The following is a 72,089-nucleotide window of genomic DNA, read 5'->3' as shown; positions in this document are numbered from 1 at the left end:
TGTTGACATGTGTCGCGCTATGATTGGCTTTTGATGTCGACATGTGTCGTATTTTGATTGGCCTCCTGGTTGAAGGGAAGCTCTTCTGGGTCCTTGACGGTATAACATTGACCGGTGCTCAGTAGTTTCGGGATTGGTCAAGTATGGTACAAACACATATAAATTTCATTGCATACAAATGATGCATCACAAAGCTCCACGTGGCATATGACGCATCGCAAATGGACAAGTCATTAATGACATGCGGCATAAATCAAGCAAATGAACTGTAAAACATTCCCAAAATTTAGCAAAAAGGAGAAAATCCCCCTTAAAATCGGCAAGGTGCCTAAAATCTCTCAAAACTAGAAAGAAAGCCAAATCATCTTCACAAAATAAGCAAGAATTGAATATTGCTCACAAATAGGCAACAAGGCCTATAAATTTAGGCCAATATGAGGAAGGTGGTTGAAATTAAGACACCAAACATGCCTAAATTCTCCCATGGACGAATCAAGACACAAATCAAGGCCAAATCTATCCAAAGGCATGGCTTTGGAAGTCTATAAATATAAGGATCCAAGACACACAAAGGGGTCAAAAATTACATATGGAGAAGAACCTCTGCACAAATCTTTGAAGACGAATATGCTGCCAAAGCTCTCTTTGAAGAACGTACAACCAAAGCCGAAGCTTTCTTTCAACCAAAGCCAAAGCACTCCCCTTGAAGAATCAACAAGCACTCGTGCCGATTCCTTCAAGACTTTGTTGCAAGCTCAAAACTTATAACAACGTTCATTTCAAGATCAAGTCGCCAAGACCCTTGAACCAACGAAATCATGCATCAACATCACCCTTTGCTGCAACTTTGAGGTGAAGACTATCCAAGCATCGTTTCAAGCTCAAAACTTGAAGCAATCGTTCAATTGTTCATCCGAGATCAAGTCATCACAACCTTTGGATCAACAACCTACTCATCTACATCAAATCTGAAGACTAAATCAAGGAAAATTGTAAACAGAGATTGTAAGAGATTGTAACCCTACAAATTTATCAATATAAATTTACTTTGTACACATGTTCTCGTTTCATTAGTTACAGAATTTTCATGTTTACAAATTTGGCACGCCCGGTGGGATCATTTATTTCTCTCATCTCCATCTTCAAATCCATAAGAAACACACATGGCATCAAGAAAAGATCAAGCTAATCCCGCAATCAACGTGAAGAACAAGAACATCCTTGCCGCAAGTGGTGGTACTTTGGGTGTCACAACCCAAAGTAAGGCAAGAGCTCTCTTTGCGGTGCCTTTCACCCCTACATCAACTCTGCCGAAGAAGCAAGTGCACCCAAGGTAAGAGCCCGTGATCACCCTAACTTCGCTAAGAGCGCAATAGGAGAAAGCTCGAGGAAGTACTCCGAGTCTTTGACTTCTGATGCCGACTCAAGCAGCAACTCGTATCATGTAGCCATGTAAGTTATGACTACTGGTGCGACATCCATCGAAGAATAGCTGGCCCAAATGAACGAAGCAATTGCAAGGCTGACAAGGACCGTGGAGGAAAAGAACTTGCAGATTGCTAAACTCATCAACCGTTTGGAGATGCAACGCGATGAGACAGCTAACCCGAAGGTTGATCCACCAAAAGAGAAAAGTGACAAAAAGGATGAGCCTTTAATGGACAAAGATGAGGAGAAGCTAGAGGTGGACCGAGCTTCGACGCTGATGAGATCTCTCTCTATCCAACAACTGTAAGAAATGATCACAATCACCATCAAGGCGCAGTACGAAGGAAGCTCACATGACTCCATGCTGTATTCAAAGCCTTACTCTAAAAAAGTTGACGCCTTGAGGATGCCAAGGGGTTATCAACCGCCAAAATTCATGCAATTCGATGGAAAAGGCAATCATAAACAACATATTACCTATTTCATTAAAACCTACAACAATGCTAGGACGGAGGGAGACTACCTCGTCAAGTAGTTCATGCGCTTGCTAAAAGGTAATGCCTTTGACTAGTACACCGACCTCAAGCCCAAGTCCATCAACAACTGGGATCAACTTGAAAAGGAATTCATCAACCGCTTCTACAGGACCCGCCGCACCGTAAGCATGTTGGATCTGACAAGTACGAATTAATGGAATGATGAACTTGTCGTCGACTACATCAATAGATTTCCTTCATTAAGTTTGGATTACAAAGCTCAACTTTCTGAAACCTCCACCATTGAGATATGCGTTCAAAGCATGCACTCGGGGTTACATTACATCCTCCAAGGCATAAAACTGAGAACATTTTAGGAGCTGGCAACTCGTTCCCACAACATGGAGCTGAGTATCTCCAATAATAGGAAAAAGGAGCCGATCACTGACTTCAAGAAGAATAATGTGTTCGCCCCAAAAGTAGACAAAACTGGGAAGAAGCTTGCCAATGAAGCTTTTACCGCCAATACTACCCCCATCAAGACCTCCTCTACACCCATCAAGATCTTCCCCAAGAACAAAATGAAAGAGATAAAGAGAGTTGAGCCTTCTCGCACCCAAGACAGGGACAAAAACACCTTGAGGAACTAGAGCAGAAGACATACCTTTTTCTAGACTCTAATATGGCTACAATGCTGAACGACTTACTGGAAAAGAAGGTGATCGAGCTACCTAAATGAAAACGCCCCAAAGAGATGAATCACGTTAACGATCCTAGGTACTGCAAGTACCATCATATCGTGAGTCATCATGTTGGCAAGTGCTTCGTTCTTAAGGAGCTCATCATGAAGCTAGCACAACAAGGGAAAATTGAACTTGACCTTGAAGACATAGCCGCAACGCATACTACTACGATTGCATTTGGATCCTTCGATCATGTGCCTTTCCAAGTGACGCCTGACCACTCCCGTCCATACTCAAGCTACACAACACCTTCTGCACAACCATCGCTGGGGGCAAAAGACCAAGATGCACTTACCGATGATGAAGAATGGTAGACATTGGTGACCTAAAAAAAATGAAGAAGCCAAGACTGCAAGCCACAAGGCCAAAGGTGGAGCAAGGGAGAAAGCATCACCGCCATAACAATATGAAGCCCAAAAGAAGCATAAGAGTTGCTAAGCCAACATATGTTGGGGAACCTATGGAGCAAAAGCCACACATTCCTATCTTCTTGCACGAGTACTTCCTAATGGACTTATTCCAACAGTGCACTGCAATTGCCTATCACATGGTTGAAGTGGAGATAGAAAAACCGTCAAAAGGCAAAGCTATCGCCATCGAGGAAGAGAAAACTTCCACGCCCAAAGAAAGCCTGTCGACATACTTTAGCATCAAGGAGGCGCTGTGATTGCTCAAGTAGATGCGAAGAGCATTAGTAATGGTCTTGGCGAGTCCTGACGATCACGAGGTGCAAGAAAGCAAGGACGAAGGCTTGAAGCTTCAGCCACATGAATATGCCTCATGCTGTGCCACCCATGACGCAATCAACTTCACTGACGAAGACTTGCTGCTAGGGTCAAAGCCTCACAACCTTCATCTCTTTGTTTTTGGGTACGTAAGGGAGCACAAAGTTAACCGCATGCTTGTGGATGATGGATTGGCCATAAACATCGTGCCGAAGTCAACAATGATAGCAATCAGCATCAAGGTGGATGAACTATCTCGAAGCCACCTCCTAATCCAAGGTTTTAACCAAGGAGGACAAAGAGCAATGGGTATGATCCGAGCTGAGATGACCATTAGCGAACTCAAGTCAAGCACGCTATTGCACGTGATTGATGCAAAAACTTCCTACAGCTTGCTCTTAGGAAGGCCTTAGATCCACGAAAATGGAGTAATATCGTCCACTCTTCACCAATGCCTAAAGTTCTACCGAGAAAAGGTGAAGGTGATAAAAAACGACACCAAGCCATTCACCGAAGTCGAATCACACTTCGTGGACGCCAAGTTTTACATAGAAGAAGACATGGTACCCAAAATTTTTCCAAATGAGATCAAATCCACTGGCAAAGCCAAACCCAAAAAGAAAGAGTGGCAAGCCATGCCCAAGAAGCAAGAAGGGGAAGCCATGCCATCTTCAAGCAAAGATGATAACAAGCCTGCCAAGTTCGCAATAATCAAAAGGAGTGTGACGCCCTCAAAAGGATCAAACACACTTGTCTTCCGATACATTCTAATATCAAGAAGAAAAAATGGGCAATCCTCGTTTGAAACTGGAAAAAGCAAGGCCGACACACATCTGCATAAGGATGATGTAAAACTGCTCAAGACAAAAGCAGTTTTACCTCTGATACAGCTAGACGACACTAAAGTTTCAAAACCATCGCAAGGTTTCATAAAACCCCTGCCAAAGGGGGCAGAACCAAGCTCTCTTCCAACCAAGAGGACCGAAGAAGGTTTCGACCTAAATGCCTACAAACTCATGTCAAAGGCTGGGTATGATTTTGCCTCCCCTTCAAATCTTGGAAAGAAGGTTTCAAACACCGTCAATAACAAAGAACGTGACCTCACCAAGGCTCAAAAGAAGTTGAGGGAACATGGTTATGAAGTTGACAACAACAAAGATAGACTTGGCTTCACACCAAATATGCCCGTGAAGATTTCAAGAAAGGTGAAAAACGCTAGCACTCAACACATCAGCATGAGCGTTGACCAAAATCAAGATGAGCTTAAACCCACCCCTCGAACCTCAATTTTTTATAGACTGAATCATTCAAAACCCAGAATTTCAGCACTTGATCAAATTGGTGGTCAAGACCGAACTTCCGTCTCCAAGCAACTTAACACGCCAACATCCTAAAGCTCTATTTTCTAAAGGTTGTCAAAACCTAATAAACAAAGCAACACGACTAGCTCTCCTCCACGACGGTCAGCCTTGGAAAGACTTGAAGAAACCAAGAAGCCTTCTAGAAAGAGGAAGACAACACCAAATGAAGAAAAGCTCAACGGTCTAGCAGAAAAAAAACGACATTTGAAGCTCGATTCCTTCAAGGATGAAGCACCAATCAACCTTGGAGGTTGACACAAAAGGAGAACTAAAGGTAAAGAGGCACACCATCATCCACACTGGCCAATCTTCATGCCAACAAGCCCAAGAAGATGACACTAGAGATGAGGTCCAAGACATCTTCCACATCAAGATCCAAGAAGACAAAGAAGACGAAATCCCCAAGGAGAACGTCACTGTTGCGCCACCACAGCTCGAGGATGAGGGGTAAGCCACGGTTGATGATCTCAATGAGCTCAACTTAGGCACAAGTGAGGAACTGAAGCCTATCTTCGTAAGTGCACTACTAAGTGTGGACGAGATCGAGAAATACTACAAACTGCTCTTGAAGTACAAAGACTCTTTGCATAAGCCTACAAAGAAATGCTCAGCCTTGACCCTACCATCGCTGTGCATCGTCTTGCAGTCAAGCCTAGAACGCGGCCGGTAAAACAAACTCAACGATGCTATCAAGCTCATCCCACAAATTGAGGCCGAGATTGACAAGCTAATCGAAGCAGGCTTTATTTGAGAGGTGCAATACCCTAAATAGATCTCCAACATTGTCATTTTCCTTTATAAATCTGGAAAAATACGTGTTTACATAGACTTCCGAGACCTCAACGATACTTGCCCGAAGAATGACTTTCCTTTGCCAATCATCGAAATCATGGTGGATGCGACCACTAGCCATGAGGTGTTATCATTCATGGATGGCTTATATGGGTACAATCAAATCTGCATGGCTCCCGAAGACGAGGAACTAACAGCCTTCCACACTTCAAAAGGTATCTACTGCTACAAGGTAATGCCCTTTGGCTTGAAAAACACTGAAGCTACATATCAACGTGCCATGCAGAAGATTTTCAACGACATGTTACACAAAAACATAGAATGTTACGTAGGCAATGTAGTTGTCAAGACCAAGAAAAAATTTGATCACTTAAAGGATTTACGAATGGTGTTCGACAAACTACGACATTACAACCTCAAGATGAACCGGTTGAAGTGTGCATTTGGCGTCACCTCTGGGAAGTTCCTCGGCTTCATTGTCAAGCACCGTGGTATTGAAGTAGACCAATCAAAGATCAAGGTCATTCAAAGCATGCCCGAGCCAAGAAACTTACACGAACTAAAAAGTCTACAAGGGCGGCTTGCCTTCATCAGACACTTCATCTCCAACCTCGCTGGACGCTGTTAACCTTTCAGTCGACTCATGAAGAAGAACGCTCCATTCATATGGGATAATGTTTACCGTAATGCCTTCGAGAGCATAAAACGGTACTTGATAAGCCCACATGTCTTAGGAGCACCCGTGCTTGGAAAATCGTTAATCTTATACATTGCTACACAAAAAGGTTCCATTTGGGCACTCTTGGCACAAGCAAATGAAGACCAAAAGGAAAGAGCACTCTATTACCTAAATAGTGAAGGATGATTTTGTGAATACATGTTCATTTGAATAACATCTATAGCATGCATTTAACAATTAAAAGGCGGAATCATGCTTGCATGCATTCAAAAACAAAACATTACCCATGAAATTCAAAGCCTAGTAGATTGGTGAACCAAGACTCAACTCAAATCAAAGTGAGTTGAGAAATTTATACCTTTGTAGATTCCTCTTTGCATAAGCAAAGGCTAATCACCCAAAGAGAGGGCCTTCATTCCTTGCTTCTTAGATCCATGGATTTGGATGGAAGAATATGGTTCTCCAAGTTCCCAAAATTGAGAACCTCTAAGTGTCTACACCAAGGTTAGATTGGAGAAGAAATGAGTGACCTTGGAGGAGTAGGATTGCTAGCTAATCCCTCCAAGGGGGCCGGCCTCCTAGAGAGAAAAGGGAGAGACATGTTCTCTCCAATTTTCTCCAAAAGAACCCTTAATGAATTTTAGGCTATAAAGTTCTTTATATAGTCACTTCTTTAAATGACCTAAAAAACCAAAAACCCTAATTCAACACACATGGCCGGCCACATAAGGGATTTGGGCTTTTGGGCCTTTGTGAATCTTTATTCATTAAATTGTCATACAACTTAAGTCAATGGGCTTGACGTTCGAAGCCCATTGGGCCTTAAGGTCCAAAACTATCCCGAGGTCTTTAACGAACTTATTCGTTTGATTAATTAACATATTAATTAATCCTTGCCATAAATAATTAAACCATTTAATTATCTTACTCATCTCCATTGTTTCTTCAATCTCCACCTTACACGTGAAATGTCCGTAAAGTATCATCATATGATTGGTTTTAGGGCACATTTCCAACAATCTCCCATTTACACTAGAGCCAATCAGCTTGGTCATCAGTGATGATACCTCTTCTGTAGTCATTTCATAAATGGCTGAATAGTAGGCCTAGACAATGGATATCTATATGTTATCCATAGAAGCAACCTTGAGAATAACGACGTCACCATTATACATGATTCTCAATCATGTGGTTCAGTCTCTCATTTGAGTTCGGACCTTGATGAGACCTTGATTCCCTGGCTTGAGCTATCGCCCCATTAGTGTCATAGTGTCAGTACACTAGATACAGTTTCTAGTTGGAACCGAATAGAGAGTTCATAAATGAACTTTCTCATCCAAACAACATTGTTGTAAGCTTCTATATGGCAATATATTTTTTATTCATAATGGAACACACTAAAGTCATTACTTTTAATGTTTCCATCCAAATATCTCTTTAGTCATAATAAAGAGATATCTGATTATCTCTTCCTTCATAATGAAGAAACATCCAATGATGGATTAGATTCATAATCTAATACATTTACGCTTCCTTTACGTTACTCTAATTCTTTCTCATTCTTTGAGGAATCTATCCTTTAGTATTTCTTAAATACTTAAGGACTCACTTGACAGTTGCCATGGTTCTGATCCTGGGCTTGCACTGATATCGTCTTGTACCGTTCTAGGTACAACTCATATCAATGTTTTTCATACAATATGAAATACATAAATCCCCTTTATGCGTATGCATAAAGGATTCTATTTACGCATTATTTCTTTGGGAGTCAAAGAGTACGTTCTCTTTGAGAAGAGCAACTTCTTAGTCTCACTAGAGTTGTCCTTCTAATTGAAGTTTATCATCATATGAGAAACTTCCTAGCATCTATTGTCTATTATTAGGGATTGATATAATCCAATTATATCATGAAATATATCATTATAGATTTCCATCCCATGTATATAGACTATATCTCCCATATACATTCTATCTTCATATAATGTTTCAAAGTCATAACTTTAAAGAAGAAGTATTCTTTTCATTTCCAAAATTAATATATCATATATATTTAAATTTTAGGAACATGATTAACTCCCATATACATTCTATCTTTTTATAATGTTTCAAAGTCATAACTTTAATGAAGAAGTATTCTTTTCATTTCCAAAATTAATATATCATATATATTTAAATTTTAGGAACATGATTAACTCCCACTAAACTTTTGTAAACCTAGTAAACAAAAGATTCATTTACATCTTTATGAGAAATCAAACGATTTGATCCTTTTCTCATAAGATGCTTATAGCTCCCACTAGCTTGCTAAGATTCATGATGGTTGGATCTCTACAACTTATATGTCTTGTGATTCATAGTTTTTAGACATATATTATTAAGACTATCTTAATAATGGTTTCGGAAACCCATATAATGTCCAAACATTGAATCACCATTTAGTTGTAGCTAGCTATCTTCGAATTAATTGAAACCAAGACTATCTCAAAGATGGTTTCTTCAAAGTCAACCATTCTCTTTGATTGTAGTCACCTTAAGCTACCAATTAGCTTATGAAGGTTTCATTATTTCAGGTCAAATGGTACTTTACCATTTCCTTGAGTATATATCATATATACACTCAATGTAGTCATAAGGATTTTCATTCTTATTTCTTTCGAATTAAGAGGTGCAACTCTATGACATAGTCATAAAGTTCAAACCATTCAACTGAGACGGTTTATAAATCCTTCTCGACTACCTTGGAGCTTTTGGTATAGGAACTAGGTTGTTTATATTTGTTGATTACTTTCTTGTCTCTCAAAGAACCCATTCTTTGAGTTCTATCCCTCGTTCATTTGCTTTTAGGCAAATCACATTGTAGGATTACAATGAACTACCCAACAAAACAACATTTGTTAATTGGTTTATAGAAGCGATATCCAAAAGTTAATTTAAGGATATCCCACAAGATTGTTATCAAACAAATATTGCTTATTAGCTCACAACCCCAAATCTTAACATGCTTGAGATTTGTCTTTCTTTCCAACTACATCTTATGGAGTCATGAAAAATTTGGAAGATCTTCTAATTGCCAATCATATTGTTTTAGAAGTATATATCTTATATATGGGTAATAGATAACATCTAACGAACTAAATCTTATTCGAGTTCGTTCTTCTCCTTAATGGAGAAATTTATTATCTTATGATGCTTCTTTCCTTGATATTTTTCAGGGAGACTCATCTAAAGTGTTTCTTTTCCTTGGATCAAATCTAAGGAGGTAAATACTCTAGACGTCTTACTCATCAACTTACATTTCTTGAATTCTTTGAAAACTTTTGCAAAGTATTCGGACTTGTGTTTATTCAAAATAAACTATAGTCCAACCGAGAGTGATCTTCGGTGAATGTCATACAACATGAGTAGTATTATGTTTGTGGATAAGTGCCACTAACATCTAAGTGAATTAACCTCAACAACTTTATGATTCTTTCTTCTTTCCAAAAGAATAAAGATTCGAACATTTCGCCTCTATACAATTTTAACAAGAAGGTATTGGATCCGGATCTAATGATCCAAAGCATCCATCTATGACCAACTCGTAATTTATGTTTTAGAGGTATCACAACTTTAGTTGGGATTAGTCACTACCTTGCAACCTTTTGGGTTTTAAGCATCATTATATTCTAAACAGTTAACACTACCATATCATCTCTATTATAGAGACAATCAATTAGATTACTATAATCCAATCATTGATTAATAAAGAACAATGTTTTGTCAAACAAAACATTCATCCATCTCTACTATAGTGACGGAATTAAGTTCCTTAAAATTGGAATGTAAAGACAATCTTTGGTTTTTCCAATTTCTTTGGTAGTTCATATGAGGAAGTGAGTACTATCTGCTTTCGCAGAGATCTATATTTTATTCACGTTCCGAATGTGAAGCACCTTTTCTTCTCTCATATATCTTCTACTTCTTATTAGTCACATTTTTTTTACAACGATTGTAAAACATAGTTACTAATACGGAATCAAGCATTCAAGTAGAAGAACCAACTGTTTTGTACTATTCAAGAACAATTTACAACACCTTCGAAAGGTGTGTTCTTGACACTTGCAAGACATTTCTTGCAAATACCCCTTCCAATGTCCATCATTTCATAAAGAAAGTTTGTTCCCTTGGAGTTATTTTTATCTTCTTTATTTGACTTTCACCTTTGACTACATTAGTCATGGTCCCTAAACTCCCACTATCTCTCTTGAAACATTTTTCAATTGTGTTATACACATCAAACATTTTGGAGAGCATGTGTTTATTGTTCACTACATAGTTTACAATAAACTTAGTGAACCATTAGGATAGGGACATAAAGGTGAAGTCCTAGCCTAGTTTCCGTCTCGTTAAGTGGTTTATCACTTCAACACTCAATGATTCAAAATCATCATAAGTCCATGTTGATGGACTATTTTTGTCAACCAACCATTATGTTCTAAACATAATTACAAACTTTCAAGAGTTGTTCAAGGCAACTCTCATTTCTTCATACAACAATTTGTAAGTGAAGAATCATGGCACATTAAGTGTCCATGCCTTTGTGCTTTCTTCTAAAGTTCCTTGTTCATGTAACAAAGAAACAAGCACTAATGTTTACATTGATTAAGGGTTGTTCAAAGCAACTCTTATTTCTTCATACAACAAATTGTAATTGAAGAATTATGACATTAAAAGTGTTGTCCTCTTTATGATAGACTTTATCTAACATGTTCTTCCAATGATACATTATCAATAGGAAGATTGTGAGGATGAGACTACTTAGGTACTTCTACAATCCATTTAAGACAATCTTTGGGATTGTTGTACCAAGTCCGGAAACTAAAGCATTCGCCTTTTATTTGTCAAGTGTGGGATAGCGTTTGCAAATATAATGGTAAGTAAATACATAACGAATATAAATTGATTGATTTTAAGCCATTTGATTCGGGTCTTTAAATCAAATAGCACCACCCACTATTTTTGGCAAATTCCATATCCCTCATTGGAATTCGAGAGTTTTGGATGAAACTCTTAGTAGGGTATGGGAGACTCACTACTACCAAGCCCACCTCACAATGATATGATGTTGGCTAGCATTAATAATAATGAGAGAGTACGCTTACTCATTTGCATCTCTTGCAAGTACCCATCTTATTTGGCCTCTAGAGAATGTCACCTCACAATGATATGATGTTGGCTCCATTGCACTTAGTTAAGTCATTCCCACCATGCTTAGTTCATGAAGGGGTTCAAGAATAAGCCTCACAATGATATGATGTTGGCCATCCTCGTTGCCTACACTCACCTCATCAAGTATGTATATAGACTCCTCCTGAGTATAAGCATGCACTTTGCACTCCCCCATGATAGGGTGAAGGCGGTGTACAAGTCATAAACGATTGGAGCTACCATGGTGGAAGGCCACGAAAGAGTGTTCAAAGCACTCTCACGCTTATCAACTTAATAATGGTTTGGTTGAGGGTTTTAGGTCTCATCACATATAAACATACATTTTAATCTTATTAAAACAATTTTGGTCCTTATTACAACTATTGGTCCATTTGATTGTTTTAGTTGTATATAATACTCCCACTATGCTTATAAAATGGTTTTAAAAGCAAGAGTATATGATACTACTAACATAAGGTTTGCATTCATTGATGGACTATATAGTTGCCTTAGGGCCTTAGGATGATTATGAACCTTTTAATTAGATCCAACACGAGCCTTGTGTTGAATCTCGGTCTAGGGATGGTGATTGATTTTAGTTACGCGTTTAATCACATTAAGGCGTGTTGTCTTAGGGGCGTTGGACCCAACTACTTCATTTTCATGCATATCAAATAAAGAAAGAAAGAAGTACTTCAAAGTAAAGGTGAGCTTATGCTCATTACAACATTTGCATAAATCAAATTACTTTAAAGTAAATAAGAGCTTATGCTCTTTTACAACATTTGATCAAATCAAATTACAACAAAAATCTAATCTACACATTCCCATGGTTCAAACAAATTTGAAACGGCCTTTCACATAGCTCAATTATTGTAGGCTTAGGTTCATAATCACCCTTTAATTAATTAACACTTTAACTAATTAAATTGAATGCAACATTATCATTTGGTTTTTGTATCCATAAGATTGATTTAAATGGAGCTAAATGAAATGAAAATCCAATTCTCATTTAAAGAGACAAAACAATTTTGTTCTCTACCTAATTTGGGCCATCATGCAATAACCACAACCTTTGGGCTATATTGCAAAAACATAAACTTTTGGGGTCACTTTGTAAAAACACAAAAGTCCACTACTTCATGTAATTACAACTAGAACCCAAAATTTAAACAATGCAAAAACTTCATTAAAGGAGCAAAACAATTTGTCCTTTAGCGTTTTTGGACCTAAACGTAAAAACGTAAACTTTTGGGCCAAAGTGCAAATACACAAAAGTATCAAAACTTTATGTAATTGCATAAAAGCCCCAAAAGTACTCCCACTTGAGGGAGGGCCGGTTTTGGAGAAGGATTAGAGTGATGTGTGTGTTGATTTGTGAGTTTTGACATAAAGCATGCAAGTGGTGCAAGTGGTGTGTGTGAAAGGGAATTAATCCTTTCACACCCACCATTATTTCTACCACCATTTAAACAAATATCTAACACATTAAACATTTTAAAAACATAAAACATAAACTTTATGAAATAAATCAAAACTTTGAATCAAAACACAAAACCTTTTTGTTCTTGGCAAAAATGTCAAGAACAATGAAGAACATTCATGAAAAACCCAAAAAATTTCCATGAACATTTTTACTCCAAAAACATCCCAAAACCATTCAAACTTTAGGGAAATAACATATAACCAAACTAAGGTACATAGGGGTTCCAAAAGTTACTTGAAAACACTTTTAACAAGTCAAACAAGAACCCAAAAATCCACCCTTTGGATTTGGCCGAAAATTCCCAAAAGCATGGCACCAAATTTTAGCTCCAATATTCATGCTCATATGAACTACATCTACAACATTTGAGATGGCAAATTTTCTAACAAAATTTACATTCAAAGAAACAAGAATAAAGCTTGTAACATATTACAACTTTTAAATCACAAACTATGAACCACAAAACCCAAAAGGATTCACCAACTACTAGACCTAGGCTCTGATACCACTTGAAGGATGATTTTGTGAAAACATGTTCATTTGAATAACATCTATAGCATGCATTTAACAATTAAAAGGCGGAATCATGCTTGCATGCATTCAAAAACAAAACATTACCCATGAAATTCAAAGCCTAGTAGATTGGTGAACCAAGACTCAACTCAAATCAAAGTGAGTTGAGAAATTTATACCTTTGTAGATTCCTCTTTGCATAAGCAAAGGCTAATCACCCAAAGAGAGGGCCTTCATTCCTTGCTTCTTAGATCCATGGATTTGGATGGAAGAATATGGTTCTCCAAGTTCCCAAAATTGAGAACCTCTAAGTGTCTACACCAAGGTTAGATTGGAGAAGAAACGAGTGACCTTGGAGGAGTAGGATTGCTAGCTAATCCCTCCAAGGGGGCCGGCCTCCTAGAGAGAAAAGGGAGAGACATGTTCTCTCCAATTTTCTCCAAAAGAACCCTTAATGAATTTTAGGCTATAAAGTTCTTTATATAGTCACTTCTTTAAATGACCTAAAGAACCAAAAACCCTAATTCAACACACATGGCCAGCCACATAAGGGATTTGGGCTTTTGGGCCTTTGTGAATCTTTATTCGTTAAATTGTCATACAACTTAAGTCAATGGGCCTGACGTTCGAAGCCCATTGGGCCTTAAGGTCCAAAACTATCCCGAGGTCTTTAACGAACTTATTCGTTTGATTAATTAACATATAAATTAATCCTTGCCATAAATAATTAAACCATTTAATTATTCTTACTCATCTCCATTGTTTCTTCAATCTCCACCTTACACGGTGTACGATCCATTAGGTTCCTTTTAGCGAGGCAGTGGGCGATTAAAACTCTTTCAAATCGATTGTGAATTGAAACTTACTTTCAATTCTCCCTTTAGTGTTTATACACGTTTAAGGCTTCCACAAACCAAGAGTGACACCTAGCAGCATATCATGGTTACCCAAGCTAATCAGAAGAGGTAGAGAACCTATTCAGTTTAGGATTACAAATGCAATACGGTCTTTCTCTAATACAATACTCTTGACCACATTGTTTGGTTTGATAGTTTATTCATGTCTACTATCCAATGTGATTCGTGTGCTTATATGATTACCTTGAATGTGATTTGGAACGACTTTCCTAAATCTCATTCATACTCTGGCCAGAGATTCTAAATCATATCATAGAGTATTCTCCCCCAAACGGTTTGAAGGTTAGAGATCCCTTGTTGCGCATTCACTTGCCTTCATAGCTAAGTGGCTTAACCCCAACTATGTCGTGGACACCCTCCTTTTGGAGTGACTTTTGACATAATCAAACATCAAGGACTTAACCACAAGACAACTATGATGCCTCAGGTCAAAGGACTACTTTGCATTATCCCAACCATGAGTTCTCATGTGACATGAATATGAGAACTCTTCATTGATCGTGTTCAGTGAACTCACTCTCTATTAAGCACCTATGTACTTGTCTTGATGTCACACACACCAATGATTCGAGACTAGTCACTCTCCCTGAGAGAAGACACAGCACATACTGATCTTAACGGACTGTCAATGCCCAATTGGCAATCCTATGATCAAGAACGTTTAGGATGTGTCTACGAAAGAATGGTCTCATGAATCTAACTTCTTTAGATTGCATTCTCCCAATAACATATTCCTTGGACTTATCGTTTAAGCATATAACATTTATATGAGACGGCTCAAACAATAATATTTGCCCTTGATATTAAACTAGATTAGTTTAACATGTGAAATGTCCGTAAAGTATCATCATATGATTGGTTTTAGGGCACATTTCCAACAAATAAAACTCTCACTGGTGCCGAGCTTAACTACTCACTCGAGAAGATGTGTCTGGCCTTAGTCTTTGCCGTCCGAAAGCTTAGATACTACATGCATGCTTACACCATCCACTTGGTTGCTAAACCAACCCGGTCAAGTACATTATGTCTAAGCCAATTCTGACAAGGCGACTAGCTAAATATGCATTGTTTCTCAACCAACACAAGATCATCTACATTTCAGCTAAAGCCATCAAGGGACAAGCCCTAGCGGACTTCCTTGTCAATCATCCAATCCCAACCGATTGGAAAATCTCGAAGGACTTGCCTGACGATGAGGTTGTCTACATTGACATCTTCTCGACGTGAACAATGTTCTTCGATGGATCCACACGAGTAAATGGAGTGAGGGCAGGAGTAGTATTCATGTCACCACAAAGACAAGTACTACCTTATTCCCTCCAATCAAGTGAGATATGCTCCAACAACGTCGCTGAGTACCAAGCACTAATTATTAGACTCCAAATGACAATTGACACGGAAATCACAACTCTAGAAGTGTATGGCGACTCCAAGCTCATAATCAATCAACTTTTGACTGAATATGAAGGAAAGATGATCTTGTCCCATACTTCCAGCTAGCAACTCAACTGCTACAAAAGTTCAAGGCCGTAAAGCTAGAACATGTGCCAAGAAAAGAAAATCAAATGGTGGACGCTCTCGCTAACTTAACCTCAAGTATGGCGCTAGGAGAAGAAGAAGTTGCAGACATGCCAGTTTGCCAAAGATGGGTGATCCCATTCGTCATTGAAATACTACTAGATGACATAAACTTCATCTCAGTATTTCCAGTCGACACTGAAAAGTGGAGACAGTCGTTGATTGACTACTTGGAGCTTGGAAAGCTTCCGGACGATCCTAGACATCGCTCTGAAATACGCCGATGAGCACCTCACTTCCTCTACTACAAAGAAACACTTTACCGACGCTATTTTGAATGAGTACTTCTAGGATGCCTAGGTAAGGAAGAGGTCAATCAAGCCATAGAAGAAGCATATTCAGGCATATGCGGAGCACATCAGTCTGGACCAAAGCTACAGTTCCAGCTCAAATGGGCTACTACTGGCCAAGCATGGTGAATGATTGCTTGGAATATGCCAAAAGATGCCAAGCATGCCAATTCCACACCAACTTCATACATCAACCGCCTGAGCCATTACACCCTACGGTTGTTTCATCACTATTTGACGTATGGGGATTGAACGTCGTGGGACCAATCACACCAAAATCATCTACTGGAGAAGCCTACATCCTAGCCGCAACAGACTACTTCTCCCCTAAGGGAAGTCAAGAATGAAACTGTCATCCATTTCATCAAAGAGCATATCATCCACCGATACGATGTGCCTCGCTACATCATCATCGACAACGAAAAACAGTTCTCCAATCGACTCATGGACGAGCTAAGTCTTCCATGTATCATGCTCCGGCCAACATTCTTGCAGAAACATTCAACAAGACGTTGTGCAACCTCCTGAAGAAGGTGATCAACTAAACAAATAGAGACTGGCACGAAAGAATAAGCAAAGCACTTTAGGCATATAGGACGACACATATGACTCCCACCCAAGCTACACCTTATTCTCTCGAATATGGCGTGGAAGCTATTCTACCGCTCGAAAGTCAAATCTGCTTACTAAGGATAGCTATATAATAAGGCTTGACTAAAAAGGAAAATACAAAGTTACAACTGCAAGAGTTGGAAGCACTCAACAAAAGGAGGCTCGAAGCTCAACAACACTTAGAGTGCTACCAATCATGGCTATCTAAAGCATTCAAAAAGAAGGTCCACCCAAGGTCTTTCCAAACTGGAGATTTTGTCTTGACATTACGAAGGCCCATCATCACAACTCACAAAACAAAAGGAAAGTTCACATCAAAATGGGATGGACCTTACGTAATACAAGAGGTCTACACCAACGGAGCCTACTTAATCATGGTGAAAAATGGCTTAAAGATCGGCCCCATCAATGGCAGATTCTTAAAGGGTTACTACCCCTAAAACAAATAAGCAATGCTCATCGCCTGTACAAGCCTAAACTACACACGGCAGCAATGTTCCTTGTTTGCACGAGCATAACAGGTGACACTCGATACTTCTTGTTCGCACAAGTTTAAAATGCAACACTCAATGCTCCTCGCCTACACGAGCCTAAACTGCACAAGGCACAAAGTTCCTCGCCTACATGAGCCTAAACTACACACGGCATAAAGCTCCTCACCTACACGAGCTTAAACTCCACACTACATAATGCTCCATGTTCGCACGAGCTTTAAAGGCAACAGTCAATGCTTATTGTTCACACAAGTTTAAAAGACGACACCTAACGCTCCTGGCCAGCAAGAGCATAAACTATGTAAGGCAAAATCACCATCAAAATCATCATCAAAACCATCAAAAATCCATCACTCCTTTGAACTACGTCATGACTTGATCCTTCCTCAACCGAGGGTACGTAGGCAACTTGAAACTTTAAAACTTCAAGTACAGCCACATCATCAACAAAAACACAAACACTTTGAAGAATAAAGAGCAAATTCAAGAATGTGAATACTTTATTTCTTTAAAGGAAGAATTCGGCTACAAAACCGTATTACAAAATGAGCAAAAATAAAAGACGGCTTCTCTAGTAGTCGACAAGGTGCTATTCCAAGTCATAGCTCTGTTACGAATGCGATCACCAAGAAGCTCAAACAAAGCCGGTGAATTGTCACGAACATGGTGCGAAGGATTCAAGATAAGAATCTTTGATGTACACGCCCTCTTCTTCATAGTTAGTCAACCAAAATTTGTCACCTCCCAAGATACTTCAGAAGACCATGACTTGATATCTATCGAGTTGTCTTTCGTAACAAGAACAAGCGCCTTAGGGCCAGTCAACGACGCTTCAACAATTATGGATATAATGCTTACACAATTTATGTAGAATCTAAAATTCGAAAAACGTAAAGTTAGGTCATGCATTATGGTGAATATTCATACTATCAGGATTGCAAAAATATCAAGATAAAAACCGTTGTTCTGGAAGAACCTGATTGCGTGATGATATGGATGAACTGATTTGATGTAGAAAGCCTCCACGTCAAATTCCTAAGTGTAGCGGTAGGAGTGTGCTGATAATGTGTTATAACCTATTTTATCTGACAAGGGAAATGGGGGCCAGTGGCACAAGTAGAGAAAATATAGAGATATGTGTGTTGTAGAATTGTGTAGAAGAATGTATGCGCATTGCATTTATTTATAGTAATAAGAGGGAGAAGAAATCATCCATCCCCAAGGAATACAAGTCCATATAGGAAAAAATAACTATAATCAAATCTAATATAAGATTTACACAATCACACTTAAAGTAGAAAGTTTACAACACTTTCAATATTTTTTTTTTTCACAAAATACTTTATCGTTGAACGTAATATTTTTTTTTTTTTGCATCGTAATGTTAGCCACTTTAATCTAGCTTATTTGTACTACATCACTGCCACAGCCCGTCTCGAAATATTGGAATATTCATTCTTGAGGACGTGAATTGACGGTTTTGCCTTTGGACGGGTTGAGTTATTTTGTGTTGTGGTGTGTATGTGATGGGAACTAAGTGATTATATAATTGAACTAATCCCTAAGTTTTGGACCTAAGTGAACTAAAAAGGGATTTGGTTTTGTTTTGGTTGATTGGTGACTTTTGGACCACACACATTACACCCCACTTCCTCTCTCTCTCTTACCCTCCCGTACTCTCTCTCTCTCTCAGATTCTCTCTCTCTCTTCTCTCTTGTACGGACGAGACCTAAAAGCCTTGTAAACGTGATGGATCGAAGTGGAGAAGGGAACCATTGTGTTCGTGAGGACCATACGAGTTCAAAGGTACCATTTTTAGGTAAGGAAACCTTCGATTTCACGTGGAAACCCTATCTCAGATTTGAACACTATTCATGCAAACGTTAAATCTTGTGTTTTTTGAAATTTCGAGCTCACGGGGAGCTTAAGGAGATCCTTACGAGGCTTTGAGTACTTCGTTAGAGGTTTTTGGACATCGGGATATCAAGATATGCAAGTTTAAAGTTTTGGCTAGAAGTTCGGGGATTCTCAGGCGAGATCCAGTGGTTTTGGGAGCTTGAAATTGGTATGATTTTATTCTAAATGTTGTAAGCTTCGTTTGGGTACAAATTTCATTAAATTTGGTTGAGAAACGACGAAGATATAAGGATTTGAAAAATTCCCAGTTTTTCGATGACAGTGACGGTCATCGGAGTCTGAGGTTGAAGACGACGGAATATTCTGTCAATTATGACGGAATATTCTAACGCCGTCAATTAAGTTTAACGGAATCTATTAGGATTTAATGGAATATTCCCTAACTGCCGTTACTATTTTCGTTAGGGCTCCCTGCGCATGGCCGCGCGTCTTGCCGTGCACTCGCCGGCGCGTGGCGGCGCGTGAGTGGATGAAAAATTATTTTGAAAATTTGGGGATGATGCTGAGATTGTGTAGGTCATTGTGCTATATTCATATACCCAATTTGAGCTATATATGAAGAGTTCTTACATAGTTTAGTATATGTGCATTAAAGTGACGTTATTTCAGTACTTCTCCTATAGGTGAGACCTATCCGGAGGACGAGCGTAGCCAAGCTAGGCGTGGGGGTTACGACCCAGCTGCATATCTGTGAGTCGGCATCTATTTTCAGTATATATATATATATATATACTTGACATTTTTCCCAGAAAACGTATTTAAAGGAAATGTGATTTAAATGCCACGTCATACCTGCCTCATATTTTAGTATATGCATTATCATAACTATGGATATTGTTGCATAGTGCTGTGGAGGCTCATGTAAGCCCAGGTAAGTATGTTTGGTTATATGAATTGTCGACGATATGATATGTGATTGAATAATGTTGAGCTCATAAAATTGCACCTAGGGTGATTGTGAATTAGCCGGAGATATGATACAGGCCTGTTTATTATGTCACCTCCCGCACTATATGCTCATATTGGATCCAATTTAAGTGCACAGTCTTGTCGTACAGACCTTATTTACGGTTCCGACTCGTAGGTGACTAGAGATTTATCGCCCAACTATTATGTGAGAGTAGTATTGAGCATAATTATATTACACCAATTATTGTCATATAGATCATTGTAGTGACTCCGGCTAAATTGACTTTTGAGCCATGAATTCAGCCGTACAAACTGTCATAGGGGTTCCGGCTAGCATGTTATATTTCTATGAAATTATTCTTACCTAAATGATTTACTTTGTTATATCTTGACATGGCATACATATTATTATGATTATGTAAAGCATGATTTGAAGTGATATATTTATATACATATTTATGTATTCTATTTTCTGGGAAAGCACTATATACTTGTTTTACGGCGAGGGGTTAGTATATTCAAAGGAAAATAAGGTTTTCATGTAAATGTGTTTTACTGACCTACTCAACTTTGTTTTTCGCCCTTCTAGGTCTTAGGTAGCAGAGTTTGGTGGCCACGAGGAATCCAACGGTGTTCTGACAGAATTCGAGAAAGTAGGATTCACCTTCGGGTGTTGTATTTTAGTAATTGTCCTACTTGACTGCAACTAGACTTTCTTATTACTCTAAAAGTATATTTACACACTTAAACTCTCACTAGCATCCTTTCTTAATTGGGATTGTTAGGCGCTTGGTTTTAAATTGTTAGTATTTCTCTTACTCTTTATCGCTTCCGCTTTGCACTCATGGCTACGTCACTCTCACGTGACGGCCAGCACGTCTCAACTCCAGTCGGGGTGTGTCAATCACCATGTATTCATTATGAGTTCAACCATGTGGCACTCCATCAATGGTGTTTTTATTTTTTTTATTTTTCCCACTTTCAAGATTATCTATACTATTATTAAGAAAACCCTCATTGTCAACTTTTTTCCCATTTTTTTTCCTATTTTGCCCTCACTTTTGATACACTATTAACAAAAGGAAGGCAAAATAGTAATTTTGTACCTACTAACAAAATGACAATCATATCCCTATTTTTCCTATTTTACCCTCTTTTTTTTTTTGAGATAATGACAATCATATTTTTTTCAATTTTACCCTCACTTTTGTACACAATATTTACATAAGGAGGACAAAACAGTAATTATGTAATATTTAAAAAAATATGCACTTATATTTAAGAGAAATTGTTCACACACATACAAAGTGTATTCTCTTTGCTAGATAGATGATTAAGATTATGAAATTATGTTGTTGCCGTAATATTCTTGTGAAAGGGATTACAATCATAGCTCCAATTTCATCTCCAAACACAGGATGGCATCAACCCAGGTTATAGTCAATTGAAATATCATTTCAGCCACCTCATTAATTGACCTTTAATTTGTGTATTTTCTTTTTACAAAATCGATGTTCTAATTTACTCTAATTTGCATGAAAGTAGGTCTGAACTTAGATACAAGTGGCCGAGTACGCTAACTGGCCTAACTCATATCTCGAACTTTTGGTATTTTATTGCAGATTCTTGCACCAATACTAGAATAGAAGACTGCTACATAGCATTCGGAATGCCTACAAAACAACTAGTAATCCGGCGGCTCACATGCATTTCTCCCTACAGCGCCACCATCGCATTAGGAAGCGAAATGTCCAGCGGGATCCAAGATGTCCGAGCCGAAGACATCGTGGCCATCCGTACTGAATCGGGTGTTCAGATCAAGACAGCCGTAAGGAGAGGAGGGTACGTAAAAGACGTATACGCGAGAAGATTCACCATGCGCACAATGAAATGGGCGTTTTGGATGACCGGCAATTACGGGTCACATGCTGATGGAAAATATGATAAAAAAAGCAGTGTCTGAGATCAATAATATTAACTACAAGGACATGGTGGCAGATAACAGAACAATGGCTGCAAGCCGACCACCTGTTCATCGGGATTTGCATCTCGAATGTGACAATTAGACTGGTGGCGAAAGCGAAGCAGCAGCCGTGGATGTGCTCTGATGTTGAAGGGATAACGAGCGGTGTGATGCCTCGCCCTTGTGATTTGCTGCCGGATCAGAGTGCTGAGAAAGCTACAGCTTGTGATTTTCCGGCCGATGATCTGCCAATTGACTTGGTGGAGCTCAAACAGTGTACTTATATGATGAGCTCTCTGTAAACAATCCTAAAATCATGTACTATTACTAGTGTTTATACTATACTTAGGGCCTCCGTATTTAGACCTCATATAAATATTCGAGGGACTCAAATGTAATTATGTAATAAAGGAAGGGGCAAATATGTAAAAATGGGAGGAGCCCTTATTCTATAAAAGGGCCTCCTCACCCTCACAAACCCTAAGCCTCTCCTATCTAGAGCAAAGCTCTCACACTCTTTCCCTCACAAATACTCTCAGAGAAATACAATCAGTGTGGACGTAGCCCAAACCTTGGGGTGAACCACGATACATCTTGTGTTATTTACATTTCATGTAGATTCACGGTCGGATTTACGTTGTTCCAAGACCTCTGGTTTTGTGCATCAACATTTGGCGCCGTCTGTGGGAATCGACACAAAAAACTAGGTCGATTTTCTTTCATTTTTTCATCTCACCACCGTGAGACCTCACCACACTCCACCGTGAATCTGCAAAAACCAAGAACCCAAATCTTTTCCAGAAAACCCCCACAAACAGCAAGCCACCATGTTATCTCTTATTTCTTTCTCTCTCTATTCGTTTCTGTATCCTCAGAGAGAGATCTGATAAAGAGCGTTTTGTGGTGTGAGGATACAAATTGAACGGTCCAGATCAACCCCAACCTTCTTCCCCAGTGTGTTTGGTGGCCGGGCCTTTCGTAAACGGCGAACGACTGGTAGAAGAGAGAGAATCTTCACTTTCACCTCTGTGTGTTAGTGATGGCGCCGAAGCTGAGCATTGCAGTGGTGGTCAAAAACTCAGATCTGATTCCTCTCATCAACAAGGGCCAAGCTCACAAGGCTCAGGGCTAGCATTACTCCTGGTGCTGTGTTATCATTCTTGCCAGGTTCATGGGGAAGAGGGTTGTGTTTCTAAAGCACCGGATCGTGGGGCATCGCTAACACCAAGAAGCAGCAAAGCTTCATCCAAGAGTCGCTGGTCAACCTACCCAGATCGCGGGGCATCGATCTCGTTCGGATCGACACTGAGCGCTCGGTAGCAGATCAGGGGCCGTTCGACTGCGTGCTGCACAAGCTCTACGGAGACGATTGGAACCAACACATTCATGGCCCAACCCTAACTCTGACCCTATGGGATGGACCCGACCCTCAGTACCCGACCAATAAAGTCATGATCTGGGACGACCACCAGGGGCGGTGCATCGGGGGGCTCTCATTCTGCTTCGTTGTCCGGTTTGTGCGGCTCTAGAGGGACCGAATCGTCATCATTTTAGAACAGTAGAAAACCCACATTGAAGTCACCATCCGCAGTTCTGCTTTTTTTCTTATGATTGCTCCAATTTCAACCCGTCCCAACGGCTTCAAAATCTCTCAGTCAAACATCCACTCCATCACCAATGACAATCTCATCATCAACATATTCAACAGCTTGTCCACCGCCTCTTGCACAAAGGCTATGCAGTCCATGCTGCACTCCAAAAGCATCATAGTATCATAGTGTTTTGATGACGAATTGGTAAAGAAGAAAAAATTGAGAGTATTCCGTTCAAACCCCTTTGACTACCACGTGGAGTACGACACCAAGGTTCACCAAGTGGACAAGCTCATGGAGATGGGAAGGAAGGAAGAGTGTAGGGCTGTCAGGGATCCAAGGTTTACGTTCTTTATAGCTGGAGTACAACAGCTTCTGTTCCAACAGCAGAAAAGAGAAAAGTGAAAAACAGAAACAAAAGCAAAAGTAAAGCAAAAAAGGAAAAGAGAAAAGAAGAAAATGGGCAAAATTATAAGGTTCCTATTATTACGATTCCTTTTATCTACCAGGTGAAGAGACAAAGAGAGTGCGACGGAAAGCAGAAAGCAAAAGCAAGGAATAAACATCCCACCAGAATGATGTGATTTACTTTTCTTGGCAGATGTATGATGTGATTTACTTTTCTTATCTATCGGAGACATCTGTATAAACCCCGTCAAAGGGAAATAAAATTTTAAAAAAAAAAAGGGCAAAGCCCAGAATAAATGGGCTGGAATGTTGTGTGAAGGGCGAAGGCCCATAAGCCCAAAATAGCTCCAACCATGTGATCAAAAGTACGCCCAGTACTCCACAATTATTCGACAACCTGGCGCTATTACCACCAACCAAGTGATCAAAAGTACGCCCAGTACTCCACAATTATTCGGTAACCTGTCACTATTACCACCAACCAGGTGATCAAAAGTATGCTCAGTACTCCAAATTTATTCAGCAGCCTGCTGCTATTACCACCAACCAAGTGATCAAAAGTACGCTCAGTACTTCAAAATTATACATGAGCACGACTTATGTCAATCATACATAAACATACATGAGCATCACTCATGACAACATCCATGAGCATCACATCCATGAGCATCACTCATGTCAATCAACATAAACATTCATGAGCATCACTCATGTCAATCAGCTTCAAAAGCTTCATTTACAAAGCTCTAGCTTCAAAAGCTTCATTTACAGAGCTCTAGCTTCAAAAAGCTTCATTTACAAAAGCTCTAGCTTCAAAAGCTTCATTTACAGAGCTCCAGCTTCAAAGCTTCACTTGCAAAGCTTCACCTGCAAAGCTTCACCTACAAAGCTTCAGTGCAGGGTATACAAATACCGCCTCCGAACAACCGTCATTTCGGCCCATACATGGATACAATTTGAAGTCTCCAGCCAACAGACTTTATTGACCGAAGACTTGGGGGACTACATTATGTACCATATATTGGGCCTCAACTGGGCCTCATGAAAAATACTTGGGGGACTCTAGCCCATTATTTACGTATTGAGGAGCGAGCCCTTATAAAAGGGACTCCCTCACCATTATTAAAGAGCATCAACTCTAGCTCATTAATTATGTATTGAGGAGCAAACCCTTATTTTATAAAAGAGATTCCCTCACCATCATTAGAGCAGCATCAACTCTAACCCATTATTCATGTATTGAGGAGCGAGCCCTTATTCTATAAAAGGGACTCCCTCACCATCATTAGAAAGCATCGCCGCCTACTGAGCAACCGCCTACTGAGCAACCGCCTCGTCGCGAACATCAACTCTAGCCCATTATTCATGTATTGAGGAGCGAGCCCTTATTCTATAAAAGGGACTCCCTCACCATCATTAGAGAGCGTCACCGCCTACTGAGCAACCGCCTCGCCGCGAACATCAACTTTAGCCCATCATTCATGTATTAAGAAGCGAGCCCTTATTCTATAAAAGGGACTCCCTCACCTTCAACGCCACAAGCCGAGCCAACCAAAGCAACATAAGCCACAAGCCAAGCAACCTCGTAACATGTGCAACTTCTAGATGAGCATCATTTCAGATTGAGCACTGCCTCATATCGAGCATCAGTTCAAGACAGCATCTAGTTACTTCAGCCCACACATGGACTGAATTTCAAGTCTCCAGCCAAAAGACTCTTGACTGAAGACTTAGGGGACTACTATTTATACCATACTTAGGGTCTCCGTATTTAGACTTCGTATAAATAATCGGGGGACTCAAATGTAATTATGTAATAAAAGAAGGGGCAAATATGTAAAAATGGGAGGAGCCCTTATTCTATAAAAGGGCCTCCTCACCCTCACAAACCCTAAGCCTCTCGTAGCCCAAACCTTGGAGTAAATCACGATACATCTTGTGTTATTTACATTTACATTTCATGCAGATTCACAGTCAGATTTACGTTGTTCCAAAACCTCCGGTTTTGTGCATCAACAACTAGTGTTTGTCACCGTCGTCTAGTAAAAGCTAAATTATCAGACCGCCATAAACCCTTGCTATTTTTTTCCCTCCAGCAATATTTCGAGTACATGAAATTCGGAAGGAAAATGATTGTTGCACAACCTCTTTCTCCTTCGACACACCCCTGTTATTAGAAGTTTCTAAGCAAGGCATTTTATTAGATTTTCACAACGAAACAAAGCGGGAATTTGTCTCGTAGGAGTCCTAACAGTGGAAAGAAGCCCGAAGGCGAAACGCATAATATACAGAGTCAAGGGTTTTCATGACAAAAAGAAACTGTTCACACTAGGACTACCATTCTAAACAGATACAACTGCAACACTATCGGATCTTACATCGGTGCTGGCCGGTGATAGTCCTCATCGGATTATAAGCCGCTAACCAGCACAAACCTGCACCACTGAGGGATTGGAGCTCTAGAGACTCACATATTAGAATCCCTTTCACACATTTAACAGATACAGACATCCAAATACGTGTTAATGTTGAATGAATGACATCTCAGGGCGATTTCTCAGGAAATCCCGATTGGTCCAGCAAAGTTTTTATAATTTCATTCTCCTGGAGGATCCAGTGGGTTCTATGTAGAATATGATTGTAATCCGTTTTGAGATTACTTTCTAAGAGCATACGACAGATTATACGATGACCCTCATTGAATAGGATCCGGATTGAACCTTACGGACTCTCTCCAGATGAGCTCCTTGATATTCTCTTCAGTAAACGAGGGTTGCTCAAAATCAAAATTGAAAGGCATTGGGCAGACAGGCTCCTCGTTTATATCATGAAGAGGCGCCAAGTATGGGTGGCAAAGAGCCTCATCAACTGCAAAGCACCGGGGAGAAAAACAATCGTCAATGCAATTAACAAAGAAGAAAATCATCAGCGAGTAAAATGGCTCCAGTTGCTCTATTAATAAGCTCTCTCACAAAAGTTATATGCACAATTTGTTTACCAAGCATTCTTAAAGTACTGCAGAACTCCGTATTTGAGAATGACAATACATGCACTGCTGTTTCTAAATCTAAACATCACAAAACTTTCCGCCAGAAGATACAGGAATTGTAACTAGTAAGTTCCAGTTCATAGAAAATCCTGCAGGACTCTGAGATCCCCAATATCATTTATGTCATAACCAAACTGGTTGAAGTGCAACACAATAACTAAGTATACCTGTAATACGCCTGTTTGGGTCAAAGATAAGCATCTTCTCTAGCAAATCTATAGCGCTAGGAGACATATCAGGAAACCCAAGAGAGAAGCTCCGCTTTGGGTACTGAGGTAGTTGTCGAACATATCTTCGAGCATTATCACTTCGTAAAAATCCAAGGCTGGAGTCATCAGGTGAGCCTAAGAGCTGTTGAACACAAAAGGAAAACATTGCACCAGTTGGCCAAGATCGTTTGAAAGATTATTATTATGAGACACGTTCATTGTCTACTTCACACCCATAACTATACAAATTAATCTTATTAGAAATTCATTATTAATACTTTCCAGAGAATCAGTACAGTTTATGCACTGTCTAACACTTGGCAACAAGAAACATAACCAAATGTAAAGCAGATGGAACCTCTTCCGCTCGTTAAAAAAAAAGGTCGTACCCAGTGCACAAGGCTCCCGCTTTACGCAAGGTCTGGGAGAGGTGAATGTCGGCTAGCCTTACCCCCATTTTATGGAGAGGCTGCTCCCAAGTCTCGAACCCGAGACCTACCGCTCATGGGCGAAGGCACTTGCCATCGCACCAAGTGCGACCTCTAACCTCTTCCGCTCGTTAAGTGAAAAAAAAGGTTTTCTCCGAATTCTCATTAAAAGTATGACCCGTTTGTAATGTAGAAACCAGTGGCATAACAGTCTAAATTCAGTTAGAAAGACCTAAAAATCATACCTCTGTTATGAGTCTCAGCTGATGTACATAATCTTTGCCAGGGAATAGGGGTTTTCTGTTCATGATTTCACCTAGAATGCAACCTACAGACCATATATCGATTGCTGCAGTGTACTCCGAACAATTAAGCAGCAATTCAGGTGCACGGTACCAACGAGTAACAACATACTCAGTCATGAAATCAGTTTCAGATGTTGTCCTTGCGAGACCAAAATCTCCAATCTTAAGGTCACAATTTGCATTCATGAGCAAATTGCTGGGCTTTAAATCACGATGTAAAACACCTGCTGAATGTACATATTTGAGCCCTCGTAACAACTGGTACAGAAAGTACTGCAAAGGTGGAATTTAAACAACAAATTAGTGAGATCTCAGACATGTATAACCGAAATCATGGTCATGAGAATGGTTGATAATCAAGGCTAAAATGCAGAGAATTTTATCTTAGTTATCGCAAGTAAAAGTTCTAAACTATAGTCACTCCGAATATGAAAGGTTCAGAAAACTAGGAAATGTAAATCCATCGTTCAAGTTCCAACTAAAGAATAAAAGAAACATGTCATCTCATTGATCTACAAGCTAACAAAGCAAAGGACCAGAACCTTGTTTTTAAGATGAGAGGAACATCATTTCTCACGATTTATTATCAAGCTATGGAAATATATATGAAAAGATTCGACTGCATATAAAGCTATCAATGTGTACCATATTCATTAGTTGCTTAATTCAACCTACTTCAGTGACAAGCATATATTGCCATCACCAATAACCTAACAAATAGAATCTGGAATATAACTATGAAATCTTGGTTGTTTGAACAAAACAACAACAAAATAAAGCCTTTTCCCATTAAGTGGGGTCAGTTGTATGAATCCTATAACGCCATTGTGCTCGGTTCGAACAAACAAAAAAAGAAATTAATGTCAACAATTCATTGGCCTCCTGAGGATTCTCATCCACATGAACTACAAGAACGTACAGTTACTATATTCAAATGGCATTACAAACATAATATAAACCAAGAAACTATCCTTAAAAGCTTAAAAACTTTCCATAGGATGCTCAACAATACTAACTTCAAGAATCAAATGGCATAGCAAGTATAACATAAACAGATTGACCAAAAACAAAAAGTACAACAAAAATTAAGAAAAGAAGGCCAACCCGACAATGATCATCATTTAATGGTTGGTTGGACCGTATAATCTGATGAAGATCAGTGTCCATTAATTCATAAACAATGTAGACATCATTGAAGTTCTCCTTCTGTGGAGGCCGTATGATGTCTTTGATGGCAATAACCTGCAGAAAGAACTAACTTGTAAGCTGTTGACTCCAGAAATACAGGAAAAAATTATTTAGCATGATCTGGATTCTTAAGTTTTTTTATCAAAATATGTGCAAACACGGAGAACTGAGTTCATGAGAGATCTCATTTAGGTGCTTAAGGCAGGGTTTTATTGCAGGGGAACACTGCCCATTCTAGAAACCCTTGTATATCAACAGAACTACACAAAATAATCATTTTAAGTGAGTCTTCTACTACCACAGGTTGCAAAAGATGGAATTCTTTAAACAAATGTACAAGAAAAGCCAATTGTTTTAAGGGGCCAAACACAAAATATCTGCAAGCCTGTTACATAGGATGTACATAAATGACATAAGAGATCCTCATAGGAACATGAACGACAGAAGGTCACAAAAAATTACATTTTCATGATCCATGTGCCGAAGAAGTTTAATTTCTCGTAAAGTCCTTTTCGCATCTATTCTGTTGTCAAATGCATTACCAATCTTCTTAATGGCAACCTCCTCACGAGTCTCAGCGTTGACAGCAGCACTGAATGCAACCAAAAAAATCATCTACTTTCAAATTTGTTATAACTCATACGATGTAAGTCAAATGAATAGAAAACAAATTATCATTGATAAACTTTACGTATCACATCATTCACACGACCAAAAAAATGAAGACTGCATCTGAGACACACTACTTCACTAAGTCACAATGACCCAATACAGAGAGATAGAAGACTTAGAGATATACCAAGAGGGAAGACAGAGTCAATTTCAGTAATTGAAAGAACGGGCAAGGGGAGATGGAAACTAATATGGGTGGAATTTGCAAGGAAGGATTTCAATTAGAGATGGAATAAATATTTGAGCTATGAATAGGCTAATAGGCAGAAAGATTCACATTGACAACTCTAAAAAACACGGAATACAACTTGATGTGCTCAATCCTGATTTTCTAGGATAATGGCTTAGCTGAGCTCAGCAGAGCATATATCTCTTCAAGATATACTCAAAAGAACATTGATGACGCACGGTTTTTTTCAACTTCAATATTTTCACAGAATTGCAATCTCATTGAGACAGCTAAAATCCACTTGTGGACTACAACTTCCACCAAAGGATACATAGCACATTACTAAACCCAGCTTAAAAACACAAATCAACAGCTTTGAAATCTCATTTAAACCACATGGAAATATGAATAAAACTGGATTACTGCACACAAAGAAACCAACTAAGCTTCCATACACCTCAAGTTATTTCCTGATTACATACAAAAAATTCCCCAACCAACAAAACTTCCCCACCGCAAAACACCAAAAATCGCATTAACTCCACAAGAAAACAAAACCCACAAAAATAAAAATAATCCCTAACAAATCCAGATAAATTTCCTGAGTAAAATCTCAAAAAATTCACAATCCACATATACTCAGATTAAATTAACTAAAAGTTAGATCACGATCAGAAAGTGCTTTTCCCGCTTCTTGAACCAAACTAACTCAAATCCACTTTCTATAAACAGCAGGAACTTCAAATAGTATAACAAAACTATTCTCAAAGATTTCAAGCAACAGCAATCAAACAATCAAAAGGAAATCCAAAGATAACAAATTAAAACTAAAATCTCAAAACCCAGTAAAGATAACAAGAAAAGCTCAAACCCAATAAAAATTGAATCTTACCAGACGATACCATAAGCCCCTCTGCCGACGGGCCTAATGGGCGGGACATACTTCCTGGAAACTTCAAAGAGGTTGCCATACACATTGTACTGAACGTAGCGTCCGCCGTGGGTCGGCACCCCTCTGATGTTGTGGTCACTAGCCGGAGCAGCGCCGGACTCCATGGTCAACCCGGGGGTCCGAATCCGAAAAGGTTCGAGACCCAGATAGGATTTCGGTTCTAGAAAGCTAAGAGAGAGAGAGAGAGCTGTGGAGGAGCTTTAGAGGTAATGGAGGAGGAGAGCTGCTACTAATGCAAAATTCGGGGAGGGGTGTCTGTAGCTGTAATTTGAAAAGGTTTTCACATTTCTTTCTTTCTTTTTGGGGTTTTTGGGAAATTCCAAAGAAATCTGGGGAGTAGTGTGCAAGGGGAGAGAGAGAGAGAGCTTTCAAGGAGGGCTTTTGAACTGGAAAACACTGGGGTGACCCGTGAAAGAAATGGACTTTTTAACTCTTCTTTTTGTGAGGTTTTGGTGTGGCGTCTTGATTTTATGTGCTTTGAATTTACTTTTCCCTTAAATTAGCGGAAAATAATTACTTAATACTAAGGTCTAATAGTATTATTCTTATAAATGATAGGTCTTAGATTTGATTCTCGTCAAAGAAAAATTTAAATCACATTATTACTAGCTCATTATGAGATTAAGTTTATCCCTTCCCTTTAATGTAGATGATTTCATTTGTTAAAAAAATATAGCCAAAAGTATAACTAAAATTTAAAATCGTGTTGGGTTTTGATAGGAGGGCTTTCCTTGGATCCTTAGATCTTGGTTTAAAAATATAAATATCAAATCTAACGATTAAAACAATTGAGAATACTTGTTACTCCAAAGTAGCTAAGAAGTTTTGTTGAAGGGAAAGTCAAAAGTCTTCTCATGTTTTATAATAGTAGAATAATATTCTTTTTACCGATATTGATCATTTATGATACCAATCATTCACGCGTGCATAAACAAATGACATGAAGTAATAATAAAGCAGAACAGGTTCTCTCGTTTTGAAAAAAATATTGCCCATTTGGTCACATTGTTATGTGGGAGCATTTTATTGATTGTCATTCGGATAGTGTTGATTGTCATTGAGCAAGAATATTTAATACTCAATGGTGACGACTCAAGTACATTCACCGATGAGTAATTCAATGGTGATGATTCAAGCATATTCACAGATGAGTAATTCATTAATGGTGATGACTCAAGTATATACACCAGTTAATTGTTTCAAAATGGAAGGAAATAGTCAATTAATATTACGGTATAGTGATATTTCTCTTCACTTATAAGTTAGAGGTTTTAAGTTCGATTTTCTCCAAAAATGAATGTGAACTACATTATTATTAACTCATTGTGAACAAAACCTACTATCTCACCCCGATACTATAAAAAACAATTTGAGAAAGGCTAAAAGTCGAAGTTTTGAACTTTTGAACTTTGGTTCTAGTATGTCTCTTGAGTCGTATCATACCAATTGAATTCTTGAAATAGATAAGTAGGGCACTCATGCCCTTTGAATAGGTGGTGGTTGGGGTGGTATCTTTAGAGGGTAGATGATTTCTAAAGAGATTGGATTTGATCCATTGGTTTGGTAGGTGGAATATGCAATGTTGAAAGTGACCTAATTAAATTACCACCGTATGAACTTATGTATGCATACATTCACGTTATGCAAAAGCAAAGTCTTCCATTTACAAGTCAAATCGTAACGCTTATGCCATTTTTGACATTTTTGTGTTGGACAAATAAAAGAAATTAGAAAGCACCAGTCTATGCGTAATGGGAACGCAGACTGGACAATCACATTCCACATTCCACTTTCTTCCTCCTGGTGCATATTATTCAACCTAAACCTTTGAGTCTTACGTCTTGGTTGGGGGAAGCGTATCATACATTTTTTTATCATATACAAACCATCAGGCCCTTTAAAGGAAAGAGATTTTCATTTTTTTTATAGAAAAAATGAGAATTAGTTGTGGAATTCACTTCATATTCAACTTCAACGATTCGAACCGCCTCTTAATTCAAAAATCATCATTAAAAAATTTAATTCAATTCGAAACCATTTGCCTATTTAATTATTACAGTGAAATTTCAATGTTTTTTAGAGAACAAGTGTTTGTCTATTTCTTTAAACTCAATTATATGTCTCAAATATTTCTAATTTGGCTAATATTTTATAAAAATGATCTATGAAATGCAACTTGAAAAAAATAAACGGTTTGGATTTTTATAAAAAAATGAAGATGTCTTCCCTTAAAAGCTTCCTACAAACTATATATACAATCATTGACTGGTGGGATATTCATGATGGAATCATTTTAATGCACTTGCCGTCAATGACGGATCCAAGAAATAATATTAGGGGGGTCAATAAGAATAACGAGCGCAGCGTGCAAACTTTTTTTTTAAACATAAATAACATGCATATCGTCATTTCATCGAATCTTGGTAGGTTTGAAGTCATTTGGAAAAGCATACTGCATACATGTTAATGCTTCATTTGCGTGGGTAACTAATATGTTCCAAGACCACTCCCATATGAATGCTTAACAAAGAAACACACTTATCTTGAACACACTAACAATGTTTGATATCATTGCATCCCATTAATATGTTTGTCCGAGAATGATGATGTTTTGTTATTCTCTAATATCACCATTTCATTTACTTTGCATGCATTTTTGGATAGTTTTTTACTTGGTTCTTTTTTTCTTCCTACAATTGTAATCACAACCAACAAATAAGCCAAAGGTAAATAATATTAGGACTAGACTGTAAGGGAGCAACACCTCTCTAATGCATTTTATCAAGTAGTTAAAGGGCATATATGAAGGGCAACTCCAACATTTAAAGGGGCAGCACCCAAGTCATCTATGGACATTCACTGAAGTTCAAAGAGTCAGCACTCAAAGTTATCCTTAGACATTCACCGAAGTTCAGGGGGCCAGCTGACCCCCCCTACCCCTCAATATATCTACCCCTGCTTGTCGCCTTATGTCTTCATTCAATTAAAACATTGCGTGATTGTAGACGTAAGTTAGCTTAGTTGGTAAGGAAGTGTTTGCCCTCTTTTGATCCTCGTCATATCGAGTAATCAAGTTATATCATGTGCATAAAGACCGTTATGATTATGCGTGTGCACACACATTGTCTAAACTCTAGTTGTCAAGTGATGAAACCAATAATACTTCACCAAATTCCAACCGTTGCCATTTGCCACCAATCCTACTTTACTTGCGCTTCCACTATGGGTAGTGTCAAGTTCAGTTGCGCACCAGCGGAGATTTAGGGGCTGATCTGGCCACTTAATAATGACCAGAATCTGCCCAAAAGTGCGCGACTAAATATCTTGATTCTAAATTGAATACTCATGCAAGGCACCCTAAGACTTGTCTTCTAAAACCCCGTGTTCTTGACCAAAACTAGTAAAGCTTTTTGGAATTTCTCGAATCTCATCCAAACCAACTGTAGATGAACATTCGATCTGACCTTGACGGGACTGGTTGTTTACCAGTCTGTGTTTGGTGCAAGAAGGGACTACAATTAATGACACTAAGTTGGACTCGTGTCAACTAATTCCTTCGCTAGTTGTTCTCAACGAGACCCCGAAAACTAGGGGATTGCTAATCCCGTCTCCACCACCTCCCGTGAACCTAGTCACCAAAATCATGCCTTCTCACCGATCTCCATCATCCCATGAACCCAACCCCCTATTGGCTTTCCGACGAACCCACAGCCCAGATTTCCCTTCTTTGCTTCACAAAGGAACACCTTTATCGATATGCGGAAATGGGTTTTCATTTTCGTCGATTGAACAGGAATCAGACCCAGAAAACTTAGGACTCGAGAACGATCTCCGCAATTCAGCAGCATCCGCGACCCAAGAGCTCCAGCTCTTGCGCCAAGTCGTTTCCTTTGAGGCGAAACAAATAAATACAAAATTTCAAACTTTGAAGAAAAAGAAGACCAAAGTAATTTGAGGTGAAGCGGGAGGAAATAGGGAGAGGGGAGGAGACAGTGGTACAGAGAACAGTGGGCGAAAATGGGGGAAACAGGGGAGAGGGGAAGAAGACAGTGAGCGGAGAAACAAATAGGAAAAAAGATGATTCTAGAAAAATACAGTAATAATATAATATTAATAGATATAGATTAAATTAATAAGGAAATATTAATAGATAATGATTAAGTAACACAATATAAGAGTCCTGCTTCTTAGCTCAACTATGCACTAAACGTTTCACTAAATCAGTTCAGTTTAATCTGTTCTAAGCAAGTTCAGCTTAGTCCTAAAGTTAGTCCGGTTCGAGATAGTCCGGTGCAACAAATGCATTCTAAAAGTCCTAAATGATAGTTGGGATTAACCGAAAACTTTTCCATGGAAAACGTTTGAGGATGATGAAGCAGCAAGTGGTTAGAACCAGATACAAAGGACACATTCTACGAACACCTTCTTCTGATTGCAAAATGCACACCAAAGTCATGTCTACAAAAATTCAATGTATCAAATACCTGTTTGTCACACCGAGTGAGAAACTTCCCGCTGGTAATCATCCACGGCAGAAGCTAGACATCAAAAACCGTCAGCAAGTGAATTTTGATAATAAACTACAGGCGAAAAGAAAGTAAATGTATCTTCAAACTTAAAAGACCTCTGGGAAAAGCATGAAAAAAAAAAGGTTCGAGTGGTGCGATCCCCGGACCAACGCCGAGGTATTGACAGTGATTCTCAAATATCGCAGAACAGAACCAGCAGTACAGAACCAGCAGTCGAATAGCAGACTCCCACAATTTCAAACCAAACCCTTTTATATATCATTAGCAATCCATTGTACAACATTACACTTAGACACGCCAGTACAATAATAATATAACTACTATAACTCACAACATACCGATTACAAACCATACACGATCGTATACTAACAAAAATAAGAAAACATAAAACCCCATACCTAAAACCATCTTTATATATAAGAGAGGTTGGCTTGCTAAGATCATCATTCATCTCACCAACCGACCTTCCACATTTCCCGTCAGCATCCGTTCTGAGACTGATCCACCTGATCTTAGTTTGGAAAGCAATGTATCACGTCCTGCTAAAAGGATTTGGAAAAAGCCATCCACTTCTTTTGTAAGAAGATCTAGCCCTTGAGAAAGTTTCTGCGCCTTCCTGTCCAGGTCTGAAACAGAATTCTTGAATGTGTTCCCTTCAGCGAGGCCAACGCCATCTTGGATCTTGGGATACAGTTCCTTAACAACATCATCAACTGCTTCCAGCTCTTTCAGTACCATGACTCTTCCACTAGAAAATACATTTCTAATTTCCCCATTTACATTACCCTGTAAATCGTTAAACGCTTGTGCCCACAAATATGTCTCTGCAACATTCAAGTCTAACAACTTCTTTGCGGAACCAGAAAAGGCGGCAGCAAAGACACTACAAACAGATACTGTCAACACCTTAACTCCATACATAGCACGCATCAAAAGTTTCCCTTTTGCTGAGTTCTTAACCTTCGGAAGGTCAAGGGATTCCACAAGCTTGTCCAAAATGGTGCTACAGTTCTCAACTCTGGGGTTTGTTGAACCAATATGATGCCTCCATCCATCAAGTGAAGAACGGGCCCGAATAAATTGGTCCGAAGAAGTTGAATCCAAATTATGCAAGACGCATTGAAGATAAAGATGCCCCTGGTTTAAACGTGAGATCTCAGAGCTAAAAGCAATGCATACATCGAGCAACTTCACACTGATGTCCAAGTACACATCAATCCATTTCTCATCCCAGTTACTCACAGGGAGATCGATTTCAGCTATGAGAGATTTTATGTCATTATGAGTTCCACAGAGAGACTCCATAGCTAATTTCATCCATGACAAGCTGAGGACATCATCCTTGTCTTTTGGGTTAAGCTTTCTTAGCCTCCCAGCTAATGTTTCCTCAAAAGTGTTCAACAGTCCAAGAAGCCTTGGAGACAGCTGGGAACCCTTTGGTGCAATCATCTTAAAGGGATTTCCGAAATGGAAGAACGGTCGGTGTGGTTCTTGTGGACGACTCATTATTGTGTATTCACTGCAAGAAGAAGAAAATGTGATCAGATATCGTATAGGAAATCAATCTCAAAAGGCATCCAAAACCAAAAAGTGAGGAAGACTTAAACATGATGAGATATCACGTTGTATATCAGCCTCTATAGTCATCCGAGAGATGACAGCAGAAGAAAAAGTGAATTCAACAAACATATTATCCGGGAGACATAAACATGATGAGTTATCAGGTTGTAAATCAGCCTCTCTAGTCATCCGGGAGATGACAGCAGGAGAATTCTAACAAACATATTATGCAACCTTCCACATGATTCCAGGCAGTAGAATAACAAAATTATGAAAATGACCAACTAAGCAGTAATCACCGAAAACATAAGCCCAGTTGAGTTGACAAAATCAGCCGCAAACAGATAAACCGAAAAGCACAGGTACGTCCCGTTCATTTCTTCCATTATAATAGCATGCAATTTCAACAGTTCAAACAATTTCATGCGTGTTTGATGAGTTATTACCACTCTTCAAGCAACATTCAAAATCAATTTAACCAAGTTAAGCATATACGAAACAATAAGCTATGACTCCCTCCCCCAAACCACCAAAAAACAAATCCTCTTCATCCCAAACCACCAGAAAACAAATCCTCTTCATCTTATGTTTCTCTTTACGGAATTATAAAAAATTTAAAAAATTTAAAAAAAAAAGAAAAACAGTTAATCTGAACCTTATCTGAAATTCTGTATTCCACCTGACAGAACCAAAATACAACGAAGCAAAGAAAAATCTGTATGACAACGAAAATAAAAATAGCTTACATGCTTTGCTACCTATTTTCGGCCATTTCGTACAGTACCAAACGGGCAGAGAACAAATACCAACACTCAAAATCCTACCCATACCTAATTAATAACAAAACCCCCAAATTTCTACACAAACGTTTAAACTTTCAAGTCATAAATTTTAGCTTCAAAGATATAAACACCAACCTCACAAAATTATAAGCTTCTAAAACAAAATTAAACAAAAATTAAAGCTAACCTAATCAAATCACATACAGATACATAAAAAGAAATAAAAATTCAAATCAGAAATACAAGCATAATCAAACAACATATACAAAAAAAATTAACAAATTAACATTTCTAGGAATAGACCCACTCACCTACCTAACCGTTAGATCTTCAGAAATCTACACCGAAATTTGATAAATTGAAAACAAAAAACCCTAACCCTAAAGTCAATCTATGCGAAACAGAAATTGGGAAAGAAAAAAAAAAGTAAACTTGAAACAATTTAGCCTAATTATATTTTAAACAGAGAGAGAGAGATATATTTGTACCTGATTCAGAGGAGAAATCGAGAAATTTCGACGAAAGATTGGAGCTTTGGCGACTCGGTATTTGGATGTCTTCGTTGAAAATGTGAGGCTGCTGTTTACAAGTGGGTGAAGGACAGTAATAGGCTCACCCGAGGATGTAAGGGGAGAGGGCGACACGTGGGCGTCGGTGATATTTCCGTTGAGGTTCGAGGACCTTCGGTTGTTATGCTGGGGTTGCACGTTGACGGAACGGACGGTTTCGATTGTGCTTTGTGTGCGACGCGGCCGGGTAACGTGGCTGTCACCACCAGATGAACGGTATTGATGGTTAGAGGATGGGTTTTGTTACGGGCCTTTGAGCTTGGGCCCTGATTTTTTCGTGCACGTTTTCTTCCATGTATACATTTGTTCATATTTCACTTTTAAATTGAATTTCAATATAAAAAATATGATTTATATCACAAATGGTTTTTGAAATTGATTAACACCATTAAAATTATTTCTAATTTTGAAAATCTATCAAGGTAGTTCTTGAAAATATGTGTCACAAATAAATGTGGTCCTTCCGTCATAATTTTATCAAAAATTATGTTATGTGTTGATGTTGCATATAAATGGGGCCCACAACATGTAAAAGTTTTTATCACAATTGCTCAGTGAAATTAACTCACACAATCAAGATGGTCCCTGAATTAGAAAATTGGTCAACGTGGTCCTTGAAAAATAGGTGTCACAAATTAATGTGGTCATTCGGTCACAATTATGTTATGTACTGATGTGGGTTTAATAATTAATTTAAAAAGTTGTCAAAACACCTTTTCACACAATGAGATTATCTCAAGGCTGAGCTTGCCATTCTTCGCGTCACCAAGATCACTAGGGGAGCGCCCAACAAGCTCTTCGAGATTAAGGTTGTAAGGTTGTTGATCACCCAAATGTAAACGATAGAGTCACAAAAGTTGTCACCAATCCAAGCCATAACCAAAGGTGGTTTCCATCCTAGTCCAATTTGATGAAGGGTGTCAAAGAGTGAAAAGGATGGTGTCTTGAGAATTTTCTTTTTTAGGGAAGAGTTGGCTAAGGCTACCATATGTGGAAGTAGAGGAGTGGGTTGGGCTCATAGGTGATTGTGGGATTGAGTTTTTGTGTTGACAATTTTTTTAATTAACTATTAAATTATTAAACCTATTTCTAGTTTTTTTTTTCTTTTTTGCTGAAGAAATTCATTTTTTATTTAGTTAGACTATTGGGTCCATTTATGTATCACATCTGCACATAACAAATTTTTGATAGAATTAAGACAAAATGACCCCATTGATTTGATACATCTATTTTAGGATTATATTGATTAATTTTCGATTTCAAAGATCATCTTTATGGTGTGGGTCAATTTCAGGGACCATTATGATTTTAAAAAAAAAAAAAAACTTGTGGGAGCCATTTATGTGTCACATCAGTACATAACAAATTTTTTTTACAGAATTGTAACAGAATGACCACATTGATTTGCGATACATATTCTTATGGACTATATTAATTGATTTTCAATTTCAAATACCATCTTAATGATATGGGTCAATTTCAAAAATCTTTTGTATATAAATCCTATAAAAAAAATTCGAAATCATTTCCAGAAGATAAAATTTGCTACTGTCTAAATCCAATTCTCAATTTTTTTTTTTATTTGGGACTTTAAAAATTAGATTGACTTTTTTTCGTTGATACAAGTGTTACTAATACAACTAGGGAGTGGAATAGAACATATAACGTCAAATGCAAAGACAGTTACTTGATTTACAAATTTCTTATCGAATAACCTTTTTTTTTTTCGTTTGAAACTTTATATATTTGAATTGTGATTTATGATATAGAGAAACTTGTACGTTATTATCATTCGTGAGGTAATAATTGTATAATGGTGATGAAGCTCATGGTGGTGACAAAACTAATGTGTCGAAAATAATTATCCTTACAATTGAGATTTTGTGTAAATTTCTATTTTGTTATCGCTTATATTAAAAACCAAAATACATATAAGATTTTTTTATCTTTTTATTTATTTTTTTTACAATGTAGTAGTCTTGCGAGGTTGATATAACAAGGGTTTTAATAATATTTCTCTCTCTAAAATAAGCCATGTCGGAAATGAGAGAATTAACACAAATTTTCGTATAGGTAAACACTTTTAACTACTTGAATCTTGAATTATAATGTTAAGGGAAATTTTATTTGAACCCATGTAACATCTCTTTACACCCAACTTAAACTGTAAATGTAAATTACTTTATTATCTTATTGCATAATTACCTTAAAGTACAGGATAAAAACTAATAATAAAAATGATTATAAACCCACACCCAATAATCAAATCTAACCATCACCATCAAGTATCATTCTCCTACGTTCTATTATGACAAAAATCATAAGACACACTTATAGTGAAAAACAAGCCCTTTTGTACGGATGGATAGTAATTTTGAACTATTGACAATCTATACTAAGCCAACTACCCCTTCTCCTATGCCCGGCTGAAATGGGAACGCATGGAGTGGACGGGAAAGGGAGGAGTTTTCTCTTCCTTTTTTGTACAGAGGAAGGGTGGAGGGGTATGGCGTGCATGCAAACCCATCATATTCAATCCCTTAAAAGTTGGACAGAGTTGAGGGAAGAAACAAATAAAAATCTTAATAAAGTTTAATGCAAGCTCAAATTGAAAACATGGAAACATAAACTTGTATGCAGCACATATGATGCACGTGAGAGCCTAATTTCAAAAACATCTTTAACAACTTAAGTCTTTAAATTCTACCCAGGATATGTCAAATAACAACATGCATTGTGCTGCAATTAATTATATTAAAAATTGGCTCTTGCAATGAAACGAATGAGTAAGTAGCAATTCAAGGACTCCCCTCAACAAATCTAATGAGAAAATTGACCAATACTATAAAGTTCTGACAAATACGAACTAACTTAAGAGAGCAACGATGTAGAGGGTGATGGAGACTCCATCAAAAGTAACTGTTGGAAGGAGAGAATGTCAGAGAAGACAATGCTTTGATTTTTTGGTTTTTTATTTTTCATATGGGTGTAAAAGATAAATTTACATATTGAATTGGGTTTGTGAAGGTAGTTTAGGTAGTAAATTTGGGTTTAAAAAGATATTGATAGTTTAATTAAAAATAATATGGGTGCAAAGAGTAAGTTGGATGTAAAGACATGTTAAATGAGTTTAAATAAAATTTTCCTAATGTTAATGGTGCCTAGGCCTGGAAAATTTTCCCGAAAATTCCAAACCAAATAAAAAAAATTCCAATTCTATACCGCAAAATTCTCAAACCGAAAGTACCGATTTTTTTGGAATCCATACCGAACCGATCTTGAACCTTTTGGTATGGAAATAGGGATTACACATTCAATGGTTCAAGAATCTTGAACCGAACCGAACCGAACCAAAAGCCCAAAAGCCAAAATGCAATCCCAATTCATCCCGAGATACCGAAAATATTTCGAGAATTCCGAAAATTAGGAATACTGAAATTTCGATTTGGAATTAGTATTTAAATTCCTGTTCCGAAAATTTTTTATTTGAAATTTGGGATCCCATTTTTTATTTGGGATCTAATACCCAACCACCCCTAGTGGTGCCTGCAAGTTCAATTATTTGGGAATATGGGTCACAACTTGCAAAGTTAATCTCTGCCAACAGTTGTCATTTTCATTGTTAGTTAGAGAAAAGTGATTGGGTGCTTCTAGGGGTGGTTCGGTATGGGATCTCATACCGAAACCCTTGTCCCAATTCCCAAATCAAATTTTTCGAGAATCCTAATTTGAATACTGATCCCAAATCAAATTTTCGGAAATCCCAATTTTCGGGAATCTCGAAATAGTTTCGGGATTTCGGGACAAATCGGGAATCCAGAAATGGTTTTGGGCTTTTGGACTAAAATTTGACATATTATGCTTTTGTAACTCATTGAATGAATTGTTAGATTGTGCAAACATATCAAGCAAGTCTCATTCACATTCTTGGAAGTGATAGATTGTGCGGGCTGGTTAGTCTGAGACTGAGAATCTATTGCATCTCTTGCTGGTTTAAATGCAAATATAATCTCATATCGGGGCACAAGCATTGGATTGCAAACTGTAAACTTTGCTTGAAACCTGACTGACTAGCATTGCTACCTTGCGCTGCTTTGCTGTCCATTTACCAGTAATCTGCATATATAAAATACATATTTACAATGCCAACAAGCTCCATTTATTGGTGTAAACAGTAAAGAGACGCAAGCATAGTAACTAGCTGATCCAACATTCCTTGTTTCGACATAAATAAAACAACATTGCTTACGCCATACCATAATTCATAACATATTCCATTCTCTGTAATAAGTTCAAACCATAAAGTCCATAATCAATTATAAAAGAATAATATATATGTATAAATATATATATATAATAATTAATAATATATATTTTCGGTTCGGTATGGGATTCCCGAAATATCAAAAAGCCAATCCCGAATCCTGTACCAAAATTTCACGATTGGTTCAGGATAGCATCCCAAAAATTTCGGAAATTTCGGTTTGGGAAATTTTTGATTTGGGATTGGGATTTTTTCGGTTCGGTTCGGGATTTTGTGGAAATTTTTTCCACCCCTAGGTGCTTCTACATGAAGCACAAATGAGTCGGCAATTGTTAGAGCAAAAGACTCATTGCTTACTAATAAGTGTCAATAGTAAATCTCACACTAGGTTTAAGAATTGTAGGCAATTACTTGGGAATATTGGCCCAGCTGCACATTATTGCTTTTTTGACTAAAATTCATGCCCAAGTCAAACATTTCAACTTTTACGCTACGCAAACAAATGCGTTGAAAAGGTCAAAAATATAAACACTAGAAGAAAAACAAATCAGGCGATTGCATTGGTGAAGCAAAAAAAGCAGAGATCTACACATCCTATTTTACTTTTCACATATTTTTTTAATTATCGACCGTCAGATCGGATGAATTAAAGAAGATCAATGGACATAAATTATCAAAAGGTGTATGAGAAGTAAAATAAAATATGTGGATAGCACACTCCAAAAGCAAAAGGGTCCTAGAAGTGTTTTCTGGATAACTTGCTACATGCTTCTTCAAAAAGTAGTTGGATTTTCAATAAAAATTTCAACATTTAATAAGAGCACTTTCTAATAATAAAAACGCTTATGAGCAAAAGTGATTTATATAAAAGTAGACCTAAACATCATGTTAAATTTAGGGAGTATACACAAACGTGAAATTGTAAAAAACGTTTAATTAAAAATGATCTGAGAAGCACTAGGTCATCAATGAAAGGGAACAAACCCTTACATATACAATTTATTGTCGACTTGGTGTCACTCAAATTGAAAGTTTACAACCAGTTTTATTTGTGCGTCCTCGTTAAGGGGTCTACAGCTCATCACCATCTAACATTGAGGCTGGCATTGATGGTGACAGGAAGTTGGAAGCCAACATGAACAATACAAGTATTAAACAATTCATTCCTTAACGCAACTGGAATGTGGTGGACAATCAAATTGAAAGGGAATGCACATAAGTAACTTTATCAATGCCTAAACTGAGAAAGAATACATACATACACATATATATAATTATATATTTTTTGATGCAACACTAATGATATATCTTGTTTTTACAAGCAAAGCAACAGTAATGAATTATATTTCCTATGAGAATGAAGAACAAATTGTTTGAATTGTACAAGTGCATCCGAATTCGGTGCACGTCCTAAAAAATATGCAACTAAGCAGGAAGAGGATTTAAATTATTGAACATACAACAAAAATCAGGGTAGAAGAAATATGAGCTTCAGAAACCTGGAGATAAAGATGTTAGTCACGCAATCCTCTCGGGGCATTATCTCCACCTCGTAGGTTGGTGATGGTTCCTACCGGTATAACCTTCACTAGTATCAGAAGTCCTTTCGCTCAAGTGTTTTCATTTATCTTCACAACAACGTGATTGTGCTGTTGAGAATCAGGGTCTGATCAGGACGCATCTCTACCAGGCTGGCGTTCCTGCATGTCAATGACATTGGATAAGGAGTTTTATATTAAGAACAGACGGCGATCAAGAATCATGAGATTAGTTTTCAATTGTACATACATCACGGAATAGCAAGTCATCAGCCTCGAGCATGTGGATCACATGTCCCATTTTTGGCCTTTTTGTGGCATCAGGATCAACACATCGAAGAGCAACCAACAGAGCACGTTTAAGTGCTTTTGAAGCAGGCTTCTCGGGCAGCTTGGGATCAACCACATCCTCTGCTTTTCGTTTCCCAACCATGGTTTTTAACCATTCAACTAGATTCACCTGATAATATTCATTAAATTCAATTACAGTTAGTAGCAGGGGAAGAAAACTTGATACATGAGGGGGGTTGTGGGGGGAAAGGGTCAAAACCTAACCTCTCCTTGTGGTCGACTATAATCAACGGGGCTTCTCCCGGATATAAGCTCCATAATAAGTATTCCAAAGCTATAAACATCACTCTTCTCGTTCAGCATTCCCGTGCAAGCATATTCCGGTGCAACATAACTAAAGTAACCACCAAATATAAGATTGATTTTCAAGCACATATGACTCTGCATATGATAAGATAAATTTGTAAATAAAATTTTAAATGAAAATGAGAACTAACCCAAATGTTCCCATCACTCGAGTTGTCACATAACTGTTCTCGGAGCACAGGAGCTTAGCAAGCCCAAAATCAGATACTTTGGGGTTCCACTGGCGATCAATTAGTATGTTGCTAGATTTCACATCTCGATGAACAACCTTTGGTTCAAGACCCTCATGAAGATAGGCCAAACTGCACAATGAGGGAACCCCAAAGGTCACTTATATACATCAATATGAATCTATCTTATTCTTTGTGAGAAAGTAAAAGAATAGTCGAGCAAAACTAATTTAATCCGAGTACCCTTTTGCTGTTCCCAGTATAATATTCATACGGATATCCCATGTTAGCGGGCTGACTTCACCAACATCCCCATGAAGCCACTGATCCAGATTGCCATTGTCAACGTACTCATACACAAGCATCCTACGAAAGAAACCAGAACTTATATAACATCTCTAAACACACAACAAGAACCTCAGACTCAAATTATAAGATAAAACGTCAGTACCTGTATGCACCCTCAACACAGTATCCAAGTAATCTTACAAGATTTTTGTGTCTCACACGCCCAATTGCTTCCACCTCCACTTTAAATTCTTTCTCTGCTTGACCCCTGAAGATCAGCCAGTATCATAAGCAAATGCGTAACTCACATGCATAAAAGATATTGGGATATCCAAAAGGCAAGGCACAAAGTACCAATCAGTTAATCGTTGGCAATGCAGCCATACACATTAAAGTACGAACAGTGACAACGAAAAGACATTTGAGATAAGTCAAATTGTGCTGTGTGAAGAGAGAGTAAAGTGAGAAACTGATTCTGATGCCATCTTCATCAATTCAAGCTTGACTAAGCACAAGAAACTTAAAAAAGAAGATGGGTTGAGTATGCAACTTTGCAGCACAATTCTAACAAACGCAAGACAAGAATAACCGGAAAAGAGGGACTCAGTAATAATAGATAACCGAACAGTGAAACGCCGATACACAGAAGTACCCTGTTTGGTTGCCGAGAAAATGCAGAAACAGAACTAAAATATATAGTACATATATGTATGTGTATATATACACACAGAGGAAGAAAAAAAAATCCTTGAAGTCAACTTCTTACAGTTACTCAGACCAGAAAAACTTGATACTGTTACACCTAACCCATCTTTCTATCCTTGTAAAAATTTCTATCACAATTATGAGACATATCCCAACGCCAAAAAAACTTCTATTTTTCAGCAACCAAGCATAATTCAACTGAAAATAATCAATCTAATGTCAAATATTACAATAAAAACATCAAAAATTCATCAACAACAACAACAACAACAAAGCCTTTTCCCACTAAGTGGGGTCGGCTATATGAATCCTAGAACGCCATTGCGCTCGGTTTTGTGTCATGTCCTCCGTTAGATCCAAGTACTCTAAGTCTTTTCTTAGAGTCTCTTCCAAAGTTGTCCTAGGTCTTCCTCTACCCCTTCGGCCCTGAACCTCTGTCCCGTAGTCACATCTTCGAACCGGAGCGTCAGTCGGCCTTCTTTGCACATGTTCAAAATCACCGGAGCCGATTTTCTCTCATCTTTCCTACAATTTCGGCTACTCCTACTTTACCTCGGATATCCTCATTCCCAATCTTATCCTTTCTCGTGTGCCCACACATCCCACGAAGCATCCTCATCTCCGCTACACCCATTTTGTGTACGTGTTGATGCTTCACCACCCAACATTCTATGCCATACAACATCGCTAGCCTTATTGCCGTCCTATAAAATTTTCCCTTGAGCTTCAGTGGCCTACGACGGTCACACAACACGCCGGATGCACTCTTTCCATCCAGCTCGTATTCTATGGTTGAGATCTCCATCTAATTCTCCGTTCTCTTGCAAGATAGATCCTAGGTAGCGAAAACGATCGCTTTTTGTGATCTTCGCTAGATTGCTCCGGTCATTAGTGTGGATAAGTATATAAATGGATAGAGATAGGAAAGCAAACACAAGATGTACGTGGTTCACCCAGATTGGCTACGTCCACGGAATAGAAGAGTTCTCATTAATTGTGAAGGGTTTACACAAGTACATAGGTTCAAGCTCTCATTTAGTGAGTACAAGTGAATGATTTAGTACAAATGACATTAGGAAATATTGTGGGAGAATGATCTCGTAATCACGAAACTTCTAAGTATCGGAGTGTGGTGTCGTCTTGACTTGCCTTATCTGTCTCATAGGTAGATGTGGCATCTTCTCTGGAAGTACTCTTCCTCCATCCAGGGGTGGTATCTTTAACTGGTGGAGATGCACAAGGTAATGTATCAATTTCACTTGAAGCTTACTTGTAGTTTCAGGCTTAGTCAAGCGCGATACAAACCATGTAGTAGGAGTCCCCCAAGTCGCCGAGCTAGGGGGTCTGCTGAAAGAGGTGACAGACAAGGTAAGCAATCAGAGCTTCGACTGATTGTTCACCTTCTCCCCATCTTGCAGCAGCATGAAGGATAAAGAGAAGAAAAATGAGAAGAGATGATATGAGATACTTTTGCTTTTGAAGAAGTAACTTTCCACAGGCTTATTCTTGAACTGAGCTGGAGGGTTTTCTGGTTTCCTCCAGAGTATAAGGCCGACTGAAGAATTTGAGGGTCAAAACAAGTCCATCAAATCTAGAGTACGTTCCACCCTGCTGATATGGGATACTTTTGCTTTTGACAGAGTAATGAATGTATCGGCACGTGTGCTGTTACGCTTGTCTCCACATGCTTCCTTGTATCCTTCGCACTTGCCCTATCTGTTCCTCAAGCAGATGCGGAATCTTCCCTGGAAACATAAGATGTTGAAGATGAGTACTCGAGAGCAATGCCAGGTAAGTAATCAGGTAAGGGGTTCCAGGCAGTCAGTTCCTGGCTGGAAGCTTGATTCCAAGTGCTGACTGATTGCTCTCTTTCTCCTTGTCTTGCAGGTAAAAACAAGGCCAAAAGAAAAGACAGGGAAAAAACATGATATGGGATACTCTTGCTTTTAACCCTGATGATATGAGATATTCTTGCTCTAGTATAGCTTGTTTGCAGAGGTATTATCGGGGGGAAAGAAAGCTGAATATTTCGAAAGGCTTCGTTGGGAGTGCCCTCTCAGATATGATGAAGGGTTGAGCATTTTTGCAGGTCTGCCTGTCCGTTGGGGATGGAGGTCGACATATATAGGAGTCTCCCTAACAACAAGTAGTAATGCTATTCCTTTACCCTGCTTGGTCATAGCACGGTAGTGGGAGCTGCCAGTTTCACATGTTTTAACTCTGTCAGAGCACTTTGAAAAAGTGGTATGTGGTATCTGGCTCTCGAGATTCGGAGAACGATGCCTCTTCGATTTTTGAGAAAGCAATCATGCTGGGGGTATGACTCTCGAGATTCGGAGAGCAGTGTCTCTTCGATTTTTGAGGAAGTAATCATGTTGGGAGTCTGGCTCTCGAGATTCGGAGGGCGGTGCCTCTTCGATTTTGGAGCAAGCAATCTTGTTGGGAGTGTTGTCTCAAATGTGAGTAAAGGTTGGGCATGTTTGCTAGTCTACCTTGCCACGAAGCACAAAGGTTAACACACAGGGACTTTCCAATTATCCAGCAATGGTACTGTTCCTTTACCCTCTCTTCGATTTTGAGAAAGTAGTCATGTTGGGAGTCTGGCTCTCGAGATTCGGAGGACGGTGCCTCTTCGATTTTGGAGCAAGCAATCTTATTGGGAGTGTTTTCTCGAATGTGAGTAAAGGTTGGGCATGTTTGCTAGTCTACCTTGCCACGAAGCACAGAGATTGACACACAGGGACTTTCCAATTATCCAGCAGTGGTACTGTTCCTTTACAGTTGTGGGTAATAATATGGTAGCTAGACCTTCAAAATTTATGTGTCTAAACTTTTGTTAGTGCTGTTTCTTTGCTATTCTTTTACCTTTCTTGGTCAGAGCGATGTAGTGGGAGCTGCAAGCTTCACGTGCTCAACTTTGGCAGAGAACTTTGGCAAAGTTATTTGTGGTACCCATGAGCTATTGTTGCGTGTGGGAAGTGGGTGATTGAACAGTAAGATTCATGTGCTTTCTACTTCACCAGAAGTCTTCGACAGAATGCCCATAATTTCTGCAAAGCTGAGTGTGCGTGTGACAGGTGCTGACAAGGCTAGAAAAGTAGGTGCCTCTTCGATTTCTGAGATCGGCCCTCGTGGTCTCTGAGCAGCCCAGCTTTTGAGAAAGCGAGCGCCTCTTCGATTGATTCGGAGAACGATGCCTCATCGATTTTTGAGAAAGCAATCATGCTGGGGGTCTGGCTCTCGAGATTCGGGGAGCAGTGTCTCTTCGATTTTTGAGAAAGTAATCATGTTGGGAGTCTGGCTCTCGAGATTCGGAGGGCGGTGCCTCTTCGATTTTGGAGCAAGCAATCTTGTTGGGAGTGTTTTCTCGAATGTGAGTAAAGGTTGGGCATGTTTGCTAGTCTACCTTGCCACGAAGCACAGAGGTTGACACACAGGGACTTTCCAATTATCCAGCAGTGGTACTGTTCCTTTACCCTCTCTTCGATTTTTAAGAAAGTAGTCATGTTGGGAGTCTGGCTCTCGAGATTCGGAGGACGGTGCCTCTTCGATTTTGGAGCAAGCAATCTTATTGGGAGTGTTTTCTCGAATGTGAGTAAAGGTTGGGCATGTTTGCTAGTCTACCTTGCCACGAAGCACAGAGGTTGACACACAGGGACTTTCCAATTATCCAGCAATGGTACTGTTCCTTTACCCTTGTGGGTAATAATATGGTAGTTAGACCTTCAAAATTTATGGGTCTAAACTTTGTTAGTGCTGTTTCTTTGCTATTCTTTTACCCTTCTTGGTCAGAGCGATGTAGTGGGAGCTGCAAGCTTCACGTGCTCAACTTTGGCAGAGAACTTTGGCAAAGTTATCTGTGGTACCCATGAGCTATTGTTGCGTGTGGGAAGTGGGTGATTGAACAGTAAGATTCATGTGTTTTCTACTTCCCCAGAAGTCTTTGACAGAATGCCCATAATTTCCGCAAAACTGAGTGTGCGTGTGACAGGTGCTGACAAGGCTGGAAAAGGCTGGAAAAGTAGGTGCCTCTTCGATTTCTGATATCGGCCCTCGTGGTCTCTGGGGAGCCCAGCTTTTGAGAAAGCGAGCGCCTCTTCGATTTTTGAGATCGGCCTTCGTGGTCTTTGAGCAGCCCGACTTTTGAGAAAGCAAACGCCTCTTCGATTTCTGAGATCAACCCTCGTGATCTCTAAGCAGCCCAGCTTTTGAGAAAGCAAACGCCTCTTCGATTTCTGAGCAGGCGCCTCTTCGATTTCTGAAGCTTCGTCGAGTGCAGATTTTTATAGGGGCTGGCATTAAGTTCCAAAGCACACTTGAATCTCCACCAGTAGAAGCTTCATTCTTGCACTTCTAAGATCTTGATTTGTCCGACCTCTTCTCTCTTCAACACCTTTGAAAATGTCTGGCCCCTCCGACCGTCGTTTTGACTTGAACCTTGTTGAAGAGGCAGCCCCGCCTTCTCCAGACAACATATGGCGCCCATCCTTCGTCTCCCCTACTGGTCCTCTTACCGTTGGGGATTCCGTGATGAAGAATGATACGACCGCTGCGGTGGTGGCCAGGAACCTTCTCACTCCCAAAGATAACAGACTACTTTCCAAACGGTCTGATGAGTTAGCTGTTAAGGATTCGCTGGCTCTCAGTGTTCAGTGTGCAGGTTCTGTGTCTAATATGGCCCAACGCCTATTTGCTCGAACCCGCCAAGTTGAATCATTGGCGGCTGAAGTGATGAGTCTCAAACAGGAGATTAGAGGGCTCAAGCATGAGAATAAACAGTTGCACCGGCTCGCACATGACTATGCTACAAACATGAAGAGGAAGCTTGACCAGATGAAGGAAACTGATGGTCAGGTTTTACTTGATCATCAGAGATTTGTGGGTTTGTTCCAAAGGCATTTATTGCCTTCGTCTTCTGGGGCTGTACTGCGTAATGAAGCTCCAAATGATCAACCTCTGATGCCTCTTCCTTCTAGGGTTCTGTCCAGTACTGAGGCTCCAAATGATCCCCCTCCGTGCCTTCTCTTTCTGGGGCTCTACCGACTGCTGAGACTTCTCCTAAGCAACCTTTGTGAAGGCTCCCTCTTGTGTGCTTATTTTGACTCATGTATATGTACATATTTGTAGCTTATCGGGGATATCAATAAATAAGCTTTCCTTCATTTCAACGTATTGTGTTAAATACACCAAAGCCTTCTTCTCTAAGTTCTTTGAATTTTCTTTTGTTAAAGCTTGTATGTTGAAGCTTTCTGAGTGGAGCATGTAGGTTGGGGTAGTGTTCCCTTAATTTCCCGAATGAGGAAAACTTCTCGGTTGGAGACTTGGAAAATCCAAGTCACTGAGTGGGATCGGCTATATGAATCTTAGAACGCCATTGTGCTCGATCCTGTCATGTCCTTCGTTAGATCCAAGTACTCTAAGTCTTTTCTTAGAGTCTCTTCCAAAGTTTTCCTAGGTCTTCCTCTACCCCTTCGGCCCTGAACCTCTGTCCCATAGTCGCATCTTCTAATCGGAACGTCAGTAGGCCTTCTTTGCACATGTCCAAACCACCGTAACCGATTTTCTCTCATCTTTCCTTCAATTTCGGCTACTCCTACTTTACCCCGGATATCCTCATTCCTAATCTTATCCTTTCTCGTGTGCCCACACATCCAACGAAGCATCCTCATCTCCGCTACACCCATTTTGTGTACGTGTTGATGTTTCACCGCCCAACATTCTGTGCCATACAGCATCGCCGGCCTTATTGCCGTCCTATAAAATTTTCCCTTGAGCTTCAGTGGCATACGGCGGTCACACAACACGCCGGATGCACTCTTCCACTTCATCCATCCAGCTTGTATTCTATGGTTGAGATCTCCATCTAATTCTTCGTTCTTTTGCAAGATAGATCCTAGGTAACGAAAGCGGTCGCTCTTTGGTATTTCTTGATCTCCGATCCTCACCCCTAACTCGTTTTGGCCTCCATTTGCACTGAACTTGCACTCCATATATTCTGTCTTTGATCGGCTTAGGCGAAGACCTTTAGATTCCAACACTTCTCTCCAAAGGTTAAGCTTTGCATTTACCCCTTCCTGAGTTTCATCTATCAACACTATATCGTCTGCGAAAAGCATACACCAAGGAATATCATATTGAATATGTCGTGTTAACTCATCCATTACCAACGCAAAAAGGTAAGGACTTAAGGATGAGCCTTGATGTAATCCTACAGTTATGGGAAAGCTTTCGGTTTGTCCTTCATGAGTTCTTACGGCAGTCTTTGCTCCTTCATACATATCCTTTATAGCTTGGATATATGCTACTCGTACTCCTTTCTTCTCTAAAATCCTCCAAAGAATGTCTCTTGGGACCCTATCATACGCTTTTTCCAAATCTATAAAGACCATGTGTAAATCCTTTTTCCCATCTCTATATCTTTCCATCAATCTTCGTAAGAGATAGATTGCTTCCATGGTTGAGCGCCCTGGCATGAACCCGAATTGGTTGTCCGAAACCCGTGTCTCTTGCCTCAATCTATGCTCAATGACTCTCTCCCAGAGCTTCATTGTATGACTCATTAGCTTAATACCCCTATAGTTCATGCAATTTTGTACGTCGCCCTTATTCTTGTAGATAGGCACCAAAGTGCTCCTCCGCCACTCATTTGGCATCTTCTTCGTTTTCAAAATCCTATTGAAAAGGTCAGTGAGCCATGTTATACCTGTCTCTCCCAAAAGTTTCCACACTTCGATTGGTATATCGTCTGGGCCTATTGCTTTTTTATGCTTCATCTTCTTCAAAGCTACAACCACTTCTTCCTTCCGGATTCGACGATAAAAAGAGTAGTTTCTACACTCTTCTGAGTTACTCAACTCCCCTAAAGAAGCACTCATTTCATGTCCTTCATTGAAAAGATTATGAAAATAACCTCTCCATCTGTCTTTAACCGCGTTCTCTGTAGCAAGAACCTTTCCATCCTCATCCTTGATGCACCTCACTTGGTTTAGGTCCCTTGTCTTCTTTTCCCTTGCTCTAGATAGTTTATAGATATCCAACTCTCCTTCTTTGGTATCTAGTCGTTTATACATATCGTCGTAAGCCGCTAACTTAGCTTCTCTGACAGCTTTCTTCGCCTCTTGCTTCGCTTTTCTATACCTTTCACCATTTTCATCAGTCCTCTCCTTGTATAAGGCTTTACAACATTCCTTCTTAGCCTTCACCTTTGTTTGTACCTCCTCATTCCACCACCAAGATTCCTTTTGGTGTGGGGTAAAGCCCTTGGACTCTCCTAATACCTCTTTTGCTACTTTTCGGATACAACTAGCCATGGAATCCCACATTTGGCTAGCTTCCCCCTCTCTATCCCACACACATTGGGTGATTACCTTCTCTTTGAAAATGGCTTGTTTTTCTTCTTTTAGATTCCACCATCTAGTCCTTGGGCACTTCCAAGTCTTGTTCTTTTGTCTTACTCTTTTGATATGTACATCCATCACCAACAAGCGATGTTGATTAGCCACGCTCTCTCCTGGTATAACTTTGCAATCCTTACAAGTTATACGATCCCCTTTCCTCATTAGAAGAAAATCTATTTGTGTTTTTGACGACCCACTCTTGTAGGTGATCACATGTTCTTCTCTCTTCTTAAAGAAGGTGTTGGCTAAGAAGAGATCATATGCCATTGCAAAATCCAAGATAGCTTCCCCATCCTCGTTTCTCTCCCCAAAACCATGGCCACCATGAAAACCTCCATAGTTGCCTGTCTCCCTGCCCACGTGTCCATTTAAATCTCCTCCTATAAATAACTTCTCCGTCTGAGCAATTCCTTGCACCAAGTCTCCAAGATCTTCCCAAAATTTCTCCTTCGAACTCGTATCCAACCCTACTTGAGGTGCGTACGCACTAATCACATTGATAAGTTCTTGTCCTATTACAATCTTGATTGCCATGATTCTATCTCCTACCCTCTTGACATCTACAACATCTTGTACCAAGGTCTTGTCCACGATGATGCCAACACCGTTTCTCGTTCTATTTGTGCCCGAATACCAAAGTTTAAACCCTGAGTTTTCTAGATCCTTTGCCTTACTACCAACCCACTTAGTTTCTTGTAGGCACATAATATTTATCCTTCTCCTCACCATAACTTCCACTACTTCCATAGATTTTCCCGTTAAGGTTCCTATATTCCACGTTCCTAAACGCATTTTGCTCTCTTGAACTCTACCCTTCTGTCCTAGCTTCTTCACCCTCCCCCGTCTAATAGGATCAAAGTACTTCTTTTGTGTGTCCCGGGTAAAGTTGATAGGAGCATATGCTCCCAAACAACTTTGAGTGGAGTCCTTCGAAAAGAAGTTTCTATGGCCCCCTTGCTCATTTAACACTGCATCCGGGTGCCGATGGAGATACAGCGACCCTTGCTCACTTATCACTGTGCTCAGGCCACACAGCGCGCCACTTACGGGTGACGCCCTAGCTTTAGCGCGATTTTGTTCTGGATTCATTTTCATAAGGATTCGACGTGATCATGGAGTGCCGGCTGTCGACTACCTGACGCTCTCCCCCTCCTCCTTTATCCGGGCTTGGGACCGGCTATGTAAGACATAGGCGGAGTTAAAAACATCAAAAATTCATCATCTAACATAAAAAATTCATCATCAAATATTATCTTATCAGAAAAACCCCACCAACCCATATCCAAATCAATCCAGAAATCACAAAATTCACAAAAAATAAAAAATAAAAAAAACTTTCAATCTTAGAATAAAATTGTAAAAAATAAATAAAAACAAAGTACCTGTTATTCAACAAGTTCTTGACAGCAACTTTACTCCCGTCACTGAGAATCCCACTGTAAACAATCCCATACCCTCCTTCCCCAATCACATTCTCCTCACACAACCCATTCGTCGCCGCCTCCAGCTCCCTCAGAGTGTACCATCTCCCCCAACCCAGATGCGACACCTCCGGCCCCACCACATTCCCGCTCCCAAACGACGCCGTCTCGCACCCGCTATTCAATGTCCCCCTGCTCTCCCCGCTCGACGCCCGGTCCGAATACACCACCACCCGGTGCTCCGGCTTCCCGATCTCGACGTGGAGGTCGTTGACGATTTCCTGGATTTCCTTGGATTTGACTGGAGTAGGGGGCAAGTCGGCGGCGGTGGGGTTGGGATTGGCCTTGTGGGCCCGGGAGCGATGACGGGAGGTGAGGCAGAGGGAGAGGAGGAAGAGGATCAGGACTATCAGAGAACCGACAAGGATTCCAATGACGACCCAGAGACGGAGCCCGAAGATTGATGTCGGTTTCGAGAGCTGCGAGTTCACAAACGCCGCGTCGTACAACGACATTGCGAATACTAAGAGAATGGCTCAGACAGTTCACTGCTTGGATTGTGGGTTCCGTCGCATTGGGTCTCCGGAGTTTGATTTTCCTGCCATCGGAGAATCGATGCAAAGTATTTTCAGAGTTTTGAAAGCTCGAGATGTTACGAGGTTTGTATAAAAATGAATATGAAAAAAATGATCTGTCTCTGTGTCATTATTTTAGTTTCATTTTATCTATTTTATTATTTTTTGGTGGGTGGCCTTTTTTTAAAAGAAAATTAATGGAAATATCCTGAAAATTTTGAGTTTTAATGATAATGATAAAATAAAGGGTAAAATGAAGAGTACTAAATTTGACTTTTTAGTGTAAAAATATGGTTTTTCGTTAAGGTGAACAGTACCATGAGCTTTTCATTAAAACTTTTTTTTTTTTTTTTAAAGTGTAATGCTGGGGAAATTAAAATTTTAAACCAAATTTGTAAACTAATGTTTATCAGAGATCTTATGTTATTGGTTAATTAAATTTAATTACCGTATTAAAATAAAGTTTCCAAAGAAATTTTGAGTGCCACTTATCACTAAATAAATAAGCTTTCGGATTTTTTATCTTTATATAATCTTAATAATTTTTCAGAATATGATTTCGAATGATACGTGTCACTAAAGCCAGTAACTCTCCATATTTCTTATTTTTATCAAGGCATGTTGCCATTTGTTCAACCTTGGATGAAGTTGTTATCAGAAATATAATCACTGCTCACTAGGCATGCAATTTTGGGAGCAACAGAAAGATCAAACCAAATTAATACCAAGAACTTTCAACTGAATTGCACAAAAGAGTCAAAATTTAATTGCTATACAGAACTATTGGTTCAGTCACAAACAATCGAAATTTGAAACCCTACCTTTTCCATTCTCTGGGAGCGAATCCCTCCTCAGGCAACATCTCTAATGGAGGGGGTAAAACTCGCCAAAACCTCTATCAAAGCCCTAGCCATTCGATTTGGCGTAGATTGACAAAGGAGAGAAGACCTCTGACGCAAGTTGATTGGAGAAAGCATCGGTTACAACGGAGTTGTGAAAGATTGGGGAATCGGGGGCGAAGTCGTTGAGCTACTCGAAGTCGATGAATGAGTCGAAGCAATGGGAGGGGAGTCTGGGGTCGTAGCCTAGATAACTGACGTCATCGAACGAGCAAGTTGAACTGATGGTTGGGACTGAGTCATTTTTGGCCATCACACTTCTCTTTGGCCCTGTGGGTCCCTTTCCCGTTTAGCCCAACCTTTCATGGGAGATGGTTTTTTCTTAGTTCAGACTATAGCATAGCCTATAGCCCTATGGTTTGATTCATTGGAGATAGTCTTAGTGTAGATAATATCGTGTTGTTATAAAATAAAAAAACTAATCTTTACAAAATTTGGTTTAAAAATTTGGTCTTCCTAACATTATCAATTTTAAAAATATTTAAAAATAGAGACAAATTATAAAACTATATTTTGAAGAAAAATTAAGTGGTATATTCAATTGAGATTTTGAGAGATTATAATTCTTTTTACAAAACTAGAAGTATTCAATGAGGATTTTCAATGATTCAATTAGAAATTGAATTTAAAGGATTTTAAAAAGTCAAGGAATTCGATGGAATTTGAAAGATTTTGTAGTTTATTTTAAGTATTTACAAATCTCACATCTCCCCTAAGAAATTGAAGGAATGCACTCAAAACTTTACATGTATCCAATCGAGATTTTGATGGATTTAAATGAATTTATAAATTCATGAATTTTGATGGATTTAAATGAATTTATAAATTCATGGATTTTGATTGAGCTTAAATGATTTCTAAAGATTCTATGTAAACGTTAAGTGAGTTCCTCCAAATTCTCAAGGGAGATGTGAGATTCAAAACTGCTTAAATTACACTACAAAATCTTTCAATTTACCTTGAATTATCCAACTTTTTAAAATCCTTTTAAATCAATTCTAATTGAATACATCTAAAATGTTATAAACTCCTTCAAAATCCTAATTGAATATACTTAAACTTTTAGAAAATTACTTAAAATCCTGATTGAATACCCCTGGATCTGTAAAAAAGAATTAAAATCTCTCAAAATCACACACCTCCCGTTATAATCTAAAAATCAATTAAACTCCATCAAAATCTGCATATTTATAAATCTAGTAAAATTCCTTAAAATTCTAATCGAATACACCCACTAAGTTTTTTATTTATTTTAAGGAGAGACAATATGTAATGCTTGTTTTTCTAATTGTTTTTGTATTTATAATTTTACCATCCATGTGGCATGTACTTCTTGTCTTCCTTTTTCTTCATCCTACCTCTTTCTCTTTCTCCCTTTCTCCTTCATTCTGTTTTTTCTGTTTTTGCTACTTTTTTTTCACCGTACTTGTCTCATGCCTCCTATTCTTCTTTTCCTTGTTCATATTATTTTGTAAATTTATGAGTTTTTTTTTTAGAATGATTGGGATTTTAGATTTTTGGTTTTTTATTTTAGTATTTTTTAAAAGTGTTTGATTTTGAAGCTTTGGTTGATTTGGATGCAGGAGTCTGGAAACTGATCTTACAAAAGTGCAGAGATTGGTGAACTAGTCTTGCAAAAGTGTAGAAAATTTTGAAACTAATCTTACCAAAGTGCAAGGAATTTTGAGACTGATCTTTTAGTAGTGTAGAAAATTTTGAAATTGATCTTGCAAAAGTGCAAGACATTTTGACATTATTCTTGTAGAAGGGCATAAAATTTTGAAACTAATCTTGGAAGAGTGCATGAATTTTAAAATTGATATTGCAGGAATGCATAAAATTTTGAAACTGAACTTGCGGGAATGCATGAATTATGAAACTAATCTTGCAAGAGGGAAAAAAATTTGAAACTAATGTTGTAGAAGTGCATGATTGTGAAACCTATCTTGCAAAAATGCAAAAATTACTTTTTACGGATCAAGAATTAGTTTGAAGTTTTTATAGATGGTGTCAGCTTGTAGTTTTGGCTATCGGGGCGTGGCTGAAATTTTAAAATTTTGGTTTGCTTGTTTTTAGGTTGAGTTTGTTGGGGTTGGGTTTTTGTCTCTCCTTGAAGTGATTCAAAACTAGTGAAATTGTATTTTACGCTTTTATCTTTATGTTTAAGGCTTCATTTTATTTTATTTTACAATTTATGGACTAAATTTGTATTGAATTCATCATTTACTTTCAAACAAAAAACGTCTTGTGAAGATGAATAATACTATATGTTATTACTATGTGAATTTTAACATCATTTTAAGGAGAGCAACTTACATGAAACAGGTTCACCATGGCGTGTTAAAACCTTATGCATGCCATTATTTATTAAAACATGACGATATGGTGGTGGTAAGGCCCTATTTGGTATTGCCTTTTTCACCAAAAGCTGCTCCACTTTAAAGTTAAGCAATAAAAAATATTGTACAAATATAAAATATCTTGGTTATTTTAAAAGCAATGCCTTGTGACAGTAACTTTTAAACGCGTGTAAGTTTTTAAAAGCTTCTTTTATAAAACAGAGTTGAGCCTCTAATGAAAATTTTCAATTTTTATAATACCTTGTCTTCTGGGCGTCAAGCTCCATCGCTACCCATCGAATGGATTGTGCCCGCCCGCCAATGCAGTCTCCTTAATTTAAAAAAAAAAAAACATATGTTGGAACCAAATTTGTGCACCACCGTGTGTGGAGGAGATGCACAAACTACACTATATGTACAAGATCAAACACACGTAAGACAACCTTGGCCCCGATGAGAACTGGACAAATGTTCTCAGGCCGTCACGTTATTAATCAATATATGAGACTCAAGTAGCGAGGAAGAGAATAAAGTATACTATAATTGCGCTACGAGAGATTAATCTTAGATAGTTATATTTATACTAGTTGGGAGATAGACATTTAAGGATACGAAATTAGTATTAAACTAGGAGAATCCTAAAGAATATCTAGAGATTGATACTGCTTCCTTTTAGGAGTGTGATTACTTGCTGTGCACGCCAATCCCTAAATTGTAGTAATCTCCAAGAGTATATGAAACTTATATGATCCCCAATCAGATTAGGTCTCCATGTCTTGCAGAACAAAAATGGTCAATCTCAACGAAGTCGGTGAACTTCGTCTACCCTTCTAGAATGTAGGATGTGGTAGCATCGCTGACCCGTTTGAGCATCTCAATTCAAGAAGAGCTGTTGAATTCATGACTGAACTTCTGAGATATATACATATTTCAATTTGTCTTACTCTAACCCTAGAAAATCATGGTTCCACAATTACCCTTATTAATGCATTTGAAAGGATTGTTCCACGTGAGGACGGATAGTTATTCAAAGACCACACCTTTCAGAGTAAATCGGAATACACACCGTTTGATTTTCTTCTACCATGTGGTGAACCTGCCTCGTAACCATTGCAAAATAAATGAGATGTTCCAGATAAGGCGTGTGGCCTCGAAAGTAGTGCCGAAAAAACCAATAATGAGGGTGTCTTAGATGTGCATATGCAAGAAATGAGGAAATGCTTTTTACGTTACCAAGCGATTGCAACCATCAGATTTGCAGATTCTGAGGCGAGACTATCCAAATTCAATCGGTAAGGTGACTTGAAAGCCTGCGATTATTCAACTTTTCTTCTAAGATTTCTGCAAGTCTTCAAACTCCTTTCTTTTAAACCTAAACTTTCGAATTCATTTATCTTTGCCCCCATTCTCACACATTTGTACAAATAGGTCTATGTGTGGATGGAAGCAACGTTTCTTAGACAAGCTGGGAAGATTTGTAAGCTTGAGGTGGCCTTAAAGAATGAACTGGGTGTAAAATTCAATTGGAGAGGCAGCTGAAAAGAGGTTTGAGGAGCTGGAGAAACCACTAGCGGGCAAACAGAGCAGCTGCGATGCAAACCGTGCCATCCTTCAGTCGGAGCTGGATGGGTTAAGCTATGAGGCAGAGTTAAGGGAAGAAGTGCATGTTGAGGCTCTTCAAAATATGAGAGATAAGAGCGAGGTGGATTTAGCGGAGCTCTGCGATGCCTTCAAGAAAGCATTGAAGTTGAAATACTCTAAGGGCCATGATCGAGGTTATATCATTGGTTACACCAATCAAGACCATTGTGATAATTAGTCCCTATAGAAGAAGATGGAAGAGCTCAAGAGGGCTAACTTTCCAATTCCTAGTTCTCTTAAAAACGAGATCACAAAGTTGGATGGGTTTGCATATACCGGGACCATCACTGGTCTCGAGGAGGATTCTGAAGCAACTCTGTCTGCCAACTCCAACGCTACTCTAGAAGCTCCACTTACTTCGTCTACTAGCGAGAAGGGTAAAGCTGCTATTTTTTACCAAGTCATTATTAGAGCAGAATATTTAGAGCTTTTCCTCCTTTGCTTCCTTATCGTGGAATAAGGTTTAATTTGACAATCTTTATAGAGTAAACAAACTAAGAGTTAAGTAACAAAGTTAAACACGAATAAGCTTATATGGTAGGGGCTTCTGTTTTCCCTTGATAACATTGAAGCAAAAATGTTGTTTCTTAAACTTAGCGTTTATAAAGATTTCTAGTGCGATAGTTGGAATACCACCCTATTCCGATTTTAAGTCTATGCCCTATGAAAATCTTTTACTCCGAGACTTGCTATGATGCATAGATCTGATTAAGGATAAGAAGATGATTAACTTTGTCCAGAATGACCTCCAGATCTTAATACCAGTCTGTCATGTTTTAATTGCCCTGTTGGCTAAGTAAGAGTAATTGCTAACACTTGCAATAGATTGATCTAAGTATTTGTGAGAGGTTTTATAACTTTGTGTCCGTTTGTTCATTCACCTTGCCATATTCCGGGTTTAAGCATTTTAATAATTGCAACGTGTCACCAAGAAAGGGCTCACTTCCTAGTCCAAATTATGTGTTCTTCCTACTAAACCTTACACAAAAGTTTCGTTAGGAACTTGGTCGCTTGCATGTGGATCGGAAACACCTTTATAATCCTTTTGTCAGACCCTATATGTATCTAACTTGATCGTTTTCGATCAGACTACACTTAGCTGGCTTAGCTAAGGCATTTATGCGTAACAAAGCTCATTTGGAATAAAATTCATTCATGAAGATTTCTAAATCTGGATGCCTCATACAGATCTGCTTTAGGCACGAGATCACCATTGAACGTACTTGACTTAGTAGGCTGGTCTAGAATAGAAGTAATCATACTCAGTGCTAGAGTTTAAAGCCACCACTCGGCTGATTTCTAATTCGCCTTTTCGATTATTCCCTTGAATGGCAAGAGCCTAGGTTTAAATGTTATAACCTACAACTCTTAGGTTGCATAAACTTTTCAAAAGCAAGATGGTGCACTGGAAGCTTCCAAATAACGGGACCATGTTCAATTATCTGTAGTCCGCCTTACGTAACCACGCTTAATACGGGTCGAGTCTCTTAAGCTACCATCAGACCACATGATGGGCCATAAGAAACTCCTGTAACACCAATACTTTGAATTTAGACTTGCACTTTTGCAAATTTTCAAAGCAGTGTGATATTTGGGATATCTGGGGATTCCCTGGACCACAAAAAAGAAAGAAAAAAAGAAGAAGAAATAACGAACAAACAAAAGTCACGCGATAATCAAACTAAATTCTTATTATCAAATAATAAAGGGTTTGATGAAAGGTTGTGATTGAATCCGCATTGGATTGCCTACATATCTCCGAGAATGAGAATCAAATCATTGGTGTAGTTCTAACAAAAGATGATACAATGTGTTTTACATCAGTGTTCATCTTTGACGAAAGTTCCTTGACTCAGGTAGGAATTGGTGCTCAATGACATTCCATGTTGAGAAAGAATCAAATCACATGTAGTTCGTATAAGGGTTTTTAGTGATACCATTGGCAGATTGTTCCAATCGAGGTGTTGGCATCAACGTTAATAGAACTTTCTTTAGTAAACATGATTGTGGTAGAGTGATTTGGTAGGGGGAATATGAGTTCATTCTCAACAAAAACACCAATTTTTTTTTAACCAAAATTGCGAATGCACAACTCGACTACTTGTAAAAGATAAAATATACATAAGACAAACCTTAGTACCGGTTGGGTACCAACCAAAGGCACTTTGATGGTCAAGTTAGTAAGCAATATATGAGGCTCAAGCAATGGACAAGAGAATAAAGTGCATGATAATTGTGTTACTAGAGATGAACCCTAAATAAGTGTATTTATACTAGTCGAAAGAAAAACCTTTTAGGATATGCAATCTGTATTAAGCCAAGAGAATAATAAAGGATATCTAGAGGTAGATATTGCTTTCTTTTAGAAGTGTGATTACTTATGGTGCATGCCAAACCCTGGATTGTAGGAATCTTTAAGAATGTAGGAAACTTATCTGATCCCCAATCGGATTAGGTTTCCAAGTGTCGATCTTAACGAAGTCGACATATTTCGCCTACCTTTCCAGAACACGTGATGTGTTGGCATCGCTAGCCTTTTGCGTAGCTCAATTAGATTGAAGCTATTGAGTTTATGCCTAGACTTATGAGGTAAACATATTCCAATCCGTCTTACTCCGGCCCTGGAAAATCATGGTCCCATATTGTCCTTTAACACATATTTTATCCATTGGAGAACAAAGTGACCGCCACGACTTACCACCACAAACACTACCTTACACCATCACTACCATTACCACCACCGTTGTTGCCACCAGCACAAGCACAACCGACGCTATCGATACCACCACCACTGCCACCACCATCATTGTCGCCACTGCCACCACCATCATTGTCGCCACTGCCACTACCATCACAATAACCACAACTGCCACCATTGCCACCACACTCATAACCGTCACCACCGCCTCTACCATCTCTCCTGTCACTATTACTACATTTACACCCCAACCACCAAAGCTCACTATTGCCGCCACCACTATACTTCTACAATTGCCGCCGCCACCATACTTCTACCATTGCCACTACCATCACCACCATTGCCCTTGTCATCGTTGTTGTCGCCACCACCACCTCCTTTACTACATAACCATTTTTGTTATTATAAATAGTTATATCATTTTTACATTAAAGTCACCTAACGCATTTACAATGCTTTTCATACTTGCGTCACTTTAAAAATACTATTTTTCAAATGCTCATCTACTTTATTTTTCAATTGATTATTCTTAAAGCACAACAAAAACAAATTTTAAATAAAAACACAACAATCTCAAGCTAGCACTTAAACCTAAGTCTTTATTTTCTTTCTATTTAAGTCCTTGGAGGAAATGACGCGTGTGTCCCTTGTCCAAGACGCGGACATGTGACAGTGGGAGTCTCACTGGCTTTCTTCCAAATGCTAGTTGTAGAGTGAAAATTTTAGCAGATTAGCTTGGCTATCACGCAAAGCGTTTACTAACATCAATTGTTGCAACTTTTGAAATATTTGATGCATTTTCAAATTCGTATCGATCTTGATTTATTTTTTTACAAACGATCGCGTTAGTGGGTTGAATTGTTAATTGGTAGGGAGAGGGGGATAGGGGATCGAACTTGCACTAGGATGCATAAGAATAATTGCCTTTCGTCATTGCAGTAAAGTGACATATGTGATCTTGATGAATTATCTATTTTTTTGGATTCAAACAAAGATTTTTTCTAATCAACATAAAATTGTTCAAAAGTTCGGCATCTCCAATGGAAAATGTATTTTTCATACCTATATATGGAAAATAAATGGTGGGTTTGAGTTTTTCTGTTTCCTCCTTCAATTCATGTACTCAAATGTTAAAACTGAAACATTAGAGTTCTCAAACACTTGAAATATATAGCTTAACAATTTGAGCACTCTTTATGGTCGGAGCTAAAACTTAAATGTTTATTTTCTTGTTAAAAACTTAAAAAGCATTCTTTCTTCTTGACAGAGTTTCATCTTTAGACTGAAACCTTATGCTGAAATCGGAATATAAGTTTCAACTTAACGCAAATGTATATATAGGTTTTACCTTCCAATGCATTGGAGAAAAAACAAGTTAGGACTTATATAGATTTACTAGGTATCATTTTAATACTTCAGTGGGTGGAAGAGTGAGTTAACTCCAATAATAGGCTAGCAATATCGTGATTCGAATCGAACATAAAACATATCACTTACTATTGAAGAGTTATACCTTTAGATTGTCGTACTAAGTGATAGTTTTTAGTGTGAATAAAGAGTATTTGAATAAGTATTTATGTAACAAATGATTATTCTTAAAACTCGGTAATGCCACAAGACAATGTTGTAAATTAAATACATGCAATCATTTGTAAATTGAAAGACCGCAAGATATATGGCCGTTGGATGTGCTCACAAGATACAAACAAAACTAACGGAACTAAAGATTAGACCCATCGTCACAAAAATAAGTACAAAAACAACAAAACCAAAACAAATTAAGCAAACCTTAACCACCATCAAAAGTGCAAAGAGACAAAAATAAGCTTAACAACCATCAAAACAACAAAACCAAAACAAAGTAAGCAAAGCTTAAAACTGTGGGACCATGTGTCGTTGCCTTATCACACAATATATAGTTAAGTCTAGGTAAATCTTGGATACATGCAATTATTTTACGTAAATCAAGATTTTCAAACACTCATGTCCTCCTTTAGCATACTCATATTAATTTTAATTTCTGTTAATTGATCTATCAATATCAATTGATTTATTCAATTTGAAGGGAAAAATAAAAAGAAAAAAGAAACATGGTCGTTTGAGAAGAAAATGAGAGTGTGAAACTTATTTCCCTAAAAGCCAAGGTTTCAAAACTAAAGACACTAGGCGCTAGTTAGGTGGTGGGTTGGGACTTAACGCCTAGGCGGAGTAGGCAGATTTAAGTAAATTTATTACATATCGTATAACTAAGTGTTTGCTTATACTTGAAAAATACATAATTTCATTGGGGTAGAGAAACATAATGAAAATATGAGAAACAAGTATATATATATATATAATGTGTGTGTTCATCTAAGTATTCAACAAGTCTATTACAATTTATTAAAAAAATAAAATGCACAACAATGAAAGTTTTCTATTTTCTGTCTAAGTGAGAGTTGTGACCTAGGCGGGTTTGGGCAGGTTAGGCAGGCGCCTAGGCGGTCAAGACAGGCTCCTAAGTAGGTCTAGGCTCTATTTCTTAATTTTCAAATGCCTAAGGATTAATCGGGACGGTGGCCAGTTGCCTAGAGCTGAAAGTTATCTATTTCTGTCTAAGTGAGAGTCGTGACCTCGGCAGGTTTAGGCGTGTTACGCGGGTGACTAGGCGGTCTAGAGGGGCTCTTGCATAGGCCTAGGCGCCCTTTCTTAATTTTCAAATGCTTAGGGATTAATTGGAATGGTGGCCAGCTGCCTAGCACCTAGGCAGCACTAGGCATGGATTTTAGAATAGTGCTAAAAACCACTGAAATTATACGAAGACAAATGTTTTTCATCATACTTTAAACATAGTATGTCCAATGGAGGTCTTGATTGAAGGCATAATTGATGATATAGTTAGCACAACCATGCAATTGAAGATTATAGAGTTTTCTTACGCTCCTTGTAGTTGTAACGGAAAGGTACACTTGGTTGCTGTGGATAGGAAATTTGGGAGTTACCTTTTGAATAAGGATTTGATGAGGAGTGATGAGAGGGATTTGAAAAAAAAATACCATTTTGATCACCTTTGACTCTTCCTTGATTGAGCTGTTATTGTCCGTTGCATGCTCGTGGGAATCCTAGTGTACCTCGTGGGTAATTTAGTCTTTTTTACCCAAAAGTCCACGTGTCACCTCTATAATTTTCTTGATTATTTTTGGCTCCACAAATACCCCCACACCTATTAGGCTGCTCGTAGGAAAGGGCAACAGGTGTAGAGATTTTCATTTGTTTTAGGAAACATAAGATTGTTTCCTATTTTGATGTAGATAACCACTTTAATTGGAAATTAGATCCTTCTAGGAAAGAGAAATACATTATTTTTAAAGTCTATTTAAGTCTACCTTAAGTAGATGATTAAATCAACTTCAGAGAGAAATTTATTCTATCCTACAAAAGAGAGAAAGCTAGAGGATATTTGTTCCCCCTCCCCTAGTAATCTTCTTCACTTGCCCGTACAAAGGACCATCTTTCGTTGCTTTCTTCGTCTTCACGCTGCACCAAGGTAAGAATTTTTTTTTTCCTTGTCTTCTTAATTTTTTAGGAGTCTTAGGGCTTGAAATTTAGCTCGACGGGGGTCAAGGATGTGTCAAAAAATGGTTGGGGAACCATGACATGGCTGCTGCCGTGGGGCTACTTCATCTGATTGGTGCGGTAGCGGCTCAGCTTAGACCGAGGACTAGGGCCTGAGCTTAGGGCTCAGCATGTGGCTGGCCCATCCAGGGAGCTGGGGTGCTTGGGTTTGGGCCGCTACACTTCGACCCGTGTTGGATAAAGGAAGGGAGGCTCGAGCCTTATTCCTTGGCTTAGCTTATGAGCCGCTGAACTTGGCCCGTGTGAGAGATAAGAGAGAGAGAGAATGAGGCACCAGCCCCCCTCCAATTGGACTGTGTTGAGAGGCCTGTTAGGTCGAGAGAGAGAGAGAGATGAGAGCCAGCATGGGCTGGGCTCCCTTGGCTGCTGTCCTTGGGCCATAGGGCTTGATGCACTTTTTTTTTGGTGCAGCCGTCTAACAATTCTTCCTTGCATCTTTGTAGAATTTCTTCGAGTATGTCTTCTTCAAGCCACAAGAGTAATGATGGTATGCCGTCGTTGTATCGTCAAAGTGGGTTTTTGAGTAAAGTGGGCTACTTCAAAATTAATTTCGATTGACTCATTCAAAGATTTGCTTGAAGCATATAGGCGTGCCATTTCGTTTAGGATGCTTGTGAAGTGTGTCAAGGAAGGTAGCAACTGTGAGCCATGTAGTGGGGCTTAAAGAGCTATCAAGTTTCACCTCTACTACTTCGTGTTGGGATTTACTTTTCCTATGTTACGTTTCTTCCAAGAAGTGGTTTGCTGCATGTAGTGTGCCCTTGCTCAATGTTCTCCAAATATGGTCCGTGTGATGGTGGGATTCCTCAATCTAAGCCAATTCTTTTACTTGGATCTGACCGTCCATGAATTCTAGTACTTCTTTGACATAGGCCATATTGATGGAGTTGGGTAGCTGAGATCTTGCCATAGGCTTTTCGATCATTCAAGCAAGGGAGATCATGACTGGCCAAAGAGACTTTAAAGATAAGTGGAGAGTGGGGGTCTGATTCTTCCCCTGAGCTACGTGTTTTGATGATTTTCATCACCGGTAGGTAGACTGCTTAGTCTTTAGGCTATTTTGTGCTTTTGCTAAACTGCTCGCATGGGCAGTTGCAAGAAATCCACCAAGCCTGTTTCTGGAGAATCTGCTAAGATATGTGCGTTTTGAAGCCCAATCTGGTTGAAGACATGGACATGTGTGCTGAACTTGTTGATGGCGTTAGAGGGGTTGTTTGCCCAAGTTCCTTTGCAAAACATACGACCTAGTATAGGAGAATTGCTCTACTTGCCATGATGCTGAAAATGACGATTCTGGCTGTTGAGTCTATGCTCTTTGACCAAGTGGATACCAAGGCTACCAAGGAGGTGGCAACCACTATGGCAACTGAGGCTTATTTTTTCGCTGAGAAGATAAAAAAGTTGGAGTTTGAGCTCATCGTTTTGAAGGGGTCCAATACCTCTGCCCCTACTTCTCTACAACTTGGGACCGCTTGCCAGAAGATCGTTGACTTGAAGACTAGGCTTGACGTGATCCAAGTTAAGTATGAAAGTGAAAATAAGGAGATTGGTCGTTACATACCTCAGATTTAAGATCTTGAGCATGTTGTTTCTGAGCTTCATTCTACTGCTTATGCAAAAGATGAAGAGTTGATTGTTTCTTAGAATCAAGTGATCCACTTCCAGAAAATCATCAATAGGCTTGAACCCCAAATGTTTTAACTCTAAGATGCATTAAAGATCAATGAAAGTCTGAAAAAGGAAGTGGATGAGCTGTAGTATGTCCGTGTTGGCCTACTTAAGGGAATGAGCAGCTGAAAGATAAAAAGGTTGGACTCAAGGCTTCGCTTGTTCAGAGTCAGGCCAATTTCTACAAGTTAGGTTATGTATATCATCTCTTTGGTAGGCCGTCAAACTTTGAGTTTGCTAGGAAAGACTTTGAGACCTTCTTTATTTCTCAGGAATACTTTATTTCCTTTACTTTTGAGGCTTCCATTAGTGAAGTAGTCGGAGAAGTTGGTGCCTAGGCTGTGGCAGTTGGGGGTGAAGCGTTGGATGATACCGCTACTGAGAGTGTGGCGGCTGCTGAAGGTGTGGTGACCAAGTAGTTGTGAGATGTCCAAGCTACTGAAGAGTAGTATTCTAGGTAGCCTTTAGGATTTTCTTTATTTTCCTTGTTGCTTTTTTCTTTTCTTGAACTTCATCGGCCTTTGCTATTTATCTATCAATTTGCTAGAAAATTTAATAAACTTGCTTCATCCGCTTTTCTTTATCTTCACTTCTTTTGTTTATACCCAACCTTTGACCTTTAAACTAGCGGCAGGCATGCTTATTTTTTATAAGCGGACATGCTTAAGTAGCCTATATAGCCATAGGTTTTGATATAGAACATTTGCAAAGTTGTTAGCCATAGGGTTGGCAGCCGGACACTTTACTTACAGAAGCAGACGAATTCGCATAACCACTTGGCTGTTAACTTTGGTTTTCTTCAATCCTTTGAGATGTGTGGCCTGCATCACAACATACTAAAAGATTTTTGGGACATGAAATTCACTAGCCTTTCGTATCAAAAGTACGTGGTTGTATGGAATTTTGTAGGCAAAGGACCGAGAGAACTCTTTGCTCTTTATGTAACCAATTATGTGAGTTGCGTATCAAGTATCACAACACTTTAGGAATTAGTATAGATTTAAACAATCATTCCACGCTTGACGGAGATGAAACTTATCGACTGCGTAGCATGTCGGCAATGGATAAAGCTTCGTATATGCACATTAACTGTTTAACCTTTCATAAAAATGTGCGATTGTATGAGTTTAACGCAACTTACTGCTCGAAGGGCAAGCCATAAGTAGTCTTTTTGAAACTGTAGGCTACCTTAGTGCACTCGGTAGCAGTTTTAGGGTTCCAAGGCAACTGTCCATTGGGCGTACTGCGTAATGTGCCTCATCCATCTCTAATGCCTGGTTCCTCGCGGACTAGGCCAAGAGATAAAAAATCCTTCAGTTAGTTAAGCCTTGAAAAAGACCATTGTGGCTACTTCTAGGAATCTTGGCACAAGCCATTGTGCACCTAGTTACACCAGGATAACCCAACTCATCCACGTATGGATAGTCGGAGTGTTTTATCCATTCGCATTGGAGAGCAAACCCATGTGGGTGTCGGGGAATTGGTTAACCCTCTCGCACTGGAGAGCATGGTTAGTCCCTAGGGGGTGCAATTCCTGCGATAAGTCCCTAAAAAGGGCGCTATCTTTTTTTGAAGTGCAAGAATGATCAGTTGTTGTAAGCATACAACCGAGCCAAGTTGTAAATTACTTCTGAATTCCTTATTGAAAACGAGTGAAATGAATGAAAACTTAGCTATAAGGTAGGAATTGCATAACAACTGGATAATACTCGGCTTAAGAGGTGGTACCTATCAAACTGTTTGAGTCATAGAGCCTTAATTTAGTGGGAGGTCATGCATGGTACTTCTTCATATTGTAGGGGTTCCATTGTTTTTAGATCTCTTTGTCGTTCATGGTGGCGAGGGTGTAGCTACCCTTATCGCTTACTTTGCTGATCTTGTACGGAGGTGGGATCCATTTTTTTGGAGCCTTCTCTACGGGCAATGATGAAGGCTTTTCTTAGGACTAATCTCTAGGCTGGAATTACCGGATCTTGACCTTTTTGTTATAGCTAGAGAGAAACTGCTGTTGGTAGGCTACGATATAGGTGATGACCTTCTTGCGTTCTTCCTCTGCCATATCGAAGTTTGTGGCCATCTCCTTTCTGTTTTGCTCGATGCTTGGCAGTAAGGTACTGATACTTGGCATGATGACATTAGGAGGAATGATGGCTTCTGAACCAATTGCCAAGGAGAAATGAGTCTTATCGGTTGCTCGTCGTTTGGTTGTGCGATACACCTATAGATATCTGGGAAGTTCGTCTGGCCATTTTCCCTTCTTGTTGGATAAGGATTTCTTGAGGCAGTCGAGAATCGTCTTATTGGATGCTTCAGCCTGCTTATTACCTTGATGATACCTTGACGTGGACATGTGCTGCTTGACGCCATATGTTTGGAAGAACTTCACCTTCTTTGCCTAAGAATTGCGGGTCGTTGTTTGTGACGATGGATTGAGGGATGCCAAATCGGCAGATGATGTTCTTTTATATGAAGCGCTCTATATCCGATTAAGTTATGGTTGTCATAGGCTCTACTTCCACCTATTTGGTGAAGTAGTTAGTTGCCACGATCATCATGCCTCTGCCCCTAGTAGCTGGCGGCATTGGCCTTACCAGGTCGATTGCCCACTGTATGAACTGAAGGAAAAATTTATGAAGACAAGTTCATTTGAGCAACATCTACAACATGCAATTAACAACTAAAGGTGGAATCATGCTTGTAAGCACTCAAAAACAAAACTTTACCCATAAAATTCAAGACCTAGTGAGTGTGGTGAACCAAGACTCAACTCAAGAACAAAGTGAGTTGAGAAATATTTTACCTTTGTTGATTCCTCTTTGCATAAGCAAAGGTTAATCACCCAAGAGATAGGGCCTTAATTCCTTACTTCTTAGCTCCATGGATTTCTTGGATGAGGATGGTAGAATGGATTCTCCAAGTTCCCAAAATAGAGAACCTTTAAGTCTCCACACCAAGGAGAGACTAGAAGAAGAGATGAGTAACCTTGGAGGAGGAAAGATTGCTAGCTAATCTCCTCCAAGAGGCCGGCCTCCTAGAGAGAAGGAGAGACTTGTTCTATCCAATTTCCTCTAAAAGAACCCTAAATGAATTTTGGCTATAAAGTTCTTTATGTAGTCACTTCACTTAAGTGACAAAAAGAACCTAAACCTTATTTCATCAATATGGCCGGCCTTCTATGGTCTTTGGGCTGTTTGGGCCCTCTTGAATCTTTATTCATTAAGTTGTCATACAACTTAAGTCAATGGGCTTGACATTCGAAGCCTATTGGGCCTTGAGGCCCAAAACTAACCCAAGGTCTAAAACAAACTTATTTGTTTGATTAATTAACATATTAATTAATCCTAGTGATAGGAGCATATTTATGTGACTGAGCTAGCTTGTTCTCATGCATCTATGTTGTTAGTTTTTAGTTAATTATGTATTTTAAGCTATTTTTGTGTGTTTGTAGGTCCATAGGCCTTATAAAGCAATAAGATGCATTTTGGTACATTTTGGTGCATTTTGGAGTAGTTTTGGGCTTGGAATGGACAGCACATGCATGGGGCAAGGTGGATGGACGAAATTGAAGACTAAAGAGGCTAGGAATGTCTTAAAGAGAAAGAAGAATTAATGTAAAAAGGATAAAGAGCTTAGCCACAAAGAAGTGTCACTCCACTATTCACCTTTCCATCATTGTCGTGCACCACCATTGCACTCCCTTTGGATTCTTATGCCGTGCATCATCATCCATGT

The 72,089-nt window shown here is 38.9% G+C and overlaps 2 protein-coding genes and 1 pseudogene across 4 annotated transcripts; all 3 read right to left on the bottom strand.

The window, feature by feature from the left end:
- Nucleotides 1-26,354: 26,354 nt before the first annotated feature.
- LOC103439212 (mitogen-activated protein kinase homolog MMK2-like) lies at nucleotides 26,355-31,440 on the bottom strand (annotated as a pseudogene).
- A 4,365-nt stretch (nucleotides 31,441-35,805) lies between these two features.
- Nucleotides 35,806-38,761, bottom strand: LOC103439213 (protein BPS1, chloroplastic-like). Of its 3 annotated transcripts, none has more exons than XM_008377757.4 (2): nucleotides 38,402-38,761; nucleotides 35,806-37,090 (listed from the first exon to the last, which is right to left on the bottom strand). In XM_008377757.4, the coding sequence occupies exon 2, from the start codon at nucleotides 37,075-37,077 to the stop codon at nucleotides 36,019-36,021; it is 1,059 nt and encodes a 352-aa protein (XP_008375979.1). In that variant the 5' UTR covers nucleotides 37,078-37,090; nucleotides 38,402-38,761; the 3' UTR covers nucleotides 35,806-36,018. The 3 variants fall into 3 exon arrangements, with proteins under 3 accessions (XP_008375979.1, XP_008375980.1, XP_028954112.1); XM_008377758.4 differs by lacking the exon at nucleotides 38,402-38,761 and adding an exon at nucleotides 38,225-38,397; XM_029098279.2 differs by lacking the exon at nucleotides 38,402-38,761 and adding an exon at nucleotides 38,229-38,390.
- A 5,226-nt stretch (nucleotides 38,762-43,987) lies between these two features.
- LOC103439214 (probable serine/threonine-protein kinase At1g01540) lies at nucleotides 43,988-55,652 on the bottom strand. Its single transcript, XM_008377759.4, has 7 exons — nucleotides 54,884-55,652; nucleotides 45,563-45,667; nucleotides 45,355-45,477; nucleotides 45,073-45,243; nucleotides 44,840-44,969; nucleotides 44,535-44,744; nucleotides 43,988-44,446 (listed from the first exon to the last, which is right to left on the bottom strand). Exons 1-7 carry the CDS (start codon nucleotides 55,435-55,437, stop codon nucleotides 44,417-44,419), a joined length of 1,323 nt encoding a protein of 440 aa, XP_008375981.3. The 5' UTR covers nucleotides 55,438-55,652; the 3' UTR covers nucleotides 43,988-44,416.
- Between the last annotated feature and the right edge of the window lie 16,437 nt (nucleotides 55,653-72,089).

Source organism: Malus domestica, chromosome 07, assembly GCF_042453785.1.
Source record: "Malus domestica chromosome 07, GDT2T_hap1".
Lineage (NCBI taxonomy): Eukaryota > Viridiplantae > Streptophyta > Magnoliopsida > Rosales > Rosaceae > Malus > Malus domestica.
Note: the sequence above shows the minus strand (reverse complement) of the source record. Positions and strands in the feature narration are given on the sequence as shown.

Bases quoted from the DNA above. Each gene is read 5' to 3' on its own strand.
- LOC103439214 (XM_008377759.4), bottom strand. From the start codon at position 55,437: ATGTCGTTGTACGACGCGGCGTTTGTGAACTCGCAGCTCTCGAAACCG. The intron at 45,478-45,562 runs GTACTGACGTTT...TTTCTTTCGTAG, and splicing joins TGTGTTGAGGGTGCATACAG to GATGCTTGTGTATGAGTACG. The intron at 44,745-44,839 runs GTTAGGTTTTGA...GAATATTATCAG, and splicing joins ATAGTCGACCACAAGGAGAG to GTGAATCTAGTTGAATGGTT.
- LOC103439213 (XM_008377757.4), bottom strand. From the start codon at position 37,077: ATGAGTCGTCCACAAGAACCACACCGACCGTTCTTCCATTTCGGAAAT.